General features: G+C 42.0%; 3 protein-coding genes across 3 annotated transcripts in view; 1 reads left to right on the forward strand and 2 right to left on the reverse strand.

Moving 5' to 3' along the window:
* Window positions 1–12,162: 12,162 nt before the first annotated feature.
* Window positions 12,163–49,365, reverse strand: slc41a2b (solute carrier family 41 member 2b). The gene is made up of 11 exons (XM_031869827.1): window positions 49,263–49,365; window positions 47,494–48,177; window positions 45,936–46,043; window positions 43,264–43,335; window positions 42,489–42,633; window positions 42,113–42,259; window positions 37,953–38,100; window positions 37,369–37,448; window positions 28,383–28,514; window positions 26,514–26,662; window positions 12,163–12,381 (listed from the first exon to the last, which is right to left on the reverse strand). The coding sequence occupies exons 2-11, from the start codon at window positions 48,037–48,039 to the stop codon at window positions 12,196–12,198; spliced, it is 1,713 nt and encodes a 570-aa protein (XP_031725687.1). The 5' UTR covers window positions 48,040–48,177; window positions 49,263–49,365; the 3' UTR covers window positions 12,163–12,195.
* Window positions 49,366–53,216: 3,851 nt separating this feature from the next.
* Window positions 53,217–56,097, forward strand: nopchap1 (NOP protein chaperone 1). The gene is given in 5 exon segments (XM_031869879.1): window positions 53,217–53,327; window positions 54,043–54,117; window positions 55,074–55,180; window positions 55,182–55,208; window positions 55,331–56,097. Coding segments are annotated over 5 exon segments (453 nt in total). The 5' UTR covers window positions 53,217–53,266; the 3' UTR covers window positions 55,514–56,097.
* Window positions 56,098–61,957: 5,860 nt separating this feature from the next.
* Window positions 61,958–65,725, reverse strand: part of aldh1l2 (aldehyde dehydrogenase 1 family, member L2) — a 28,435-nt gene continuing 24,667 nt past the window's right edge. Inside the window, exon 23 of the mRNA XM_031869856.1 lies at window positions 61,958–64,550. Within this exon, the coding sequence (XP_031725716.1) occupies window positions 64,495–64,550 (56 nt within the window). The 3' untranslated portion in view covers window positions 61,958–64,494. The remainder of the gene's footprint in view (window positions 64,551–65,725) is intronic.

Here is a 65,725-nt window from a genome sequence, read left to right on the forward strand (position 1 = left end):
GTGTGTGTGTGTGTGTGTGTGTGTGTGTGTGTGTGTGTGTGTGTGTGTGTGTGTGTGTGTGTGTGTGTGTGTGTGTGTGTGTGTGTGTGTGTGTGTGTGTGTGTGTGTGTGTGTGTGTGTGTGTGTGTGTGTGTGTGTGGACACTCTGTGCTGTACCCACTCTGCCTTACAGGGGACGTCCCAGAGGAAGGCCGAGACTCTCGTTCAAACAGGCGCAACTTATTTATTTATTTATTCTCAGACGACTACCCATTTCTCTTTGCTCACTATTGCCATGGCAACACACCTAAACTCTCTGCATCTCTCGTTCCCTCCCGGGATCGCGTCTCACTCCTCTGTTTTTACCCCATTCATTTTCACTCACCAAAATCATGAATAATTGAGCGTGTACAGTACACCGAGTGTGGGAGAGTGGTGTCTATCCTACGACCTGCGGTTCATCCTGTCTGATGTTTTCACAATAAAATGACACTGAAACTCCCACTGCTTCTTTTTCTGCTTTGTTTTTTGCACTTGTTATGTCAAATATGTAAGAACATACCAGCTGTAGAAGACCTCTGACACAGAAAAGTCCCCACAGCACTTCAACAAACTATTCAGAACAGAAGAATAAAGCTGTGGATTCATCTCACTTTCTGTCAGAATGGAAGATGAAGATGATTGAACTCAAGGGAGTAGAACACATCTCATACTGGTGCACATAGTGTAAGAAATGAAACTTTCTGTGCACTTCATGCAGAGGGATGATTACCATTTTATAGTTCCACCTCTTATTTATAATAATAACAATATAAACAATAAATAAAAATTGATAATATACTTTTTTGTATAAAACCCTAGTAGATATAGAATGAACATAAAAACAGATAGGATGTTATAAATAATGGAAAATAAGATGAAAAAACATCAAAATGAAGATGAAATAGAATGCAAAGAATACATATAATAATAATATGAATAATAATAATGTAATGCATAATATTATGGTAAAATAAAACCCACTAAATAATATTTAAATCAGAATCCATATTTGCAGAATTCTCATATAAACACTGCAGCAGCTTTAACATTCTCCATTATCTTCTACTCTGCTCTAAACTTTTCTTCTCTACATCAGTGGTGGAGATTTGAATTTTGAAGACAAAAACTCAAAAAGTGCGTGTGATTGAGCTGTGATGCGTTCACAGCCAGCGATCATCCTCGCTGTCTCCGCTTTGTCACTTCATCATTGTCTATGGCTCCCTAGGGCTCTCTAAATGGCTTCTATTTATAGGATTTTAACCCTATAAATTGATCTAATTGGTCTCTTCATCTATTAAACTGAAGCATCTGCACACCTGGGTGTTTTTTCTGACTGACTTAAAGTGCCGGAGGAATGTGTTGTGTGCAAACATAGGCTGTGTTCAAAAACCTCTATATAATAGTATAAATAATAGATACCCAGTAGCTGATTATATTATGAACTCGGTCACTGACGGATCATTGTCATTTTGCGTTATTACCATAGACTATAAAATATGGACGTGTTCTCTGTGACTTCACTTAAAATGCACAAGTGCATACTTTTAATACTCAGAATTGGTCAAATATGATTTTAAGTGAATTACTATTTGCTGCATTTCAACCGATTTACTTTTTTTGGCCACATCAAAACACAACACTGACATATTATCATAAACTGGTAAGAAAATGTCATACTTTTTGGCGGATTTGGCCGTATCTAGAGGTGAGATTGCAGATTGTAACGAACTGAAACTTCTCCCGTGTGCCAAGTGAGTAAGAGAACTACGGCAGACACGAAACACGCGAATGACTCTCTCTAGAGCCAACGTTTAGTTTGTTTGCTCTGGGCTACTGTAGAAACATGGCGGCGCAACATGGCAGACTTTGTGAAGAGGATGTAAATGCCTCATTCTAGGCAAGAAAAACACAATAATTCTTATTTTCAGGTGATTCTACACTAATGAAAACATACTTAATAAGATCACAACAGATCACTGGCCCCTTTGAGGAGAAAAGGTAATACCACATCTGAACAATCACAATCTAAGCTGACACAAATCCTTATGTCATATTCTTCTATCATCCATGCAGTATCTATCTGACAAGCCACCGGTGGGTACATTTTAGCATGGGTTGTACCCTCCAGTAGCCCATCATGTCCCTGCCCCTGATGCGCCTGCCACGGCTCATTAGCGCTGCAGCAGATGTGTTTGTGTCTCAGCCTCCGTCTCTGTCCATCTCTGAGGCTGCTCAGCCTCCCTGCAAAGACCCCCAACCCTCCCATTACGCCGACACTGTGTTCTGCTGCGCTCAGTGGCCACCAAAAAAGGATAAAAGAGAAATGCAAAGTAAGATTGCTCTCATCTGTGAACACCACAGATTTGGAGTGTATGGGGCATTTTTTTCCTGTCTTTATTCAGGAGCATTCAGATTTTGAAATGCTTTCACCCGAAGCCCTGTCCTCGCACTCGAATAGCCTCTGCTTGCGCTTGAATTTGCTCTGCTTCTGCTCAAACTGTATGCTTGCTGCTAGCACAGATTTCCTGCGCTCCATCTCCAGAACTTTACCTCGCACTCAGCTCAGGCTGCTCCTGTGCACTCGTGAAAACGTCTGCTCTCAGATTTCTCCTCTGCTTTCGCAATTTTTTGTCCAATAACCCTCTCCAAATAACCCGACCAATAGATTGCTGAAAAATGCAAAATGATCCCAGCCTCATTGTGTGTTAGCTTTCCTTCTTAGAGCGTCCCCTTTAAGCAGGTTTTATCCACTCCTACCCTCCAAAGCTTTATTATTGCATATACTTCCCTTGCTCTCTTTTTCGACTTTTGGAATAAAAGGACAGTTATAATATATATCTATCAGTGGCGGGCCGTGCATTTTATACCTGGGCCTTCTGTGCTGTCCTACTACAGTTGAATAACCTCATTATGAGCCACAGCTACGGTTATTATTTGTTTCTAGGGGTGTAACAATACACATATACGTATTAAACCGTTCGGTACGAGGCTTACAAACCGAACAATACGTTTGAATAATACTAGTGCATTTGGAAAATGCAGAAGCTTAAATTGTTAAATCCAGGAGACTCCCTAAAAAAAAAAAGGCCAGTGAGAGATGCTGCCCCCTTCCCTTGAGCAAAGCACCCTCTCCACCGCTGCAGCACACTGGTCAGCGATGATGACAAGTGTCAGGGAGGGTATTGCTGTCAAACATTATGCATGGTTAGTCCATTTTTTGGCCATAAAGATGAAAAAGTGTTGGCAGGATATCCGGACTGATTGGATTATAAATTACCTGCTGATTTATGCAAATGCTGACATTTAGGGTTGAGGGCTAAATGAAGAGAATAGAGGCCCATCTCTTCACTTACAACTCAGGCAGTGTGTGTCCTGAGGGTTAATGTTGCCATAAATATGTCATGATATCAGGAGGGAGAATTTATAGTATAAAGTGGTAAGAGAGACTTCTAACCGGAGCAAACCGGTGAGCCATTGGCCCTGCCAAAGTGCCAAAGGGCAACCCACCTTCACTCCACCCGGCACAAAATGACAAATTTCAGGCTTCAGTAACTGACAGATGACAGTGAGATAAATGCCAGGCTTAAAAAATGTTCCTTCATAGAACCACGATTGACCGCACAGATGGTGCTCCATGTTTTTACACAGTCTGTGATCTTTTACAGCCCTGTGCACTGCTCTGAAGGTGACCTTCGGCTTCACTGAAGAAGGGGAAGCAATAAAACAATTCCTCCACAAGCTTGGGCCAATCACACTTACTTTCAGGTGGCCAACCCACATACTCAAATAACATGGTTATTGATGGTTATGGAATGGTTTTGTTGGACTAGACTTGCATATGAGGGTGTACAGTAAAATATTCGGCATGAGTAATTACTCTACAAGCTATATAATATGTAACTTTTCACCTGGTGAGCTGTCTGCACTGAGGCAGCTTCCAGCTTGAGATGAAGACTTCACAGGCCCTGGACAAACAGATGGGGAGAGCAACCAAGCTGTCGGCTGATGTCTGGACGGAGGCACGGGCGTGTCTCATAGAAGTTTGGTTTCACTGTTGTGTTCTTTGAAATTCCTCTGTTGCCGAAGTTGATGTGCGGAGGTTCCTACTGCTCACTGAAAGGCAACTTTCCAGCCAAACATAGGCTGTTCACAAAGAAACATGCTAGGCCTACTCCAAACTAATCTTACAAAATGTACTCTATTTAAATATTTTATTTATGTGCGTGAAATTACATCAGCCTGGCTTTATTATTCCCTTGTATCTCCAATTAAAACCGGAAGTTGAGATGCAAGAAAAAAAGTGGCCTAGTTTAGACTCCTGGGGAACTCCACCGATGTTACACATCCAAGGTTTTCCAGGTGTGACAGAACAAAAGTAGCCTTTAATGTTTCCAGAGGGAGCTGTGAGAAGTCTCCTCAAGTGATGTCGCTTGAGTCAGCGTTGATTGGGGATGAAGAATACGTGATTGAAATTGGAGAAAAAAATGTGGGAGTTCGAAAAAGGGGAGTTTACCAATCTAGATGCTACATTAGCTGCTAGCATAACTCTACGGCCGAACTGTCGGTGGTCGAGTTGCATTGTGGGTAATGGAGGTACCAGATTTTGACAATGAAGAAGAATGAGATGTATGAAGGAAACCAAATTTCTCCGTAATGGCCACAACATTCTTACAAATCAGAGCAAATAACTTCTTTGAAGCTGCATTAGTAGATTATTTTTCTTTTGCCACTTGGTGGCAGCAAAAAAGCTGTAGGCACAACATTAACACATTATCACCTTATAAAGTTGATGTGGCTACTTTGTCTACTGTTTGGTGGAGTGGGTTTATCAGATCCTTCTTGCTAGAGCCATGAGACTGAAACAAAACAGTGAGCAGAGAGAGAGAAGATGCTGATGTGTTGAAATATCTTACTTTTTAACCTGGTGGTAGCATCAACAATGACACTGTAGCAGACAGACAGTACACTTTACTGTACTGTATGTGCTGTTAACCCAAACAAATTAAACATATCAATTATATATATATATATATATATATATATATATATATATATATACATACCTGTGACAGGTTGCAAAAGTGATGATCCATCAGTGTTTAAGTGTTTCGTTTAGGCCCAATCATGGCTGGCTGGCTGGAGGGTGAAGGACACTTTCTTTCCTCTGGAGTCAAGTGATGACGTGTGAGGATCAGAGGAAACCTGTCTCCGCCTGGGGTGATGAGCAATTAGTGTGTCTGGGGTGTTCACAGGGTGGCACACATCCAGCTGTGAATCTCCCCACAGAGTTACGGCTGTCAGCCTCCTATCCCGGTTTTGGGTCGTGTGCCAAACGAGATTGATAACCGCCTAAATAAAGACGGATCGACCGCCATTTCTCTCCAGGAGCACTGAGAACCCACTACAGGCTGAGTCATCCGTCCTTGGCGTTGGCGCTATCGATCTTCCCTTGCCGAAAGTACAGTTACTGTCAGTGTAAAATATAGAGGACATTGTGGTGGTGGTGGTGGGGGGTGCAGAGGTCACAGTATCACATCCAGGCCGGCTACCAGCTGTCTCTGTTTTTTTTTCTGAGAAATGACTCGACGTTTCAGACAGCGGGACGCTGCCTGTGTGAGTAACAACGGTTTGAAGAGGACAGAGAACTGCAGGTCAAAGCAGATCAACGTCAGAGCTCAATAAATTCAACAGGGAAACATTCATGTGTCCTGTCTGACTCCACAGGAATGTCACTCCAAGGTGTCAGGAATTTCTCCGTTTACCCAATAAGATACATAGATGCACCGGCCGTCAGTCTTGCTTCTGCAGCAGCAACCTAGTTTCCGAAAAGTCTGTGTGATTCCCTATGTCGGTGTCAGCTTGTCTGCCTTTGCTTGCTGATTTCTACGTTTCTGCATTTGTCCCTCATGGTCATTGTTGGATTCCCTGCTTGTCTCACTGGTTTGTCCTCAGGTTGGTTCTTTTTCTGCCTTTCTCTTTGATCTGTGACAATATATAGTATGCAATATAAAACGCCATTAAAAAGTAATATTGTAGTATGTTGTGAAAAATGTCATAGTATAGTTTGTCATAACAAATGTTGTTATTTGTCATAGTATAGAATGCCATGGAACATGTTGATATAGTATATGACAAAAAATCATCAAAAATGTCAACAGAAAAGTGTTTTTAAAAAGTCATAGTATGGTATAACATGAAAATGTCTTAGTATAGTATGTTGAATGAAACGTCTATGATGTCATAGCACAGTACGTCCAAAAAAACAAAAAAAAAAAATATAGTAAGTATAAAAAAGTTATGAAATGTAACAGCGTATGTCAAAAAGGCTTAAAAAGGTAGCGGTAAAGTATGTCACATAAAGTAAATTAAAATATATATTTACAATGTCAAAAAAAGTCATAAAAATGTCATAGTATAGTTATAGTATGTCCAAAAAAAGTCTTACAAATATATTAAGGTACAGTATATCAAAAAATTCCTAAAAATGTCATAGTGTAGAATGTCTAAAAAAGCAGGTATAGTACGTTTCATAAAGTCATAAAAATGCCAGATGATAGTGTGTCTTTAAAAAATCATTAAAATGTCGTAGTACGGACTGTATGCACCTTGTGATGAAATAATACAAATTAATTTGGTTAACTGGTAGAATTGTTCCTTTACAACTAAATTGAGGCATGGATTTCAGAATCACCCATTTAGGCCGTGCCTCTTTTGCGTGTCTTGTTGTATGCTGTACATATACTGTATAACTGTACAAATGGAGAGTTGAGGACCTTCAACACCAGCATGTGAGGGTGATTATGTCATGTGAAATCCCAATACAATGTAATGGTTTGATTGTTCTCAGCATCATCCTCACAAACCTTTGGCTCTTTTGCTTTATTGGTGCGATTGAAGGCCCCTCGTTTCATAACTGTGACCCACTGTTCGAACATGCACGTTGGCTTGACTGACAAGACCCACGAGCCTCTGGAGAAATCTGTTTCAAATTACGTTGTGTATGAAACATCAATTGTTTTCCTGAGCACCCAGGGAGCTGCTGGGGGATTCACGAGCTGGCTGTGAGCTACTGCCAGACCTCTGAGAACACCCCCGTCGCTCTCGAGGCTCCATATTAACATACTGCTAATAGCCCCAAGGGTGGCTGGATGAGTGATGGGAGGGGGATGGGTTTCACACGCCCTCTGGTCCTGTCTGGATCACTGCTGCTGAGCCGGCAGACTGTAACCTCAAAACCTCACCACTCGGTTTATCAATCTCACCTCACGTCCCATCGACCTTGTTAAAAATGAGCCGTCTAGACGCTAACAGAGGTGCGTTGTTAAACACAACACAAGCTCATACATCAACAGAAATATATGAATTATAGCTTCAGCCTTTAATAATGAAGCAGGACAGCCTGATACTCACCTGGAATGTGGTGTTCAGTGCTCTGATAGTCAGGTATTTTTAGATGTCCTGCCATTATTAGTCGATACAAACCTCCCGACCCATAGAAAGTCCTCTCAAGAACTCTCAGCCAGTAAGACAATCCATAAGCATGAATATGATATATATACTGCCTTTGATCACATGAGAGGTAAGAAAATTCATTTGACGATGTTGAAAAGTTGTGAAGAGTGTTTGGATTGCTTCTCACTGTGTTTAAGGAGAAATGGGAAATCCATTAGTTAAACAACCCAGGACTTTGGATTGAGACCACGCACTCGGTCTTACCTCCTTTTCCTTTTGATCCTCTTCTTGTTTCCAAGAAAGACACACCTTGGGACACCCAACTTTAAAAGTTTCTTATTTCCACGCTGACATTCTAGCTTGCTTGTTTTCATGAGAAGCCACACAGTTGCGGACGCCTGTGCTTTTATCAGTTCCTTATCAGCTCACCGAGGTACGGTAGCTCGTCCTGCCGCGGCAAATCCATTCTGAGACCACTTCTGGGGGGAACTTTGATGCTTAGTGTTGCAGTTACGGAGGGACGCTTCACAGCCAAATGGCTGAGGTCATGAGTCCATGTCCCTCAGATTTGATTCATTCAGGTAACAGTTCAGTTCTATTGTAAATGTTCTGTCACTTTGAAGAGTACATGCGGCGTATTGCTGCCCAATTTTGTGCAAGTGGCACCCTTTTAAAAGGTGAATGATTCAATAATATGTACAAATTAAATATTGTATAGTTAAGAGTTCACCTACTTCCACAGCCTCCAATGCCTGTGACGAAATCAGCTCCGGTCCCAGCGGCGCCTCCGGCAGCAACCAGTCCACCGTGGACAGACCCAGATCCGGCTTCTCTGCAGTCCGAGCTCAGGCTGAAGATGGAGAGCTCTGCCCCTGGCAGCAGTGGCCCCACTGGGCTGCCTTGCTGGTCCCTGCTAGGGGCCAACACCACGCTGCTGGAGGCCCGGACCATATTGCTGGGCCAGATGGAGGGAAGGGAGGCAAGGGAGAACCAGAACCAGGGCTAAAGCGGGGAAGACTAAAAGGAGAGGTTTTCTAAAGGGACTCGTGAGGGAAACATTACCACTTTTGGCCACAGGGACACAAAACAACACAAAATGAAAGTTCCTCCTGGTAGCTTTAATATACGATTCACGATTATTTAAATAAGCTACCATACAAGCTACTGCTTTGAAGTCACAAAAGACAATATTTATTTAAGACAACATCTTTTATTATATTGTGTGCATTTGATTTTTTTTAAAAAGACAGCTTTTCGAACTTGCGATACTTCCTCCTGCAAACAAAACACAGGGTCAAAAGATGTTTAATCTGGCTAAACTTTGTCCTCAATGCATACCAACCTCATCAATCACAATATTATTTCCAAACAATATCAATCATTTTGTGAGAGCAGAGAGAAGTTCTGTTCTGTCATTTCCACCAAACACAGGAAACATGAGCTGCTTTATGTGTTGGAGGTGGGCGTATGTGTGACATCTGTGCAGAAATGCATGTTTTCCCCAAACACTGAGGCCAAGAGAAGCGGTTTGAGCACTGCCTGGTCGTGTTGTCATGGAGACTGTCGGAGCACGTAGATAATATCTAGAGCTTACTTCAGGCAAACGAAGGGGGAATTTTTTACCGTTCATTTCCATCCTAACTCCCGCTTCAATGTGTGAGCTTTCATCTGCTGCATTCGGAGCTTGTGTGACGGCTGTCTTTCCCTTTCAGTGCAGTAATGAGTACCGCTGTGTGGATGAGAGGACGGCCACTCGTCAGCTAAACCCTTTCACAGAAATAACCACAAACCAGATGCTTTTCAATGGAAAGACATTTATTGGGAAGGTTTGGGCCCACATGAGCCTCAAACGCAAATAAAGGGTTTCATGTACATCACCCTCTAGATTCGGACAACTTTGATCTCTCGAAGTAGTTTCATGCCAGCAATTCTAATGATATCACTTTGTAATGAAACTCCTCAAACATACAATAGTCGTCGCCGTAGAACTAAAAGTGAGTACAAAAGGAATTCATTGCACAGTATTAAAATGCTGTAGGAAGAAAATTGCATCAATGGCGTGACAGAGAGAAATACCTTGTTAACCAGTGGATCTCAAGAGGCACATACTGGAGCTGATCAGAACTTCTACGTGCACACAATATGCTGCTGAGATTAAAGAGGGAGGTTCGATTTAGGGAGCTCATTTTTGAAGTAAGATAGATGTAATTCCTCCTGGAGTCAGAAAGAGAAATGTAATGATCAGGCTTCATCTGGACCAACACTTACATTTTAAACACAGAATTCTGAAAAAGTGAACAAAATCTGGTGTTTAATCAGGTTATGTTAACACCGATTATATTAGTCTGAAAGAAGAAGAAAGTCAGCCTACGCTGACATGGAGCGGCTGATTGGCTGTGTGCATGCATGGATACTCCGCATACTGTAAACAGCATGTGGTTAGCGTCACATCCACCGTGGAATGTTTTGTTTTTTCCTGCCGTACCGGCTAACAGACAGGGCAAACAAACAAAGGACATAAATGAGAGGGAGCACAGGAGGTTGACATAATATACAGAAGAGTTCATGAGTTTGTTTTGCATGAGATTCAGAGAAGCGTTAACATTTACACAATATCAGGAGGCTGAGGCGGAAAAGATGCAAAGATACACATAAAGTAAGTTGGTCTGTGGATTGGTGGACCATCACTATGCCTCGCTCCTCTTAGTTCCTGTTGCTGATTTTGCTGACTGACAACTGCTGCTGGGCTCTAGTTAGTTAGTTAGCTAGCTAGCTAATCAACTTAACGTCAAATTGATGAGTTGGTTGAAAGCGTGGCCTTTAGCTGATCAAACGATGATCATGATATGCTAAAAGACTGATGCTGTGTTCACGCTAAGTGCTTCATGGCGGTCACAACCTGGTGACATGTAGGTAGCTACGATTAACACAAGACAAGACATGCAACACTAAATAAAGAAATAATATACCCTTGTATTGCAGTGTAGAGCTAGTTGGTTTGTATGATAAAAGAAGATTAGAGTACCATTTCATTCTAACATAACTCCGTTTGGCTGCTCAGCTTACATACTTTGAATTTTCAACCTGTATGTTATTTACTTTTAAGGTTGCACTTGAGCACAAGCTTTTAGGATGAGGACTAAGCCATGTGTCTGGCAAACGTAATGGTGTCTGTGGTAACGCTGCCGGGGTTTCACATCTAAACTTGATCCAATACAGTAAATATCAACTACAGAGTGGATGTATAGTCGTGAACGGGGCTTCTTTTTATGCTACCTTTAACCCCACAGAGTAATGTACGACTGTAGGCTATAAAAACCTGACTCTGAGCCCTGGAAGTAACTCGGTTATTACTGTAGGTATGCCAATGATTGCAGCTTGTGTTAGCAGATAAAAACAATGTTGAATCCATTCTTTACGCTCTTGTGAGTTTTGTTTCAGAATGGAAGACCTTCATCCAAACTTTCTGTATACCAAGTGAGCTACAGCCGCGCGTGCACACCACTTCCAACATGTGGAGAAATATACAGCTTGATGTACAGACCTGACGTGCCCAGTCACAGTTGCTAAGCAATGATTGGACAATCACTGTTCAGGGGGAGGGGTTTAGTGAAGGGTCAATTCTCAACAACTGGGTACCATATAGTGTTAGATGTTGGGCCATGAAATGACTTGTGACCTTGAACTAAATTACCTTAAACATTATCAATTTATTACAATTTGACACTTTTTGTAATTTGCCAAGATTCTGTGCTCACTGCACCAAATCCTGGCAAGAAATCATTGAAATTCAGAACGGAGAGCGATAGGAAAGATCTGTGAGACTGGAGTTGATCTACTTGCTGGTCTCCCAAAAGGGTCGGGACAGGTTTGAAAACACAAATGAGAAAAAATAAAAGTTTCCATCTGAACGAATAAAAAGAAAAAAACAGCCGCAGAAATGTTCGCTTACTTGCAGCCGGGAGCAATGTTCCAGCTTAGCCTTGCAGAGAACAGTGGAGGGGTACTCAAAATACTAAAAAAAAAGGTAAAATTAGAACTGTTCTGTTTGGAAAGAGCACATTTGGACACTGGAAAAAAACAGACGCATAAAAAGGTGAAGAAACATCAACTTCTCCTACCACCAATACAAATCCACCTTACTCCCTCCCAGCCCTGGTGCTGGCAGACCTGCTGACGTGGCAGTTCAAAGCGTTTGTTCAGTTGATCTCGGATAAACCTTCACTGTGGTCGTCTCCGTGTCCCTCCACTGACTTGATGTTGCAAAGCCGTAACACACAGGGCAGGCAATGAAGTTTGTGACACGGTGGGTGGTAAATCCCCAAAATATACACCAACAAAAGAGATATTTTTAAGTAGAAGACCTCTGACTGATGGTTGGCTGGCAGAGTAAACCACCTTGCCAGCAGCGACATTTCCTCTGCGCTGTGGGGGATGTTTTCCTGCTCCTCTTAGCAAGACCAGCAAGAAAATATGCAAGTGCTTCGGTGCAAACTATGCAGATTCAAATCTGTGCTGAGAACAGTCTAAATGTATGCAATATGTCTTTTGTGTGTAATAAAAAAGGAAAGAAAAGCCAAGAGCAGAAAATAGTTCTAAAAACCATCCACCATGTGGTTTAATGTGCCGGCCAGCGAAGGAGAGCGCCCACGTTCCCAAAGGGCTGAAGGGAGTGAGAAGTCGGGGGGGGGGGCCGCCGATGCCTTGTTGTCAAAGGCCGCCTCAGTCACCCACATCGCTGTCCTGGTCTCCTATGACCCACAGGAAGTGGAAGCTGAGTGCCAGCAGGGCGGTGCCCAGCAGGTCGCCCAGAGCCGTCAGGTAAGGAATGGAAAAACTGTCGGGATCTTTGCCGCTCCGCCACATGGAGTGCACCATCCAGTCTGCTATGCACAACAGCAGCAACACCTGGAAGAGAAACACAGGAGGATTTGTCTGCGGCTCATTAAGGTGAGGATATTGTGGGAGGCCTACGTTGTCACTTCTCTCGGAAAGAACCGGCAGAAAAGACGGAACGACGTGGAGCAGGACTCAATCCATTTAAAACTATCGATTCATTAAGTCAGTAGTAATCAATTCAAATGAATGGTTCGACATTTTTGGAAACACTTCTTAGCTTTCCTGCTGAGAGTTTAATGAGTGAGTTGATACCACTGTAATGGCTGCATGGTAAATATGTAGCGAGAGCCAGCAGCTTAGCTTAGCACAAACAGTGCTAAGCTAAGCTGGTGTTTCCACTAGCTGTCTGGCAAACGGTCACGGCCAAGAAGAGTAATTTTGACGCTTGGGTTTGGTAGGAACAAATGACATACAACAGATATTTAATAATTTCATTAGTGAGCTTCAGAGGTACTGTTTGGCTGATTTGTTTCTAGCTTTCATGCTAAGCTAAGATGACAAATAAGCGTATTTCCCAAAATGTCAAACTTTTCCTTTAGGAATCATATTAAACCATTGCACAAATAATACTACAGTATAAATAACAAATTTAAAACTTTTGATAAGATGAACTGGTAAAACCTAAAAACTAAAACTATTGTCCCCAAAAAGCTGAAGAGAGATGCACATAGATATAAATATCTATGTCACAATACGCATAAGTGGCCACATTGTATAAGCAGTGAGCTCTACTTCACACAAGGGGATCAGTAAATCTGATCAACCGCTAGTAACTGCCTTCGTACAGTCTTGCCAACCATGACATTCATGTTTCTGTTTTGTTGTCTTTGCAAATGCTCCGATAATTGATTGATTGCTCACTGTGATAAGAGTTTGGTCCGGCTGCTCTTTGTGGATGGAGTTTCTGACTTGTTTATCAAAAAGATTATGAGAAAATGACTCTACTTCTCACTTGATTTATTCCCTCAGTAAACATTGTAAATATGAGTCATAACTCTTCAATACAGCATGATGTTCATTTAGTAAATGATGGTCCACTTAAGAGTCAAATAGACCATAAAGCAGAGTATGCTTTAGGGCGGGGCTACCTTGTGATTGACAGGTCACTAGCACACTGACCTGTCAATCAGGATAGAGGCCTAGCAATGTGTATCCCTCCCTAGCTTCACCCTCTCGTCCACATATGGTCACAGCTGGCTCCAAAAAGACAAGATGGAAACCAATGGGTGACGGCAAGGTGGTTACCTCCATTTCTTTTTGTTCTAGCCGTGCAGTTCATGGGCTGAACTATGAGGGCGAACATGGTAAACGTTATACCTTCTAAATATCCGAATGCTAACATTGTAACTGCAAGCATGCTAGCATGCTGTTGTTAGCATTTAGCTCAAAGCACCATGCTGCATACAGCCTTACAGAGCCACTAGCTTGGCTATACACTCTTCTTAATGACGATACAAATTTAAAAAAAATAATGGTTGTCAGCTTACCCATTTTACTAATATGTTGTAGCGATGGGCCTGAATCTAGCAACTCCTGATTCATTTATTTTCACTTCTGACTTGTTTAGCAGGGCTTTATCATGGCAATCCCAAAGAATAACAAGGCAAAAGAAAAGAGGATAAGGAGAGGCAGTCGGAGTGTAATCCTTAACCAAAAAATAAAAAGAAGAGCAATATGGGGAAAAGAAAACGCTTGTATTGTCAAGGCTGGGATGAATAAGTGCTTTGAAATGCTGTGCAGAATGGCATAAACACTTAAACTGTACTGGGGACAGAGATGAGAAGGAGTAATGGACAGAGCAGCAGACCGAGAGACCAGTTAAGAGTTATTCATAATTCAAGTTTCCATGCATGGAGGCAACCGTGTTGAGAGTAAAAGAGAAGTCTATTACAAGATAAGGACGAGTCTATAATTTAGGGGAAATGAGCTGTCCAGAGTTGTGTGCAAACATTCTAAAAACAAAAAGGGATAGCAGTCATCGGAGGATATTAACATGCTGGGGAATACAAGCAGCAACGATGGTATCAAGAGGTAGCGGGGATAATTGATTATGACAATATATCATTTCATTAGAAAAATACACTAATGTATGAGCTCCGATAGCCTGCTGACAGCCCCACTAGTCGTTGGATGCGGGGGAGTCTTTGTGATGGAATGTGTAATCCTGTTGAACAACATGGTTTCCTGGTTTACGGAACATTGCTTTTTTTCTTAATATATATATATTTTTTTGGTTCCTCCCCCAACATGGTTTCCTGGTTTCCTGCTTTCCTGTCCAATAATGTGCAGTCATGACACGATGAAAGCGCCTCACGGGCGCACAATAAGCTTTTAAACCCGACTATCCACAGTCAGTCTATTATTCATGATGACATCCTCTCAGTTGTACCAATTGTTGCTTTTGTAGCATAATCTCTATAAACTATAAATGTATAAATCTGTCCTGTTGCTTACCGATTCTGCATAGCAACAAGACAAGATTTTGTAATCGGAAGCGTTCTGGTTTCCATTTGTAGTACAAGTAGTATCGACCAATCACATCAAAGAGGCGGAATGCATTGGCCGAAACTAAACCGTAATAAAGTAAATAAAGTATCTGAAGAAAAGAAAAGAAAAAAAACCCGTTATTGCCATTGTACAGCTCAGACTGGGCCAGTCAATAAAGTCTAAAACTACTGTTCCAACACTTAGTCTATTCTGTTTTTTTGCTCCTATTGGAGTCCCAAAAAATGTTCGAAAAAAATCACCGTAAGCAGTCAGAGTTCGATGCAATAGAGTTTATTCTTTGAGCAAGAAGTAAACCCGAGCATTTGCCCCGCTGAACACAGCCTTATATACTTCCTCGTCTGGGGCCAATGCTCCAGCTTTATTTTAAATTCCTCCTTTGTTGCCCTGGAAATAATGGAGTAATATTTTTATGGTCACGCTCTAGTTTCATAATTCTAATGGGGTCCAAAAACGTTTCTGCTCAGGCATGTTCAGGCATGTTTTCCTGACACCAGGGTTGATTTCATAGATGTGTGCTTAAAACATTGAATGCATTTGATAGTTCTGATTCAAACTCCAACATTGCACCCTGCGCTGGCCACACTACGGTGGGTATGAACCGAGCTTCATCCGTCGTCAGACCGAGAGCCGATTGTTTGCCTCAAACTGTCAACTACAATCCCTTATTTGCAGTGCAGAGCTTCCCGTTGACAATATTAGTTCAGCTTTGTCCTCAGACAAACAAAGAAAGGGAGGCAAAGACAGAGAGGAACTTGGGAGAAGTTTCAGGCACTCAGCTTTTCAAGGATTAAGATGCATCTAATTCCCACATTTTGGCAAAACAAATGAAAAATGAAAGAGACAAATATAACACAGTGGCAATCCATCAGGCAGTGTCTCTTTCCATCTCTGTGTTCAGCGCCTTAATCAAGAGTGTCTGCGAGATAAAGTTGTTTGATCTCCTGAGATGGCCACACTCGCTGCTACTGCCTTCCTGTCAATTTCTCAAATTACAAACCACTTACACAGGTGGCAGAGATGCACAGCTGAAAATGAGAGTCTGACTGTTGCCGAGTTTGGCGTGGATGCTGGGAGCACAATGGGTTGGATGCAATTTCTCCGGCTCTCTAACGAACAGAGTTGGACAGAAGCCGTGGCAAAATTAGTACTGACAAAGTTTCGTGCTCCGACGTCATGCAGTGTTTTGGAAATATTCTTTCTTGTAGCAACTTCAAAAAGACTCATTTGTGTGTCTGTACAAACCTGTTGGTCAGGCAATGGGCAAAAACATGGTTTTTATTATTATCCTAAATATATCTCGCTTTTTTTTCCCGTGAAGTTGCTCGTACCAGCGTTCCAAGTCAGATTCACAAACTTGTGAACTTGATGAGAGCTGCCTGTTTGTGAGATTTGATCGTTGGTATAATTTACGCTCTAAAATGTCTATATAAGTCGACTTGTTCCATTGTATTGGTGTGCGAGTGGCTGGATTATATTTAAAGATATTTGGAGGCCGATACTCTGAGAATGGGTTCATGTTTAGACACTGCTAGGGTCTCTGATTGTAATTCCTGGAGACCTGGGGTGCCAAATACGTCGATCGGAGGTAGTGCGGGTAGATCGCATGCCATTCAAAAAAAATGAGATGTCCGCATGGCATTTGCCACTTGATTTTCTAACACACGGGTCACCACGTATGCGCGGTCAACCGCGCGAGCTACTGCAAAACTACGGCGAGCTAATTAGTTAGCCTTCCAATTTATTTCTACTAAAGAAGCTAAAGCTGCAGCGCCATGATTTGGGAAAAGTCCAAAACCTCGCGTCAGAACTGGAGACTCAACGGAAGGCGTGTGCGTAACTTGACAGTGCGCGCTACACAGAGCAGATTGACAAGTGTCTGTCAGAGTTTGACAAACGCTTTCGAGACTTTGCTTTACTCGAGCCAGTTGCTACACTTATGTGCAGCACATTTCGGGAAGATATTGAGTTCGATTTACTCGCATCAAAAATTGCAATGCTGTTTCACCTGAACTCGTCTGGAGTGGAGGATGAGATTTTGACACTGCAAGCTGACATTCTGCTGAAGTCCAGGGCTCATGGACAGTTTTCTCACAGAGGAAAAGTACCCAAACATGAGGAAATGTGATACCTTTTTGACTGCATTATTCGGCTCTACTCATTTATGTGAGTCAGCCTTTTCCCACATGAAGAACATTAAGTCCATTCACCTTTCCACCATGACTGATGATCATTTGAAGTCTGCTTGAGGCTGGCTACCAGCAGCTACTGTCCGGACTATGCAACTCTGGCCAATCCCATTCAGTGCAAGTCATCAGAGTAAGGTAATGACCAAAAATGTACAGAATTGTATTGTGCCATAAGGGTTCATGCAGTTATGCAAGGTACGCCAACATATATTGTAAATATAAAGTATACTCGGCCGCAGGGACCTCTGAGCGACGGGGCAACCAGTCGCCCCGAGGTAGCAGAGCGAAGTGGTCGGGCCGGGGTGTAGGGCTTGACCATGGCCTGGAGATAGGAATGAGCTGTTCCTTTCACTGCCCTGTAGGCTAGCACCAGAGTCTTAAACTGGAGGCGGGCTCTTACAGGTAGCCAGTGTAGAGAACGTAGAAGGCAAGTTGTGTGGGAGAACTTGGGGTGATTGAACACCAGGCGAGCTGCAGCTTTCTGGACCAAGCTCCAGAGGTCTGATGGCCGACGCCAGGGATCCGGCAAGTAGTGAGTTGCAGTAGTCCAGGCGGGACATGACAAGAGCCTGGATTAGCACCTGCGCCGTCTCATCAGTGAGGAAGGGGCGAATCCTCCTGATGTTGTAGGAGTACTTTAGTACTGCCAAGCAAATAGCGTCTCAGTGCTCCAATCCTATTTGCACGGATTCAAATTAAAATGGGTAATTTGCAGACATTTAGCACAAAATTGGCCCCTTTCTATGCAAATGAGCATAATTCACAAGGATCAGCACTACTAGCCACACGCAGTAACAGTGAAATGTGAAGCATCTTTAGAGAGTTGCTGGTATTTGAATCACATTTAAAAGGGATGTCCGCTTAAACTCATTTATTTTGGGACGCAGTGACAGTCATGAAAAGTAAATGAATTAAGCTCCCCTACATGTCATTCTGGAAAATACATGAGAAACAAAACGAGATTTAAATAACCAATGAAGTTACTCTGCTGACTCTCCCCCTCACACAACCGACACATCAGCCTCAACTGCACTTTTACTTTGCCACATGGATAACGGCAATCAGCTGCAAAAAAGGGAAAATTGCAGGTTTTGCTTCATTCTCTGCATGTGATTTGTGAGAATGACCTTCAGAAGGGAGCGGATGACCTTCAGAAGGGAGCGGATAGCCGTCATACATGCTGCCATCAGCAGCCACAATTCACTCTTTGGGAATTCGTCCCTCAGTGAACTAAATCAATCAAGAACTTACAAACTGTCTTGCCAACGAGTAACCTGATGACCAAAGTTAAACTTGCTGTTGACGGGTGTAGTACTAGACACCTGTGGTGCATATCATGCATATCATTTTTACACTTTGTACATGGTTTTTTGAACATTTCTGCACTAAATAACTACTTCTAAAAACTGCACAGCTCTTCCTTTATTAATTCAGATATATTTTACATATTTATAAAATAGTTTTTCATATTTTTTTCATATTTTCCTTCTATTCATATTTATATTATTATTTTTCGCTTTCCTGATTTTTGCAATACTTGCTTTCATTTTTCATTTTCATTTCTCTTACTATGTTTATGTTATTCACCGATACAGAAAAGCACATTGCTTGTATGTGAAAACCCAAATTCAATTCTTATTCAATTATTAGTACAGTAAATTAAATTGGACTGATTACAGTAACTTCATGAGCACCACGTTGGACTCGGTATCTGCGGATATTCAATATTATATTATCGGCATTGGGACAAAAAAATTGTCGTTCCTGTAAATCCTGGAACTAATTGGACATCATTTATTGGCACACGTTAAGAAATAAAAATGGAATCTGGTTTTAAAACACACACAAGAGGCTGCACTGGAGTGTTGCTTCCGGTTCTGGTGAGATGATGAAAGGCTGCTTCAATGCATCCAGGAGTTTGAAGGCTTAGCACACACCAAGACACTGCACAGCGGTTTATAATACTGTGAGCCTCTTTGAAGTCATCGCAGCCACGTTCATTCCCGTCTCAATGATTGATGGTAAACAGTAGTCTGTTGACTTTAAAAAGCACCTAGCAGAAATGTCCGTGTGAGTGTTTAAGCAAGGCCTCAGTTGATGAATATGGAATTATACGTAATCTTTTGATGTGCGTTGACTCAAATAAATCCCTATTTCAAGCTGCTCTCGCCGACATTAACTTCCCTCTTGTTTGCTCAGATTGACTTCTCTGTGCACCACGTCAGTAACTATACATAAACCTAAATCCTGCCTGAATGAACACAATCGCTTAATGTCCCTGGCTGCTGTAGAACAGGGCAGGTTTTTATCATCCGGACAAACGCAATTGGATTTCGCGGCACTCTTCAAAAATAACTGCTTACTGAAATGCTGGATTATCAGACCCGTACAAGCGTTTCACATTCTGATCCAATATTGTTTAATAACGTATTCTAGTTCATGACTTTTCCTGACATTTCCTGAGTTGCATCTTACAGCATGGTCTGCAGAGAGCTTCTAAAGCATCAGAGGGATCTCATTGTTGAAAAGTATCAGTCAGGAGAAGGGTACAAAAGACTTTCCAAGGCATTAGATATACCATGGAACACAGTGAAGACGTAGTGTGGTCACATCTTTAGAATAGATTCTATTGGAGCCCTGTTATATCTTGTTTTTATGTGCCTTACTGAGCGGTTCGAGGACCAAGAAGCTCAGCTGACAGTCGAGAGATCAAGCGACAGATTCGATGTGCAGAACTCCTGATGGGTGGAGATGACGCTGATAGCAGCTGATACCCAGCCTCCACTCAAGTAATGAGGTTTGGGCTTCAGGGCAAGAGATGGTCACCCGTTGCTAAAGTGCCTTTAACATCGATAGATCGATAGATAGATTGATAGATAGATCGATATACACAGTATATATAAATATATATATAACTGGTTTGTATCTTAACGTGTACCGACCTAAAGACTTCTGACCTCAGTATTATTAAATGTTCCAGGAACGCAACATTACCATAGTAATGCATATTTATCAGGGGTAAACTTTGCGTACCCTTTTCAGAGTTTCTTGACTTCCAAACTGTAGAACTGCTATTCTCTCTTTTGCTTTGACACCCCTGAGGCGTATTGCACTACGTTGCCTTGGTTTGTTTTGCATTGCCTCATTCTTTCTCTAAATACACTGTGGGCTAATATAGCATTGGTAAACCACGTTGTCTTGTGTACTGTTTAGGCCGTGCTTTCTACTCTTGTTTGGTAAGTCCTCAGTTTTTTTTATTAACTATTGATTTGAGCAAAATGCAGATCTCGAGTCTTCTTCTCCACTCTGTGCAGTGAGGCTCGCACAGATATCACGGCCACTCGAGCTGCCGAAACGTTTCAATTTCTCTCCTAATTTTCTGAGGCTCTCTCTTTAAATGGTACAATCAACCGGCAGCATGTGCAATTTCCGCTTATTACTTGCTATTAAAGAAAGACAGTTACAGTACTTTCTGTGACATTATCAAATTCCGCCGCTGCTACAGACATCTTTGCCAAATTGTGTCTGACCCCATGTAGGACAGAGAGGAAAATCTGAAACTACAATGTAAGGTCTGCATATATTGAATCCCAAATGGATGGCAGTTTCAGGCAATTGAATATTTGAAAGGCAGGTCATGTGTGAATTAAACATTTATTTCTTTGCTTGAGGTTATAGCGGGACATTAGATGAAATACATCGGCATGGGTACGGTGATTTCACTTATGCAGTAATACGCCACACCAGGGCACTGGCTGGGACTACTGAGAGCCATAACCAATGCTGTTGTCCGCCTCATTCAAGTGTCTAAACCGGGCCCTTTCAATTTCTCCAAACAATCCAAACGTGGAAATTATTCAAATGAATGTTTCCCATGCAGGTCAGGGATTATAAATTACCGTCGAGCTTGTTTGAGTTTACGGGCAATATGATGAGAGTGGCAGAATGTTTATTGACATCATTAGTGCCTGGGTTGGAGTATAGGTGGAGAGGCTCAGCCACTGTGCAAGTACAGTCTGCTCATAACCCTCAAACGGCCACACATTTGTTTTCAGAAAGATAACGACATCAGGCCCACTGAGTGCAATAGTTCTCTACATTCTCCTTCCTGGTGAGAGACTGGCTCGCTCACCTCTGAATCCTCCTCACTCAACTCTATCACCTTGATGTGTTTCAGAGGTTTCACCATTTGTAGCTCAGGGTTCATACACATTTTGACCAATGGATTTCCATGACTTTAAACCAAATTTCCATGACCAAACATTTTGTGAAATCTCAGTGTATACATGAAAAAGTGAGAAAATGTAGTATTTATACTAACAATGAGAATTCCAAAGCATACAGTATACCTTAAATGACACAAACGAATGAGAGACAATAGTTTGATTAAAATAATAAACATTTACACACATACTCTGGTTGACACTGACACATCAATAAGAGCTTTAGTAGGTAGTAGCATCCAGCTAGTGCACACATTGCTTTCCCTTTTGTAGTGCAAATGTTTCATTGAACCCTGTTACTGTACAGCTTCATATTAACTTCCACTGTTACTGTACAGCTGTTGGAATTGTGGCCTATCTTCTATTTGCAATTAATATGCATTCAATGCAGTTAAATTATTTAAATGAAAATGATAATCTACTCTGACTAAAGTAGTTTATCAAGAGTAAAATAATAGCTGTAATCTATACACACCTCTGCATTAGCAACCTGCTGAAATGAAGGTACAGGCACCTTAACCCTCTCATTACTTCAGGGTTCTTGAGAGCAACGTGGGACTGTTGGTACACTGGCTGTGGTCATTACAGTAAACAGTGTGAACAGTGTGATGAGAGGGCATGTGAGTCTTGTTGCTGTAGTTCATCTCCTTGGAGCAGAGGCTGCATTTAGCATACCCTGCCTTATCAATGTATTTAAAACACTGTGACAGCAGGAAGCTGTACTCACGTCTGTTTAGACCTCCACCTTTATCCAGGCCCAGCTCCACTCACAGCTCGGCCCTGCGTCAAGCTGCGCTACACAACCAGCCTCCTCTCCCTGAAGCTCTTTGACCTCATCATCTCATCAGTATCTGGGCCTCATCATCGTGGTCATGAAAGTTATTTTGACCACGAAATCATCCTCATTCTACTTTGAGTTAAACAAAACAACCTGCAACCAGATGCGCCGGTGTTCCGGTTTAACGTTAATGAGTGACCGCGTGAACTGAACCGGAACACGGGAGGGCTGCATGTTTCATCACGTTACGTTTTTTCCTCCTAAATCGCGATAATGATGAACGTTAACAGTCGACAAAGTTACGCATGCAGTGGACATTAACTTAACCCAGCAAGTCTGAACGGTAACAGTACATAACGTAACTCGAACTTTAACGGAGGGAAATGAAGACGCTGTAGACATCTGAACGCTGATTGGCCAAGACTCGACACATCAAAGATGTTCTATTGCGAAGATCACGACATCACCTTTTCTCCTCGTCTCACTCCAATCTGAGAAACGCTGGCTGGCAACTCACCGTAAAAGAACGACATGAAAATATGAATATAACACATTTCCATGACTTTTCCAAAACTTTTGGGATTTTATTTTTTTCCATGACTTTTCCACGTTTTCCATGACCGTACAAACCCTGGTAGCTCTCACCATATCACAAGTTTAAGACTGAACCACAGACAGAAAAGTACAATGCTAGGCTAATGCAGGTACTTGCTATTGAGCTCCATAGGCTTATGTTTGACAACTGAGACGGAAGCAATAGCTTTAAGTTGTATTTTTTTCTTCTATATCATAGTGTTTGGAACACACTTGGAATACAGATGGACAGTGAAGAACTTGATATGTGGTATAGCGGAGCGGTTTGAAAGGTTTCTCACAACATTTTTTTGGAAGAGGGCCTGCTTTGGCAGAGGTTTCGTCCCTTCTGCTAAATCTGCAATAACAGGTCGTATTGGCCACTAGGGGGCAGCGGAAACAAGGTATGAACAGAACTATGTTTAATGCTTTACACCAAACACCAAGTCAAATTCCTTGTATGCGTTAACATACTCAATAAACTGTTTCTGATTCTGACAACACAGGCTAACCTTACTAAGTCAGTGTAAATGATGCTAAGCTACCGAGTGGAAGGTAGCGCAGTCCTGCACAGAGCTAACAGCTAACGTTAACCGGAGGTGACACTGATGCACATTAGGATGCGTTCAGGCTTTTTTGCAGTAAAAATGAGTATTGGGAAAAGGTCATTTCTAACAGTATCGTGATGTATTAAAATGTAATCTTGTAAAATGTAGTTTCTGGCAAGAAACCTCATTAAATAAACTTGTTTGCAGGAGATGTTTTCACAGTGACATAAAATAGATAATAGAGAGCGAATTTTGAACTGTTTAACTTTCTAACAAAAAACAGCAACATTATGGAAACAGTAATAAAGGATTGTATGTTGAAGAACATGTGATTCATTGTTTTACTTTTGGTTTTTGCCATGGTATCAAATTAGTATCGAGAATCGTGACATTCCTTCTTTCCACCTTCCTACTCGATGTACAAGTGTACTCCTCGTCTCTTAATCTGTCCATATCTTGAAATGATTACTGCTCCAGACTCTCTTCTCTGCCATCAGGGGATTTCTGTACTGGCTTTGAAAACAAATTTCCCTTCTGGGACAATAAAGAGTACATGTCAACCTACATCCATGTCTGTCCAAAATATCATCACCTCATCATCTTATCCCATTAGATATTTGTGTGAAATTGTCTCAATTAACATATGAATTCTTAAGTTCTGCCCAAAAAAATGTGTTTTATGAGTTCACACTGAGTTCCAGATGGACGTTTATGCCAAATTTGAAGAAATTCTCTAAAGGTGTTCCTGAGATATTGCTTTCACGAGGATGGGACTGACGTGAGGTCACAGTGACCTTTGACCATCAAACTCTAATCAGTTCATTCTTGAGTCCAAGTGAGAAATTCCCTCCAGGCACCCCTGAGAATGACGGACAAGCAAACATAAAACCTCTGGCTATGGTTATTGCTAAACACTGAAACACATGGATTCTGTATTGAGCTGGATTTTCATCTTAAGAAAAAATGTTTTTATCTTAGATTAATACAGAGTCTAGCATTTGTATTAAAAATGAGCCGCAAGCGGCATCCTACGGTTCTGGAAAGTGAATCTAATGCGGAAGCTTTAAACTTGCATTCTCTCTAGTGTCCAGCAGGGGGCGACTCCTCTGGGTGTATAGAAGTCTATGAGAAAATGACTCTACTTCTCTCTTGATTTATTACCTCAGTAAACATTGTAAACATGAGTTTATGGTCTCAATCTCTAGTTTCAAGTCTTCTTCAATACAGCATGATGTTCATTTAGTAAATGATGGTCCATTCAGAGTCAGACAGACCATAAAGCAGGGAATGCTTTAGGGCGGGGCTACCTTGTGATCGACAGGTCTCTACGTCACCCCTCCGTGTTCAAATATGGTCACTTCTGTTCACTGGGTGCAAAAAACAAGATGGCGATAGCAAAAAAAATCTAGATGGCGACGGCCAAAACGCCAAACTCAAGGCTTCAAAATGGAAGTCCACAAGACGACTACGTCCACATGACGACTACGTCCACATATTATATACAGTCTATAGGAAAACATTCAGTTAGTATTACACTTCCATATTTTGTGCAACACTCAGCCTAATAATTAACGTCTGCTATTCTGCCCGAGTCTGTACTGATGACAAATCAGATACAACTCTGAGTTATAATCAATAGATAATCATACCCGTAATAAACTTGCTGCTGTGACATAGTGCAGAAACCCTCATTCAAAGCAGAATTCAGGGACCTTCCCAGAAGCAGAACGACAAAGACGAGAAAGAAGTTCATGAACTATTCTGACATGCAGCGTCTTGGTCTTTCTCACCATGTCGAACATTTAAAAAAACAAAAAGCAAAATGGTGTTTAAGGTTCTTAAATCCAATCAATACAGTATGCTCTCTTTAGTGGTTGTGAATATCAAGATGTGAAAGAACTCCATGGGCCTGTCTCTGCCATTGGATAATCCATCTGGGACTGAAGCACCCTTATAGCAGCTCTTCCTGCTATGGACTTAATTCAGTTGGAAAGTTTCCAGCGCCTCAGCGGCCAGGATTACATCCTGATGTTCAATGTCTGCATTAAAGATTTAAGGGAGCCTTCAAAAGCCTTTCAGCATACACAAAAACATGCTAACTGAATTCTTAAAATTCCAGACCACGATACAGATCCTGGAGCAGCTGAAAAAGTGAATTCATAATAACCTTCAGGCGTCGCTCAAAACCACGACGCTCAAGGAATTCACGACACACACACACACACACACACACACACACACACACACACACACACACACACTTGATTCTCCTACTTCAGTATGTAAGTGTTGGGAAGGAAACACACGTCCTCACATTCATCTTTCATAGAAAATTATGTTTCCTCTTGCATATGAATGGAAATGAACAGTGCAGGTAAAATGAGCTTGTTGAAGGTCATAATGCAAACTGGTGTTGCATAGTCACAGATTATTGTGTGTGTGGGGTAATCATATGCACAAACACCATTCAGAACTATATCATAAATCACTCTCTTCTCTCATTTAAAATGCTGGAGATGGATCGGCTGAGTACATCGCTGAGTTGGATGTTTTGGCAATTTTTGTCATTTCACCTTGCATATTTAATAGTCTGCCTCTGAAGAACTTTGGATATTATCAGTGTATTTCGACCTAACCACAGTTGGTGATGGTTGAAACAGTGAGTTGTATTTCGTTTCTGTCGAGTGAACTAAGCCGGTCTTCTCTCAGAGAGAAACTTGAATTCAGAAGGTGTGCGGTTGAATTCATTTAAGATGTAGAAAAGGTGTAAGAACATTTACTTTCTTGACCTTCTGATGGTTTATTTTGTTTATTTATTAGACTAACAAATGATTAAAGAGCTTGTGGAACATGGCAAAACATCGTGGTTGCAGTGAGTCGTACGTTCACAAACCATTGTTATGATTTATTTGATAATGCCATTGATTGACTGGTGACTCCTCACTCACCTCTCTTAACCGGCTCAAGGACGGTGGGACAAATGATCACACAGCTGAGTGCATCGCCGCCGCTGCTCTGCTGCTCTGCTGCTCTGCTGCCAAAGACACTGTTATTCTGTGCTTTTTTATTGGCCATCAACCTCACATCTAGACGCGTACTGTAAAAATAATAGACTTGAAGCCTAAATGAACACTTCGGGTTCCGGTTAATTAATCCCATGAGACGGAGCTTTTTGTTTTTGAAAACCTTCCTGAAAACGAAACTCTCTTTAAAACAGCATTAATGTCTGCTATATTAAGACTCTGTTTTTACACTCAAGGGACCCAGTCTATTTTAGAGTGCAAAAGCCTCTCGCATATTCCAGTACACATCATCACGCACTCACCTGCAGCATGGCAGCAGCCAAGTAGACAGACATAAAGATGGGGGTCAGGGTGGTGTGTCCGCTCTTCATCAAGTGGATGGTGTAGAGGAAGATCAGGTGACCAGGGATCACCAAAAGGAGGAGCACCTGAGCAGAGCGATGATTGGCTCCTGAGAAAACACAACACGGAGGTTAAAGGTGGATGTGAGACGAACACTCGAGAAACTCGAGTAGCTCGACAACTAAAAATCAGCAGTGCAGATTCTTTACCGCCCCTTTACTGAACCAAAACTAGTTTTCATGTTAGCTCCATGGGAGGAAATCAGCAGTTTGCATTAATTCATTGATATTTCCAATCGTAGCTAGAGAGGGCAATCTGTCTGTAGTGAAACAATCGAGCTCACAGACCAACTTCATCAATCAATATAGGTACAGTTTGAAGTTTTAAATTCAAACACACATCTACAGTTGGATATTTGTGATTTAAACAGCTGTCTAAGCATGGTCTTGTGTATGCAAGCGTGAAAAAAAGGCGAGAATTCTCTGTCAGAAGCGCGTCTCACAGAGTCAGTGTGGATTGGTACACTCAGCAGAACGCTTCAGCTCCTTCCAGCCAGCTGCCACCTTGTTTAGGTGTTTGTAGTGAGATGAGGAGGTATCGTATGGTTACTTGAGTCTATTGCAGTGCTTTCAAAGACAGCGACAGGAATAAATAAAAAAGGGCGTCCGAAGGAATGTTCAGCTCAATACGGTACGTCGCCCTGCGTGGCCAATTATGGCACGGTGGACATAATGCGTAATAAATAGAAAATAAATAGTTTGAACCTATTTTTTTTAAGAAAGAATATTCGATCGTCATTTTTGGCAGCCCTAGTTTAAGCTCTATTCAGTAAAGAATTAGTATTGGGCAAAGATAAATTATAACGCTATCATGAAATGTTCAAATATAATCTTGTAAAATGTTGTTCCTGACAAGAAACTTCTATAAATACAGTTGTAGTTTGAAGATGTTTTTATGGCATAATATAAATAGATATAAGAGAAAGAATTAACACCTTAGAGTACATGACTAAAACTACTAATGCCAAGACTTTTAAAAAATACAACTATTTACCTCCAAACAACGTTTTGTTGTTGTTGCAAGTAACCACTGTAGATGACAACTAAAGATGATTCTTCTTAAAAGGAAAGCAACTGGTTGTTCGTCTTATTTTTCTCTATTGTATATTTACTGCTGCTCCTTAATAAAGCAAAAGTAACTTTTATCCGACAACTCGATAAATCGATGGAATAATCAGAGGGATACTCGATTACTAAAATAATCTGTTTATGGAACCCTAATGTCAGGGAATCGTTTCTTTGCAGGAGAAAATAAACTGTCTAAAAGAGTGCATGTACTCTCTAAAAAAAATACATCCCTGAATAGTTTGGTGAATCAGCCCACCTACTGTCCACAGGATTCACCATCCTGCTGGTTTTCACTCTGGACTTCTAACAAGGAATTCATTAACATCTGGGACAGCAGGACGTGGTGGGATGGAGACCCAGCAGGAGTGTGGCTCACCGGGCATACAGCAGGAGACCCACAGTGTACCTCTGTACTTGTGAACCTCTGCGACAGCCAATTACAATGTGTGTAATTCTAATAATAACATATCATTAATATTACTGTGACTTTATTATTGAAATTACCCAGAGTTCAAAGGGAAATCTGTTAAATATGGTACAAGTGTTTATGTGTATGATTGAATCTGGGGGTAAAATAATAATTTAAAAAAAACATAGTATTAAGAAAGGCCTACGGGGTTGGCCGGCTATGCCTAGCCACCTTAGCCAACGTGTGACTTTAATTTAATAACTGGTCAGTAGTGTTGCCTGCGTTGTACTAACCTCTACCCCAGAATGTGCGGCAGGGGTAGTAGCAGCCCTTGGCCTCCTCGGGAACCTCCCCAGGAGCACAGTGGAAATGCAGGTGAGTGGAGAACCGGCTGGCTTGAATAGCCACCAGGTTACCCCCGATCCCTGCACGAGATAGGACAGCATTCAGTGTCAGGTGAGGCCAGTGAAGAGACAAAGTCAAAGCAGGTAAACATGGCTATTAATTATCATCACTCATTGAGTAAACAGAGAACGGCTACCAACCGATACTGCATTCAGTATTCATCCGGGTTCCCACTCTTTTCTAAAGATCAGACTTTACGGAGACATTGTCAGTGATGATGTAACTATGATCGTGCTGTGCACTAATGAATCCCTTTTTTTCCTATGAATTATATTAACCATTGCCGTCTCAAAACAAATAACTGAATGACATAAATAGCCTACAACTGTGCCTACAGACAAATCGTGACTGAACTATACGTACCTAAAAAGGTACAGTACAGGCCGCTGCAAATCAATATTTAAGTTTCAGTAAAGAATAATACATATATGCGCCAATTTTTTTTTAAAACAAATCAAATGAATGAATGGTTAAAAAACTCCATTGGAGAGACTGAAGTGGAATTTACTTTGGATATTAATATGCCTTCTAGACATGTTGACATGTCATTGTAGAGGTGGAAGGAATACCATTTAGAGCAACTGCATTCTGTTTAGGTTTTCTTATTCCAAGTCTGTGAGTGGGAAACACATATAGACCCTTCTGTCTGTCTCTCTATGAAAAATAAATGACATAATATATTGACAGCTTGACGGAGTAGCAGCAGGGGGCGGGGCTTAGAGGAGGCCAAATTACCTCAACACAACTATAAATCTAGTTTGAAAGATAAATACCATGGTGGAAAACAAGAAAATCTGCCACACCAAATAATGTTCTCTCTCTCACTCTCCTCGCTGTGTCAGGCCTCTAAAAATGATTGATTTGACTTTACTTTAAACAGACAAGACATTTGAGAGCCAGTGCTGTATTGAAGTTTTATAATACTAGCACATTACAAGAGAGTGAAAGGGATCACAGTCATGTTCCCTGTCGAGCAGATGAACAGTGAAGAGAACGTGGATCGCCATCTGTGCTGACGAAACACAGGGCCACTTTACATTCACATACTGCAGCTATCACACCTTTCCTTTAGCAAGTCGCACGCACGCACATCCCTGTACCCACAGTCTGGTGACTAAGCCCTGCAGGAGAGCTCACATACATACAGATATCAGCAACAAAGTAGCTGACAAGGTGAGTGCCGTTTAAGCAGAAGAAAACCTTTATTTTCCCTTTATGTCTGTAAAAACTGCCAGAAAAGAGAGACGTCTCTTTATTGAGAATCATAAGAAATGTATCATTGGAATGCTCGCAGTGCAGCGGGGAAACAGATCCTCAATACAAGGCTGCTTTCAGTCACTCAATTGGTTGTGTACTATAAACTTTAAACACAAGAAGAAGGACGTCTCAGCCCCCCCCCAAAAAACAACCCAGACCTGTTATTGTGGTAACGAGTATATCGAATCAGACCCTGTCACCACCTCGGGGTGATGTCCACTTAATTCAATCTATTGTGTCTCTTTGTCGGCCTGGTGACATCTTATTGGAGCATTACCAGCACTGCCGCGGGGCCTGTAAACAGACATAACTGCACGATGAGCAGCTCTCCGCCGCCGCCCCCTGCCCCCGCCTGCTCTCTTCCCCGGCTGTCTGAAGCTCTGTGCAGAGTCGGCGGTACGCAGGTCCCCGGTAGACAATAAACTTATATTTTTAGGTTGATTAAATGTACCAGAGTTCACGAATGTGCAGGATATTACTACAGACATTAATGTAATCTTATACCACAACACCTGCTGTGATAACAATGTGTTTATTTTGTGTTTATTTGCATTAAGAGTGGGGCAAAGTGAGACGTGAAGCGGTTCACTCGAGACGTACGTGGAGACGCATTCTTATGCTGGGTGTGAACAGACGAACCGAAAGCTTTCCCCTTGTGGGAAAGCTTTCGGTTCGTCTGTTCACACCCAGCATAAGAATCATCCAAGACACAATGCCAGATGTGAACACGGCCTTACATGCATACAGAACACAAATATTCTTGACGAACATCCGTTTGTATCTCTCTGTCTGGGGCTTCTGATCAGCGTTAGCAGATACAGTTAGTGAGCACGTTGTACACAGTGTACAAAACCTGGCAGCCGGCTGTTGTTCGCCAAGAAATAGGTCCAGCACACACCTTTACACATCTCTTCATAGAGATGATAAACAAGATCCTCCCACATGCATATACAGTGGGTACGAAAGTATTCAGACCCCTTTAAATTTTTCACTCTGTTTCATTGCAGCCATTTGCTAAAATCAAAAAAGTTCCTTAAAAGTGGCCTCCATAATCCTTAAATGGAAGAAGTTTGGGACGACCAGAACTCTTCCTAGACCTGGCCGTCCAGCCAAACTGAGCAATCGTGGAAGAAGAGCCTTGGTGAGAGAGGTAAAGAAGAACCCAATGATCACTGTGGCTGAGCTCCAGAGATGCAGTAGGGAGATGGGAGAAAGTTCCACAAAGTCAACTATCACTGCAGCCCTCCACCAGTCGGGGCTTTATGGCAGAGTGGCCCGACGGAAGCCTCTCCTCAGTGCAAGACATATGAAAGCCCGCATAGAGTTTGCCAAAAAACACATGAAGGACTCCCAGACTATGAGAAATAAGATTCTCTGGTCTGATGAGACCAAGATTGAACTTTTTGGCGTTAATGCTAAGCGGTATGTGTGGAGAAAACCAGGCACCTGCCCAATACAATCCCAACAGTGAAACATGGTGGTGGCAGCATCATGCTATGGGGGTGTTTTTCAGCTGCAGGGACAGGACGACTGGTTGCAATTGAAGGAAAGATGAATGCGGCCAAGTACAGAGATATCCTGGAAGAAAACCTCTTCCAGAGTGCTCTGGACCTCAGACTGGGCCGCAGGTTCACCTTCCAACAAGACAATGACCCTAAGCACACAGCTAAAATAACAAAGGAGTGGCTTCGGAACAACTCTGTGACCATTCTTGACTGGCCCAGCCAGAGCCCTGACCTAAACCCAATTGAGCATCTCTGGAGAGACCTGAAAATGGCTGTCCACCAACGTTCACCATCCAACCTGACGCAACTGGAGAGGATCTGCAAGGAAGAATGGCAGAGGATCCCCAAATCCAGGTGTGAAAAACTTGTTGCATCATTCCCAAGAAGACTCATGGCTGTACTAGCTCAAAAGGGTGCTTCTACTCAATACTGAGCAAAGGGTCTGAATACTTATGACCATGTGATATTTCAGTTTTTCTTTTTTAATAAATTTGCAAAAATTTCTACATTTGTTTTTTTCTGTCAAGATGGGGTGCTGAGTGTACATTAATGAGAAATAAAATGAACTTTTTTGATTTTAGCAAATGGCTGCAATGAAACAAAGAGTGAAACATTTAAAGGGGTCTGAATACTTTCCGTACCCACTGTATACTAATATTGACCTGTTCATAGTAGGAGTGCATGATATATGGTTTCATACATAATTTACAGCATCATTTACTACCTGTTAATGATTCTCAGATAGAAAGAGTTTGTTGCTACTGAGTTTTTTTCCAATATTGTGCAGCTCTTTGTCATATTGTTTTCAATATGACATTTGTCATATTTATTTGTCATCATTAGCAGTTGCCATTATTCTTGGACATATTTGAGACTTTCCAATGTATCTTTTTCGTATTACTAACATTTCTGATGATTCTCTATGTTCGGGGGTTCTTCTGGGACTTTCTTAGCCTTTATAGGATGGTTTACACATCAATTTCCTAACTGTGTCCATTTCTATGCTAAGAATCCTGTTTAGCTTTGGGACTACAGATGAAAAATAGCCTTTTGGCTAACTGGCACATTTGCAGAAATGTTTTTATTAATGTGCACTATCCCGTTCAAATAAACCAATAAATAAATAAGCTTCTTTTCATATTTCATTCCTTATTTTTGTATATACATTATATTTGTGTTAATCTATACTCCATTGTCAGTTCAATACAGCGTTTCCTCTATAATTGTACCGGCCGAAAATAACGCCAAATATCCGCTCCAGTGTTATGTTCTGCAGTGGCGCACTGCCGTGAACTGAAGCATGCGTCTGTGGTTAGTTCACATGTCTGTAATAACAGCAGGACAGTGGAGTGTCTGTTATCTAAACTGCTCTAGTCAGTTGAACAAGTGAAGATGATGTCGGTGGCCTACTGGTTACAAACAGGCTCTCGTGCTAACGAATTCAGTGTTTTTGAGTTCTTAGCTGAAGTAATGTAGCTCCGGTATGTTTAATGTGGAGTGAGCACTGCACCAGTCTTCATTTCAAATGTTTGTATTTTTTAGCGATATGGTAGTTTAGGAGGCACTTTGTTCTTGTGTACACTGACTAATTTGGCACACAGTTAACACACAAGCAAACTCAACTCCTGGTATTTACTCTGGTGTTCTTCACCACTGATTCGGAAGAAGGAAATAAAGAGTAACGGGAGAACCAGCTTTAAAAAGGACATATTTTCTCTTGAAATAAGTGCTGCGCGGTGGATTTAATGTATGCCATTGCTGATAAATATAACACAGAGAAACTTTAAAGTGATGAAATGGAGAAATGTATTTGGTGTGGTGTCTTTGTGTTAGCGCATATTAGTCAAACGGCTAATTAAACAGTCAGACTGTTGTCTCTGGGCCAGATGGTAAATTTGCCACCAAAACAACAACAATAAACAGAACCGTCTCAACAGAGCCATTAAACGGAACATTAGAACCTTCATCAAGGTGGCATTTAGTGCAGAACTGTTGCATTTAGGCTGCATTAGTTACACATAGGTGTTTGTTTTTCTTTTTACAATTGGAAATGTATTTGTACCATTGTAACTTTTTTTGATGATTTCATATGTACGGAATACTATCTTTTGACGTGCTAAAGGCTGTTTCCACAGCAGACATTTGGACTTGTCCCAATCGGAAAATGGCCGATGTGACTTTTACACATGGATTCTCTCTCTGAGACATTCAGGAACATTTCCTGCATTGTGTGAAGTGGGAATGGGAGCAGGATCAATACTGTACCACCAATTTCACACCTCAAGGCCTCGTAACATTTCAGGGAGAATGCCAGTACAGCTGTGCTGTGAATGAAAGCAGTTACGTCGCAGGGACGAGCACGTGAAGTAGCATTTATGCTAACGCTTTCACAGGTGGTATAAGGATAAGGATGTTTATTGTCATCGTACAAACATACAACAAAATTAAGTTGGCGACTCAGTCAGTACAGCAGCAACAAGGTAAAACATGTATAAAAACATTAAGACAAGACATTACTGATTCAAAACAAGACATTAAATAAATATATACAAGATAAAACACAGGCATCAATGGCTTTAAAGTGAAAAAAAGTGCTTTCTTTCAACTGTCGTTTTATTGCCCATTATCTTTCTTATTCTTCTGATGAGTTTTATGGCGGTTTGTATCCATGACAGTTGCATTACGGCCATCAGCCGGTACCTTGTCCCATCTATTCCAATATTGCTATAGCACGTGTGAAAAGGATCAACACCGAAATGTTCCTTAATGTAATGCGAATGCGTGAATAGTGAAAATCATTAGCAGTGCCTGAAAGGTTATCACAGTAATATACTGGAACTATGTGTGGGAAAAAAAGGTGCAGACTCTTGTTCTTTTCAAGTATCCCAGTAGGACATGACAGTGTCAGCCAGCATGAACAATACCAGGACCCAGAAACTGAAACATCTAAATAGAATTCAGCCATCATAACTATTTTTTGTAAATATTTTTTTACTGTGCTTTTCCTACTGTGACATTTCCAAATGTCTTCTGTGAAAAGGGCATATTGGTTGTTCTTATTGTATCATCTAGTTGGCTAATTTCTTCAATGACACACACACACACACATATCTGTATGTATGTGAGCTCTCCTGCAGGGCTTAGTCACCAGGGATGAAAGACACAGGGAGAGTGTGTGTGTGTGTGTGTGTGTGTGTGTGTGTGTGTGTGTGTGTGTGAATTTTCTAAAATCAGAAGCCAAAAACATTGGAAACTGTGGCATTTAAAATATAATTGGAGGATATATTTTGCAGCCAAAACATGTTTTTAGAATTGATAGTACTTGGATGGTGCACAGATTTTCACTTTCTGGCTTTTTGTCCTTCAGGGCATTTGGGATGGACAGGGGCTGAACTGGATGAGGGCGGGTCTAGCAACCTCAGCGAGGGGGGAGGGGAGGTCAGAGGTAGAGTGAAGGAGGATTCGGGGGCAATTTGATTTATTCAGGTCACATGCTCTGACAGGAGGAATGAGGATGAGGAGGTTTTGGGCTTCAGCGAGGCTACACGAGGGAACTGTGGGGGTTCCGTGCTCCTCTCAGCCCCAAGGGAGCCGACACAGAAAGCTGTTGCCCCGCTCACCTCTCCTCCGGGTTTGATTTCAATTTGTGTATTTGAGCGGCTCCATTACCAGCATGCGACGTGATGAAACGAACACAGATAAAAATATGATGGAAGGAAAATATGAACAGAGGAGAGGGGAGGAAACAAATGTCTTATAGGTGGAAGATGAAAAGATGAAAAGATGACAAGCAGAGATTAAAGACTGCTGTATCAGAGTGATGTCTGGTGGGAAACTGCAGAACAAGATGCATAACATAATATGATATCTGCAGATCAGAAAGACGGATCAAAGCCTTTTTGCTGACACCGGAAACTGAATTTAGGCAAGAACAGGCGTTTCTGGTGCGATACACTGTAGCCACAGAGCCTGGTTCAATATGAAGTACAACAGGAAATGAACTGGCAGACACTTCCTCAATACCTGGATTAAACATACCAGAATGAACTTCAAACAGCCACTTTCTATCTCGGGGGAAATTGCATAAAATAATGTATTAAAAAGAATTAATGGAGGCCAGTGTTGGTTAAAAAAAAAAAAAAGGAGGCTCTTTCCCTCTACCTTTCGTTTAACCTGTCTTTTCTTATCGCGCTCTACACATCTCCTCTCTAATCAAACATCCACACATCGTCCTTTCACGCTTTCTGTTCCATCTCCCTTTTCTTTCATTTCATTCTTTTATTAGAACAGGACCCTCGGTGCATTTTAATCATCAACGTCATGAGCTGCCCCCTCCTCACTCGCTGAATAAAATGCTGTAAATCCGAGATGGATAAAACATCTGCACACACACACACACGAAACAAAAACGTCTCCGCCCTCACAAACGGGCGCAGATTCCTCAGCTGTTTCGTGTCTGGGAATCGTACTCCATCTCGTTAAATGTCATTAATGGCGCTTAATTAAAAACGTATCTCTTGCTGTGGAGGTGCCAGGGCCCTGGCAGCCGTGGCTGAGCCACTTAGCGGTGGGAGGTAGAGAAGCAGGAGGAAATGGAACAGGACCAGGTTTATGGAGTCCAGACAGACAGACTGCTGCTGCTGTCTCATTAGGTCACTCATTTATGCTGATGAGCATTTGGAGTCTTTATTTAGTAACTTTCATTAATCAGGGGATTGTTGACTGAGCAAAGGCACTGCTTCGGTTTTCACATTAATTCACACCTTTGAGCTGCACAGCACAAGACAAATAGACTCTGCGGCGCGTCATCCATCTTGTGTGTAAACACTTTGTCTGAATCTCGGCTCCAAAGGGTCAAACACTGCATTAATTAACAACTGAGAGGGACAAATGAGACAAACAGCAGCAGTTTCTCCGTACCCAAAACTTCCACGGTAAACAGCTTGTTGGTGTTTGGCTGCTGCCTCGTGGACAGAATGTCCTTAAGAAACCTTCCAACTGACCACTGTACTTAACATGTTTTACTTCCCACCAGTATTTTTAGGAACAGATGTTTCACAACACAGATGAAGAGTCATTTAACTACATAGATATGCTGAATATTTTCTTTTTCTTTCTGGGATATCACGTTTTAAATTACCCATAAAGAGAGATGTTTCCATACCATTTTTTCCTTCTTGATACAGATACCTAAACTTGCATATTGGCTGATACTGAGTACCGATACCAGTGTGTTCAAAAAAACTAATCTGCATTGATCCGTCCTGTGTAAATATAACATAACGTTCTCGTTGTAATCAAAAGGGATCGCAAAGCCCTTCGCAAGGGAAAGAGGGCCTCCGGCAGCAACCAGATCAGGCTTCGCTGCCGCCTTCAACTGCAGTCGGAGCTCCGGCGGGAGGAGGAGAGCTCCGCTCCCGGCAACAGCGTCTCATCTGGCCAGGAGCAGAGCTTCGCCTCAACACCACGCTTCAGGTGACCCAGGCCGTATTGCTGGGCCTGCAGGAGGTAAGGGAGGCACAGGGGGGAACCAGAACCAGGACTGAGCGAGGCAGACTGTCAGAGCCTGCTGCAGTAAAATGAGGTTTACTGAAGAGACTCGAAAACACTACCGACTTTGTCCACAGGGACCGCCAGAATCAACACAAGATAAAAGTTCCTCATAGTAGCTTTAAGATAATTTAAATAATTCATTCATTACATCGCTAGAACCTTAATCAAAAGAAAATTACACAAAACATTCAAATTAGCATGCAAACATGTCACACAGAACTACAAATGCAGCCTTTCTACAAGTGTAGAGATACAGGATTCCTCACAGACTGCCCGACCTCCACAATGTAAACACATGAACACAAACTGTCAGGAGAGGATCCTTTCTAGTTTTGCCCATATGGGATTAGAGCAATCCGACGACACAAACTCTTCATTACATATGTATTACTCTTCTCTAAATCCCCCAGGATTTAGGAAGCTATTATATTAAAACCTTTGGTCCAGATTCTCCTCGCCTGTTGGAGCCCCGGGCGGTCGAGCAATTGCAATTCAAACAGTGACACCTTTAAGCCATTCACAGCACAAAGAAAGGAGCGGTGTCAACACGGTGACTCACCGTTGATAACCGGCGTGTACACCACGATGCCAGCCAGATTTGGGTCAGACACTGTTTTGTCCAGGATGAGCCCTCCGATGCTGCAGAGCACAACATAATTAGATGATTAACTGGTGTTTCTGTGTGTGTGTGTGTGTGTGAGCGTGTGTGTGTGTGTGTGAGAGAGAGAGATAGAGAAAAGAGGGCATGGAAGGAGGAAGAGCATTCTTCATCTAAATGATGTCCACAGTGAATTTGTGTGCTTATCTATAAATGGCACTAAAATGCTTCATCAGCTGCAGAGTGGTGAAGACTAAGAGAGAGTGGAAGAGTTTCAATAGTTTATTTTTTAGCTCATGGTTAGCAAATGCGTTCTTCTATTGCCTTACTCCTCTTCAAAAAGCCTGAGAAATGTGGGATCTGCTGCACTGAGTATTCCCTTCCTACTGGCCATATTAGTGTCTGCTCGGGTGCTGCAAATTTGTTTAGGGGGATGAGTCATCCAGACACCGGGAGTTTCAGACGCAGAATAGCAGTTCTTTCCTCCTTTGAAGACTAGACAGGCACACACAGTTACACACACACACACACACACACACACACACCTGCTGATGACCATGGCAGTGATGACTGGCTCCCATCCGGAGTAGAGCAGGGTGCGGCTGGCCGGGTGCTTGGAGGAGACGATGATCCACAGAGGAGTCAGACACATGAAGAAGGCGCAGACCAGTGACGACACGTACGGGTAGGTATCTGGGGAGGAGGAAGAGACGGCAGTTATTTTTCCTCTCTGGGTGGCGGTTTGGAGCTTTTCCCAGCATGCACTGGGGAAACGGTATGGAAAACCAGCTGGGTATGGTCCACAATGATACTTTTTTTCAGAAACTTAAGTTTGAGGAAAACAAACGCATGCAATTTTATGTGTTTATTGTTGAAAAAACTGAATTAATTTGCTAATTAATAGTTCAATTGATTGAATATTTAAATAAATAAAAAATGAACTAACAGCAGGGCAAGAATACACAAAGTTTAACCAAACTGCTGGAACTCTGACAGACGGTCGATGTTATTTTTAAATCTTCCCGCATGGCTTCGGCCTATAGTTCACTATGAGCTGCATATGTTATGAATGCGGAGCATCGAGAGGAAGTGCACACCAACACAGGGAAGGTTCCTCTCACTTTCTCTCTACAACTGCCCTCTCTTTGTTCAAACTACAAAATAGCACAACTAGTTAAAAAAAAATCAATTAGGGTAAAGCACCTGCTTAGAGCCACCACCAGATGTTTGCAGCAGGATCCTGTTCCAACCACTAAATAACCGTCATTAGGAAACCGTCCCAGATTTATCATCCCTGTGGTCTCGTAACTTGTAAACAGAAATGTCCAGTGTTCAGGTTGTAATGGGCTCTCGCAGCCCTTCGGTCCTTAAATGCAGAGCTGAGAAAGATATACTAAGAGCGGAGACTTGTACCCAAATCGAGCCGCACTGAATCTGACACGGAGTTAACATTGACAGAGTCAGCTGGCTATCAGCCGCACTCCAATTAAGGTCTTCTACAGGTTAAACTGTTTACATGAACCTCTGACACCCTGCCATTGAGTATCCTTGCTGCCGCGAATAAAACCAATGAACAAACCATTGATACTCCTGTCCGTCTGCGGTGGAAAATATTTTGCTAACTTTGCTACGCCGGGACAAAGAGCGGTCTGAATCTCTCCTTTAGCTGAGAAATGGCAAGATGCATTATGGGGCTTAGCCATAAATCTGAAGCGGGATTATTTGAACTTTCTAACTGTATGGGTTGACAATGTTACTTGATCAGGTAGGGGCAGAACATTTAAAATACATTGGTCCGGGATGCGGAAGTAACACATTTTCTACATAGATTACAATGTAAGATGAGTCTGGAGAACTTTAAAAGGACATAAAACCCTAGCTACAAATTCAGTATCCTCTTTTAAATCTCTTCTAAAAACTCACCACATGGCTTAGTGCAGGGGTCACTAATAGGCGGACCGCGGTCCGGATCCAGACGGCGTTGTATCCGGACCCAGGAGCTAAAACCGAAAGTTTGACGGAGCGATTCTATTTTAGCTGGCGCAGCTTTTCCAGCATTTACGGCACTTGATCAGCAGTGCAGGAAACACACCGGCCAATGCGTTGTAAATCACATCACGTGATGCTGCTCAGCCAATCAAGTGTGAGTATTCTGACAAGTTTCCTGACTAGAGTGAGATTTACACACACCGTGACACACGGGGGAGAGACGAGGAAACAGATAACAGAGTAGGAGAATAATGACTTTGGTCAATGAAGTTAATTCACATGACATTCTCCAAAGAGAGAAAAGTGGTCAGAGAGACCAGAGTCTTTAAACCAAGAATGAACAGACTCTTATACATTCATTCTTCCCACGGACAGTTTAAAACCAGTGTATCTCATATGTTAAGAGGCCGTGACTATAATTAAAAGTGGTAATATCAAGCGTCACTACGAGAGAAAGCACAACTCTTTTGAGCAAACGTACCCACCCTCATCTGAAATGAAGACAGAAAATAAAGCTAAGAGCCCAATATGATCAGAATCCTAACACATGAATTCACTGTCCAACAATGATGTTAACAGAGAATAGAGCTGAAACAAGTGGTTTAATAACCACAGATAAAGTCCATGCACACTCATTTCTCTTGTTAGAAGATGAGAAAAATGTAATATTGTGGCTTTTTATTGACATCACTTCACACCTGAATGAACTGAATTTAAAGCTGCAGTACAACTCAGTTAAATGAATTTTTCTAAAATGAATTACTTTATTTTAAGATGCACATTCTTCAAAAGCTTTCTGTATTCTTTAATCCAGCCCTATTGTACTTGAAATGAGAAGAACATTTATTTATGTATTTCTATGTATTATTTATAATCCATCCAGTTAAATTTGAAAACTGAGAATAATAATTGTTAAAATATAATTGTTGAATACCCCTGGCTTAGTGCCACATGTACCAACAATCTGAATTGTTGGTACATGTACAATTTGGCTCCGGCTTGTTTTACCCCTTAGGCTCTGGATTTCATTTGCTTAAATTATTTTCTTGTGAAGCACTTTGTAACTGTTTTGAAATATGCTGTATAAATACAGTTTATTATTATTATCACAAACTCTGCAGTTCCCCTCAGCGCTGCAGGGATTTTTAGCATCTTTCAGCTCTTTGTTTTGGGTTTTCAGCCCACAACTTCACTGTTTTGGTTCAGTCTCATGGCTCTCATCGCTATGTTTTCACCTGCAGCTGTTTTTCAGTGAAAAAGCTCTAACGAGCTCCGATTCGGGCCTCTGGATATTTTCACAGCTACAGCGCTCTGTGACTAGCCTGTTGGCTGAAAGCGCGTTATAAATAAACCTGACTGGGCTCCGCTTGGCTCCAGCATGGACTATGTTTCATCATTTCTGCTCAGCTGGTTTGCCTCAAAATTAGAAGCATTAAGTTCATATCTGTGTAGATAATCATGTGATTTGAATTATGTTTAGTCGAGAGTGAACTGACCATTTGTACCAATTCAGCAGGAAAGTGTTGGCGTGGCTGAACAACAGAGCCACTGTCCTGACAGTGACACAGCCAGACGCCCCGCCATGGAAATATGAAATCTGAAGTGTGTTGAACACATTTAGCTCAAGGCGCTAAACTGCTCCTTCATTGTGGTGAACATCTGTGTCATACAATTAGACCAGACAGTGAGTCTTTCCACGGGTCCCAGAGTTCGCGGTATTGAGTGACACAAGGTGGTGCGACGCAGGTCTCGGTGTGAGTTAAACATGTGGAATGTGTGGTGGGAGGAAAAAGGGACGGTGTGTTCTGTGAGTGGAGGGCAGCACTGCAGCAGAGCGTGGCAGGAGGGACCCCTGCTGGCCAACCGAGGGAAGTGTTTCACTACGATCATCTGGGCTAACAACCGTTTCTTACCGGAGAGGAGATGGACCACATTCAGTGATTGTCAATGTGTTTTGTGTTCCTTCAATCCAAAGCTTATCATAACTGGAGACTCGGACGATAGGATTTACCATTTCAGCATCAACACATCATCTCATGTATACATGTGCAATGTATGGAAAATTACAACTAGAAAAGTCTGTCATGTGCGTTCACACTGTAGACTTATTCACACATTGCTGCTTTTCGGCTCTGGTCCGATCCACGTTCACATCGGCTGTGTTGACCTGCACAATATACTTAGTTTTTTTTGCTGTGTGTCGCAAGCTGACGTAAAAACTCTTAAAACCAGAGTAATACCGGCATATTTCCTTAAATCGGAAACTGCTCAGGCCTGATTCTGAATATCCAAATGAAATATAATGTTCACATGGCCCACGTCATATTCAGAATAATAATGGCATATTAGTGAGCATGTTAATGAAGTCAGTGACTCTCTACAAAAGAACCAAGAGCTGTGAGCGTGAAGTCATGTAGACTGAGAAGGTAGCTCATTGATTGGACAGTTTTGGCGACAGTCCTCCTGCATCCTCAGCTCCTCATGGACCCACCTGGTGGCTCACATGCTGCACTAGATAATAAAAGAAAGTGGTGCGGCGTTCCTTCTTTCTATGCATTTGTTCATGTATTATAAAAAGTGTTTGACCTGAGCCAGGCCATTCAACAATGATAGAAATCATATCATCGATACATTGCATAGTATGCAGCTAAAAATATATATAAAGACAATGGGATCGGAATGCATCTACTTCTAAAGGCAGTAGCTGGTCACCTACCCAGGCACTTGTAGAGGCCCTGGCTTATCCAGGCCAGGATCGCCAGGGTTATGAGGTCACCAAAACTGGCGGCGATGGGTGTGGCTACGTTGTCTGGGTTGATGCCCGTCTTCTTCGAACCCACAATTACACCCACCATGATGAAACCTGACCAAAAAAAAAAAAAAAAAGAGTGGAGCACTTGACTGATGATCCTCATATTACTGGTGACTTTCAGCCATTATTAAACAACCAGTGTGTCAGAGAGAAATACGTGTTTTTGTAGTCCTACAGATTTGACCCTGCTTCTCCCCAGTGACAGTATTAATAGTTTATTTTAAACAGTGGTCCTCAGCTGTCACTGTGTAAGTGTGTGTGTGTGTGTGTGTGTGTTTACCCTGCAGCAGGGAGGCTATAAAGGCCGTGGCCACGCTGCTGGAGCAGAGCAGCACAGCGTGGCTCATCTGGAACTTCCCTTCCGGGATCCAGCCGAGAACCACGGCTGCTACGGCGGCCAGGAAACCCACCACCGTGGCCTGGACCTGGAGGAGAGAGGGGGAGTTACTATTGTGCTCTTTTATTGTGTGTGTGAAAAACACGCAAACAGTACTTACAGGATCAGCAGAAGGGTTACTTATAGGTCATGTGGCACATAAACATGAATGTGAAATACTGTAATTAACATCATGTCCAGGTAGGTTTTTTTCAATCCATTATATAACACTTCCTGCTGACGTGGGTGTTATTGCGTACAACCAGCTGTGTGTGTTTATCAGTGTGTGTAGATGATTAACAGAGAATGTACTCTTACTACACAGACTGAGACATCAATAAAACAGTCTGAGTCGACACTAACCTGGATCCAACCAATTACAACCACTGCTAGTGGGGTGATGTTTATCAAGAGAATCACACATAACATCCATAGCGTTATATAAATATGATAGTATGTGGGTGAAATTTTGTGCCTATATTAAATATAATCACATCGGATGATTTTTGACAGCCAAATATGGAAGACAAATCAGTAGAGGCATCTATAAGAACTGTATTCGGTTTGATAAGGAACATGCTTAGAAGCTGATCAGTGTCAAACAATCACTGGAGCATTGTTTCATTCTAACGGCTGTACGTGCATGTGGATGGTTGAAGGCTTATCTGGGAGTGATTACCTGCTTCAGTGCCAGGTTGCCTATGATTAGATTCCACTTCTCTATGGGAGAATCCATCTTGCCCACATTCACCTGTGTTGGGAAATAGGACAGAATACAGAAACGCATATAAAATATAGACTAAGGACCAAACCCATTTTATAGGTGAAGCTCAGTATGGTAGTAGTCGTGGTTAGTAGGTAGTGTATTCAGATATATGTCTTCTGTGGCTCTGGTGAAGCTGTGTTAAGTCTGAAATTGACTGACATTTCAGCTTGGGCTTAAAGACGACAATATTATAAGAGAACCACTGCGGTCATCGAGTTTGAAAGGCGAGGGTGTAACAGTCAGGGAAGGTCTAACAAAAGACACTGTTGAGTTGCATTGTGGGAAATGTAGGATGCAATGTTTCTGTAGAGTGACCATACTTGGGACATAAGGCCTTTACACAGCAGAGGCGTGACGAATAAGCAACACGAAAACGCAGAACGCTGGACTGTGAATATTAAATGTCGAGGGCTTTTATTGTGAAAGGTAAGAACAGAAGGCGTGGATCTGGCCTGCGCTGCCTTTGTCGAGGTGAAGTGTAGTAAAGTGTGCGGTCTTGGTTCGGACTACGGAGCCTCTGTGTTGTTATTTTATAAATATAGGCGCCACGTGAAACATTCCACACAACGTCATTGGTTGATTCCTTTATTCAAAAGCTCAGAAAAATCAAAAAATTACGTCTCCTTTTCCACTATGTAATATTTGCGTTTTGTGTGAAAGTATTGATGAAAAAACATATTTTGACCTGCATAACAATCCCACGATAAAAAGTGTTAAGGCCTTTGGGGTCATAAAGTCTCGAGTCTCCTTATGGAAGTGCAATACTAAATTCTTTCTCTTTGTCAACTTTACCACAGAAATGATAATGAGCAATGTTTACCTGTATGTGAATCATGGCCTGTTTCATGGCCTTAAGGAGAACATGAACACAAAGACAAACTGTTTCTTTGGGACACCACTGAGGAATTATCAGCTCACGCTGAGCTCCGCTGTCCGTGTTGACACAGCACTGTGTCAATGTGGAGCCTGTGTGCTGAGAGCCGGAGGCCAACGGGAAGAAGCAAGACAAAACTAAACAAAGAGAGAATTTTGGCTCCGTCACTTCTTCAAGACATCATGGATACACAGGAAAATACTGCCTGAATAAGCACTTTGTGCACTTGTGGACAGGATTGTAACGACACAGTTTTTTACGGGAAATCCCGCACTACAAACGTATGATTCTCTACCAGGCGAACCTGTTCACTCTCCTTACTGCTCATCCTCCGTTTGCTCTGGGAGGGCTTCGAGTGGAGCAACAGTTTGGCCATCTTGACTGTTCGGTTATCCTGGTTGCAGCAGCCCGTCCCACCCCTCCCTCTACAGGAAACCACCCCTTCACTGTTGCTACATCAGCAGATTCCTCCACCAACTCCTAATCCGCAAAGCTCTCACACCAAAAGACATTCAAGATGCTGCAAAAAAAAAAAAAAAAAAAAAAAAAAAAAAAAAAAAAAAAAAAAAAAAGTAATTATAAGTTGAGCTGAAAAGGGGACAGTATCCCACTGCAGGCCTTAAACCTGTTTCCTTCTCCATTTCACCTGACCGAGTAGACAACATTACAGAGGCGACCGATAACAACTACAGGCAGAGAGACAGAGGCTTAGTCTGTGGAGGTGAGACACCACCAGAAGAAATGATGCAACGCCACACAAACAAACACACGATGACATCACACATCATCCACTAAGAGGACATGTTGTGAGGCTGGCTGGAACCACAGACTGTATATGAGAAGTGGACGTAGTCATCGTGATGTCACCCATTGGTTTCGAGTTCAGTGATTTGGCCGTCGCCATCTTGGATCTCTGGTAGCGACCTGTCAATCACAAGGTAGCCCCGGCCTAAAGCATACCCTGCTTTATGGTCTGTTTGACTCTAAATGGACCATAAGTTACTAAATGAACATCATGCTGTATTGAAGAAGACTTGAAACTAGAGATTGAGACCATAAACTCATGTTTACAATGTTTACTGAGGTAATAAATCAAGAGAGAAGTAGAGTCATTTTCTCATAGACTTCTATACAACCAGACTTCTTTTCGCAACCGGAGGAGTCGCCCCCTGCTGGCCAGTAGAGAGAATGCAAGTTTAAGACACTTTAGCATTGGCTTTACTTGTCAGAAGCAGAGGTGGCCGCTTAGCTAGAACACAATAACGTATAAAAGCACTATAAACTTTCTGTCGACTAGGCTGTGGGGTAAAAAAAAGCAGGCGAACAGAGCCAATGCAGCCTGACGCTGGACTCCAGCCATCTAATTACAACAAATTGAACATGTCAGCTACAGAGAGAAAACTGGACGCGTCAGAGGTTGTTGTGTTTGTAGCTCATTCAAATCAGCTGGAGCCAGTAAACACCGCCTCAGCAGAATATATGGGATGTCTGTTCTTCACTCATGCTGGCTTACTGTTTGCCACATCACAATAAATGCATTTGCTACTGGCCATGGCACATTTACAGCCTAAACCTTTTAGTGACAAAATCCATTTCAACCGAGCATCAAAACCAACCTTGAATTAGTCTGTTGTCATTCTGACTGTGACCGCGCGCGCACGCGCGCGCGTGCGTGCGTGCGTGCGTGCGTGCGTGTGTGCGTGTGTCTCACCGCTGTGGACAGCCTGGAGGCCAGAGTCATCTCCAGGTTTCCCTTGAGGCCGAGCAGAGCGGGTACCAGGATGAAGATCTCCGTGATGTACTGGAACGCCTCCCAGTGCTGCAGGTGACACAGAGAGGTAAAAGTGGAGGACATGTCCGACCTTCTAATTACCCTCACTCAGCCACGTTTCACATTCAAATTCAAACACTACGCTATCCTTTAGATAAGGGGCAAGTTCATCATTTGCATGTGTGCCTATGAACCTGTCGACTAAATGCAACAGAGTCAAAAGAGTGGCAGAGAATCGTGGCAGAAAATCAATAAAAAGGTGTCAAATGTTAAAAACATGGATTAACGCTCGCTTGCCATGATGTTGGCTGAAATGTGGATTTTCTGGGTGGGATTAGAATGCAGCACCCAATGGACACATCTGTCAATCGAGACAAAAACACCCATTAAACTAATTGTTTCAAACGTTAACGTCCTCCAAAACAAGAAAACATTGATGAAGTCAAAATAGCTTCTGTAAGATGAAAATCTGCTAGACAAAATAAAAATAATCATAATTGTAAATCCATATACCAGCTTATTCAGGAGCTTTCAAAAGCGACTAAGTGGAACAGGAATAGTTTGTAGTTTGTATGAGCTACTTCTCCATAGCCAGTGTATTACCTACAGTAGATGGAGTTTGGAGAAACAGACAGGAGTACCAGCACGGGAGCAAAGCAATGTACTCGTGTGGACGTATTTTAGACAGTTAAAAGAATCACAAGTGTACGCTATAAAGAAAATATTTCCCCCTCTTTACCTTGCTGCCCTTTCCCTTTTAGGTAGACCTTCTTATAGGTGTCTAAAAACATTTGATGCATTCAACATGTTTGTTAGGCCTCAGGAAAACACGCAGAGCCTGTCTGTAAGACACACTGAATGTAAACAGAACTTTTGCAAACAGAACACCACAGGGCAGCTTTAAAAACAGGCAATTGATTATCATTTGTTTCTTTTTTAGCCAGTAGCTTGTGGCCAGCTGTACTTTAATGCGGCAATTCTTAAGATTTCAGTCCAGGTTGATTTAAAATTTCTATTTGAGCAGAAACAATAGGAATTGTTCTCAGAGTTAAGCAGTCTGAAGTATTCTTGTTGCTACATGTGTGCATAGTTATTAAACTGTGATACAGAAATGGGAATGTTGCCACATTGTAATGCTGCAAATACATATATATTGCAATACTTTCATCATTGGGCCAGAGGTTTTTTACCTCCTTCTGCAGTAAAAAGTGAAGAGGATTTATAACCGTTTGCTTGTTTATAACCTCTCCGATTGTCTGAGCGATCATGTTTTTTTGGCCCTTCAGACTTTGTTTGGGTGGTGACACCTTGCTTCCACATCTCACTGATTACGTCGCTGAGTACAGTGTTATCAGAACTGATGGAAACAATGGCGCCAACTATGAAAATAAGACCCAGTATGTGATCAACTGGAATTAGCCTTTAGTGCCACCCATTCTCGAGCTCTCAACCATGCCGGTTGTGCTTTGAATAATAGTTGCATTGTGGTTCAGCTTACCTGCACAATATCCAGCACCATTCCAGCTGATACAGTTCCAAATCCAGCCAGCAAGAAAGGCAGCAAGATCTGCAGCGCCATGGCCAGCAGCGACTCCTTGGGCATGTTCTGCATGACCGTTCTCGGCCCTTCCTCCTCGTCCTCATCCGCCTCGTCCTCATCTGCCTCCTCCGCGGAGAGCCTCCTCTCAGCCAGCATGGGCTCTGTTTCGGAGTAGCCTCCATCTCCACAGTCAGATAAAGTCACGGAGGAGCGAGAGGCCCGGTCTAGGAGCCGCCGGCCTTCTACGTGCGATGTCTCCTGTCTGTAGCCGTTCTGGAGCGAGGGGCACTCGGGTTTGGCTCCGAGGTCCACCATGGCTAGCCTCTCCTCCTGCAGCTTGGTGTAACCGGTGGGAACCATGGTCTGGAATAGAGAGGCGATCCGCCCAGAGGAAACAGGTTTCAGAGAGAGAGCACTCCACCCTGCGCCTGCTCCGCTCATACGCACTGTGAGGCTAGAGCCCAGGGAATCCCCAATGGCTCCTCCCAGACTCTGGACACTCATGGTGTGGTACAGGGCCGCAGTTTCTCATCTCCTGTCATCCAGTGTCAGAGTAGTGTAAAAAAGACGGACAGTTCAAGTGGTTCAGACTGGCTCAGGTGCACTATTCATGCTGGAAATTGGCTTTAGAGACTCATCAGCCTGAGGGAAATACACAGAGACAGATAACAGAGGAGGGAATTTACGGGAGAACAGAAAAAAACACTATATTTAAGATGGCAATACACTGAGATGGAACAGCTGAGTGACTTCTCATCAAGAGGAACAAAACCTCCATTATTCAGTAACCAGAGAACCAAGGCTCTAAATGTGGAGCAGCTGTTTTCATGTGGATAACAGAGGAGCTGTGAGGGAGTCCATGCAGCTTTTACACCAACATGAGAGGCAGGAGTTTGAATTAAAAGCGCACACATAGGTACAGTGGCTACAGGCTTTCTGTATCTTAAAAGGCATTAAATCTTAAAGATCATTTTTAGTCTCCCGTTCACAATTCAGTGCCGGACAATGTGTTGGGATATTTAGCCTACAGACACACAATGCAAATGTCCACACATCACATGCTATTGGCCAAAAGGCATTTCTCTGGATGTTGTGGAGGTGGAGACTCGGGTACCGTTACTCACTGGAAAAGGAATGTATTAGTTTAAATAATAAAAGATAATCGCCATCAGTACCTACACAGTTTAAAGTGGAGGAACACAATGATAAATGTTGAGAAATCCAGAGGAAACTGAACAGCGTGATACATTTTTAGCATCTATTGTTGGCATTAGCGAGAGCAGAAAATATGCCTCTGAAAATAAAAGTAGCACCGTGTTGCTTGGTCTTTTGCTGATGATGCAGTCCAGAGTAGCTTTTAGTTTGTCCATCTTTTCATGTGCATTATTGGCCAGGCCTTTCAAATGAGCCGTCTGAGTCAGTATCAGGATATTCTACTTAATGATAACGCCTTCGTTTAACGCCATATGACGGAAACTGTTTGATAACAACGCTAAACACCGAAACATTGGCTAACGCTAGTTGTAGTTGTATGCTGATGTTAGCTAACACTGTGCTATGCTAGCTAGCTGGGCACAAATAGTAGAAAAAAACAGTAGGCAGCGCGGCTCCCCTGCTGGCTTCTGCGTTAGCGGTCCAAGAATACGGTGAATGTTAGCTAGTACATATAAGAACAGCAAACTACTTATTGTGGTCGTCACCGGATATGATTTCTCTCCATAAATTACCTTTCTGGAGCAGAGACATCTCATCCAGAAGAAGAGATGGGAGTCTTCTTTCTTGATAGTCAGCCAGCCAGAGCCAGGCAGAGAGCCGCGTCAGAGCGGAAAAGTGCCACCAAAGCTTGTCTATGTTGAAAAGATGAACTACTCCGTCTTGAAAATAGTGGGCGTAATCCGCACTGGCACATCAACGTTTTGGGTAGCCTTGATTAACACCAAAGACGTAATGTTAAATGCATTTGAAACATTAGTTTGAAACTACGGTAAACGATGCAGCATTTGCAAAAAATGTTTTCCCTCGTCTTTAATCATTAATGATTTTATTAGCTTTATATTCTTGGTGATGATGCAAATAGTAACGGTGATGATGGTAGATGGAACATTACGCTGTATCTAAACTAAACAAGCAATCGGCTTTCAACAGACAAACATACATTAATGATGTACAAGGTTCTTATTGAACTGGGTCGATTCTGTCCGACGGCTTAGCAAAACACAGTGGGAGTGGGATCTCGCGCTACACCGACAAGCTCAAATCAGAACAAAACGTGCCGTACCACGGATGTATTGAGAAAAGTGCCACACAGATGGTTTGATTGTAGTGCGCAGGCGCATAGTACATTTGGGAATTGTTATAATAATAATAATACATTTTATTTATAGAGCGCTTTACATTAAAATCATCATTTATAAAAGCTATACACTAAAAACATGAAACACACAATAATGGTCACACATTAAAAGCAGTTTTGAAAAGGTGGGTTTTGATTTGGGATTTGAATATGGAAAGGTCAGTGCAGTCTCGGATGTGTTTGGGAAGAGAGTTCCAGAGGGAGGGGGCAGCTATGGAGAAGGCTCTGTCACCCCATGTCCGGTGCTTGGTCCTGAGTGGAAGGGACAGGAGGTTGGCATCAGAGGAGCGGAGCCGACGGGATGGAGTGTGGTGGTGAAGCAGGTCGGTGAGGTAGGAGGGGGCCTGATTGTGGAGGGCTTTGTGAGTGAGGAGAAGGATTTTGTATTGGATCCGTTGTGGGACGGGGAGCCAGTGGAGGTTCTGGAGAACAGGGGTGATGTGGTCACGGGAGCGGGAGTGGGTGAGCAGCAGAGTTTTGGATGTACTGGAGTTTATTTAGGATTTTGGATGATGTGCCATGAAGAATACTGTTGCAGTAGTCGATTCTGGAAGTGATGAAGGCGTGGATCAGAGTTTCAGCAGCAGATGAGGAGAGTGATGGGCGGAGACGGACTATGTTTTTTAAGTGAAAAAAGGCAGTTCTGGTGATTTGTTTGACATGTTGTTCAAAGGAGAGGCTGCTGTCGAACATGACTCCGAGGTTGTGGATGTGTGGGGAGGGAGACAGAGTGGAGTTGTCGATGGTGAGGCAGAAGTTGTGACTGGTTTTAGTGAGGGATTTGGGACCAATGATGATCATCTCAGATTTATCACAGTTCAGTTTGAGGAAGTTGGTTTGCATCCATGATTTAATGTCAGTGAGGCAGCTGGTGAGAGTGGAGTGAGTAGCAGTGGTAATGGCCTTTGTGGAGATGTAGAGCTGGACATCATCGGCGTAGCAGTGAAAGTGAAGACCATGTTGATGTATGATATTACCAAGAGGGAGCAAGTAGAGGATGAACATAAGAGGACCAAGCACCGAACCCTGGGGGACGCCTTGAGACAGAGGAGCAGTGGAGGAGGTGCAGTTGTTGATGCTGATGAACTGTTGTCTGTTTGTAAAATTTAATCCAGGAGAGAGCAGTTCCGGTGATGTTGAGGGAGGATTCGAGGCGGAAGAGAAGGATGCTGTGGTTGATGGTGTCAAAAGCTGCAGTGAGGTCGAGGAGGATGAGAATGTTGAGGTGACCAGCGTCGGAGGAGAGGAGGAGGTCGTTGGTGACTTTGAGGAGGGCTGTTTCAGTGCTGTGCTGTGAGGGGAAACCGGATTGAAATGGCTCGAACAGCTCGTTGGATAGTACATTTGGGAATTGTTGGATTTGTTGTCCAATTTTTTTTATCATAAAGCTCATAGGTTCATTACATTTTACAACACTATTAATTCTTACCACCTTTAAGAGGAGCTGAAAACTCAAAAAGGATAATTTGTGCATGTAGTGTACAAGTTTGGGTAAATTTAAAATTGGCCTTTAGTTTTATTTTTTGTGTGCAAGTATCTCAACTAAACATGATTGATTGATGGGCACATGTACACAAACTATATTAGTGTTTGTTTATTGAAAGGATCCCCATTAGCTGATAACAATCAGCTCCAAAATGACTGATAAGTGTGATTATATGAATTGTGGATAAGACAAAAATTATTTTATCTTTTACTTTCTTAGTAATCATACACAAGACTGTATACTGACATCAATCATTGAATGCATGCTTCTCACATTGTTATTTTCCTTCATTAAATCCTGCCAAACACAACAACCTGTCTGTTCTTTGGAGACTACGGTGCTGGGAAATATAATGTCAAGCTGGCTGTAGACAGTAACGCCTCAGCCTCTCCTCTGGAGCCACCCTCAGGACAAAAAAGTTTTTTTGTCAATGTTTCATCTACCCAACATTTTTTTTCTACCTTCATTATATGTGTGTGAGTTGGAGGAGGAATTTAATTTATTCACAGTTAATAAATATATACTTGTTTAAACATGCTAGTTGAAACATGCTCATGGTGACAAAGTCGTTCTGGAAGCAGGTCAGCTGCTAATGTCACCATTAACAGATGAACTACTTAAGAAGATTCATGTTCACAACATCAGTGAGGGTAAAGTATGTGAGATAACAGGATCATTTTACATGATCTTTTTTTATTATTTAAAAGAACATCAAAGCAGTCAAGTGTAGAAAGTGTGGAGCTGAAGCTGGTTCAGTGTGCTGAGTGGACTGCTGTGGTGCTGGAGCTTCCTCACATCTCATTGGTGACGTCCACTCTCAGAGGCTCCAGGAAGGCCAAAGACCCAGGGAGATTCCTGCCCTGTGATATGAAGAACAAGTCAGGAATGTGGATCTTTCTCTTGGTCCGCTGTTAGTGTCAGTGTCTGCAAAACTTCAGTTCAAGTGTTGGCCTGCAGTCTAATTCATGTCTGAATGAATCTGCATTAATCAGTAGCGTCACAAGTTATTTGAGTCTAGAAAACATTTGTAGGCTTCATCTTTGACACTATTGAATCAGTGGAACATTGTTAAAGAAGGTGGCTGTAAGATTAGCATGTTAACTTTAGCTTGTCACAACTTTATGTCGCTAATGCTACTTCTGTAATCTTAAATCTTATATGAATGGATTATTACTACTGACGTATGTAATAATATGTCTAGACAAAATGTGCAATGTTTCCGGTGACTACAGCTATCAGATAAATGTAGTGGAGCAAGAAGTACAATATGTGTCTGATAAATGTGATGGACAATAAATAAAAAGGCATGAAATGGAAACACTCAAGGAAAGTTAAAGTACCTCTAAACTATACATCACTGTTTAATTGCCATCTGCGTTCACTTCATTCATAAAGTTATTGATTAAATCATGCGCAACTGACGACCCATCATGCTCCAAAATAACCAAACAAACGTCTGTGCTTCCATAGCATTAGACCGCTCGTTTAACACTGGTTAGTCTCACAGTCACTGCATGACTAAACTCTTCATTCTTCTGCCTAAATACTAAATCACACATGAGGATACAGTGTGTAGTGCAATCTCTAAGAGTGATGATTGAACACAGCAGCTGTGGCTGTAGATCCAATAACTTTACTTCATCTCCTTCACTCAGGCTCATCACATCACTGACATGCTGCTGTGATTTGATAGGTTCAACATAGTCATTGTCTATTTACGGTCCGTGCGATTTTTATCAGCCAACTTCACAGTTTAGTTTGGCGAAGTCTTCCGAAACACCAGAGGGCGCTGTGTAAATCCTTGTTTCGATATATTCCCCTTACCCGTTACCCGGATGTTAACCTCACAGGTAACACATGTTGATGGAAACACTCGTCTTGTCGCCTCTGAAATGGAATTAAATATCAAGAAAACGAGTTCGCAGGCTTTGCTGTCATGCGGGAACGGAGAAGGTTTGAATGCTTTTATTAGCAGACGTAGTTTCGGAAGAAAAATGCAGTTTAAATGAGAAAACCCAGTGTTTGTAGCTACGATACCTTAAAAAGTTAGCTAATGTTAGCTTACATTTCAACCCACAGCACCCTAATTTAATTATTGTGACGTAATGAATATGTTTAAAACGATATCTTCTAGGAATTAACGTAAATCTAGCTCCATAGTATTTCATATTTGTTTACCAGCTCTGGAAATAACAAACTAAATATCCCCACAGACCTGAAGTCATGTTTACTAGTTACGCAGGAAAAGTGCTGATGTTGGAAATAAGCACATTTTCATGAACATAGAATATCAGACATGGTTGTGGCTTGCAAAATATTTGAATATGATTCACAGCAATGTCAATATGTAATGTATACAGTATATTATTAATGTCAAAGAAAGAAAGATAGTTATATATACGACACTAGGATGGATATGAGTAAAGCATCATCTAGATAGCACGATCAGCCTGAAATGAGAGTGATATTCCACTATTATTTATCACATGAGACAGAATGGTACACCACTTGTGGACTGTCCGGTGGCCCATAACTGTCAGGGATTGTCCCTCTGTTGTCCTTTCCTCAGCGCTTTGTATCACATTTTGTATCTGGACTTTCTTCCTCGTCACTGTAGAGAAAGGCGTTCTATTGGGACTGATGTGAGCCTTGTTTGTCTTGCTGCTAGGTCTCAGTGAGAAGCTTCTCCTCAAGCCGAAGGCCGGCCGATCCCTGCAGACGGAGAGAGTCCCGAGGAGCAGCGGTGAGACCCGACGTCACTTCCCTGCATGCCGTTTTGCTATGAGTTACAAGGTTTTTCTTTGGGGGTTGCACAACAAAATTTCGATTGTAGTCCCAATTTGCTACATAGGAAATAATAACAAACAACTCTATGATATATGGAGGGTGGAAGATGAATTAGGAAGTCTCACAGCCTGAGGAAAGAAGCTGCTCTGAAGTCTGGTGTTGGGTGGGTTTTGTCTTTTAAAATCCTTTTAGCTCTTCTCAGGCTCCTCTTCTCACCAATATCACTGACGCTCAGTAGATGGGGGGGCCAATGATGTTCTGGGTGGTTTTATCACCCTCTGTCGAGCCCTCCTGTCCTGTGCCAGTTTGTAATATTTGCAGTCAGGATGCGTTTCAGAACTTGGGATGGGAATTTAGCTTTCTTAAGTTTCCTGAAGAAATACAGCCATTTAGGAGCTTTCTTCACCAGGATGGAGATGTGTGAGGACCACGTCAGGTTGTTTGTGATGCTGATTCCCAGGAACCTAAAGCTGTTCACTTGCTCACCTCAGCTCCATTGATGTAGACAGCGGTCTTTAGTTACATTTGACAGGTGTTTGGTCGCATCTCTGGAGCCCTGTAAAACACAGCCTATTCAGCATATTTTTTGTGTAACATATGGCTGTTGAACTGGAGGAAATGTTAATTTCTTGACGACTCCGATGTTTGATTTTACCCGCAGTACCGATATCGTGCATTCCTTCTTGTGACGTCATAGTGTGCGCGCCGTTATCTCCTTTTTGTGAGGCGTCACAAACGGGTGGACGTGGCCAAAACAGTGCTGCTCTAACCCTGCTAACACACTGTTTACGTGTTTGTACATAAATGTAACACCTTATATTAAAAATAAAAAGATCGCTGTATAGGTGTGGACTCGGCCTAATAACAAAGCCCTTTTGAGGCAGAAGTGTGATGATGTGTGGTTGTTTTCAGTGTTGGAGCGGCTGCAGAGCTTCCTGCCTCAGATGGCCAAGGCCAACGAGAAGCTGAAGCAGCAGATGGCCGACGCTCCCGCCGGACACTTTGACATAGAGAGCGTGGGGGGGGGCCGAGAGTGTCATAGAGATGGTGAGCATCTGTCCGCCTCCCTCTGGCGGACCACAAAACTCCAGATATGAACGTTGAATGTCCTCACAGCATTTGTGGTACGATTGGATCGAGCCATGCGGTGTCTCCCTCTTGTCCTTCAGGACGTGGCGTTGGTGGAGCTCAGCGGGTCTGACGGCAACTCCGAAGAGGAGACTTCGGACTCTGAGGAGGAATCGGACTCCCCTGAGGGGAGCGAGGTCACGGAGCAGAACCTCGTATTACCCGGAGACAAAGGCAAGAAGAAGAAAGCCAACATCCAGGTCCTCCATCAGCAGGGAGAGTAGAAAGAGTGGCCGCACAAACTTTTGGTTGCGTGTTGTTTCTTTGCCCTCTTGAGATGATGTGGATTAAACTGATCCGACCATCCGCCTCGGGCGTGGAGGGATATTACCTCACAGACACAGAACAGGAAGCTCCTGTTTGGAGCCAGAGGAACATATGTAGATGTCATTTTGTACATTTAAAGGGTTTGCAAAAGTGCCTTTGGAGCCAGAGCAGATACTGTAATTACCTCATCCAGTCTGGCCATCAGCTGACCTCTCCAGGAACTTGATGTGTTCAGGCACAAACGCTGTGGATCACCTCATTGTGGCGACCATACAAGCTGTGCACATACCCTGCTACGTGCACATGTATTGATTCCTCCAACGTGTTAGCTCTCTGAAATAATAATGAAACACCGTGTTGTCTGGTTTGATGGGTCACAACATTTTAGTTATAGTCCTCTCTTTTGTTGATTATGTTGTAAACATTAGGTATATACACGTGATGGCTCCTCTTTAAACAATGCATTCAAATCATAATTCTATCAATATTTTGCTACTGGTTCCTCTTTGAAATCTATTAAAATTATTTTATATCAAAAAAAGATGTCGTTTCGGATTCAACTTGAAAAGTCTTATTAGGGGTCCAGATAACTGAATAAGCTGCACTTAACAAAACCTCAGAGGAATTTACAATCTGTACACATGCAACATCCTCTGTCCCGGGACCCTCACATCGGAACAGGAAACACTCCCCCAAAAACCCTTTTAAGGGGGAGAAAAGAGGGCGAGACCTTAGAGACAGCAACAGAGGAGGATCCTCTATCAGGATGGACAGAAGTGTGATAGAGGTCATGTGTACAGAATGAACATGAGTTATAACACATTCTATGCACATGACAGAAATGATCCATATAATTAGTAGTAAGCAGAATAATAAACTACAAATGTTTGCATTTTTATTGCTTCAATTTGATTTTGTGACAGTCAGAAAGAGGTCAGTGTTCTTCTCAGCAGCATACATTCAATACCTCAAGGCTGCAAATGAACATGTGAACTCATCAATTAAAGGAGTCAAATATCGATTGCCTTTAAAAAGTTTGGAGTCACCTGTTTTTTTTTTCTTCTTTCCTTCAATAATGCCTTCAGAATTCCGACACCAAATGTATTATTGACATTTGAAATAGTTTTGGCCCCAAGAAAAGCAGCATTCAATGATTAAATGTGGTCGATGATCCACAGTGTTACATCCGGGGAGAATACTGTTGGAACCATCTTCCTCAAAATACAATTCCATTTTGAAATTGTTTTCCAGTTGAGATTTAAACTGGTTTTATTTAGTCCATTGTATGTTCAGCTGATCCAATGCCAATAATGCTGACCCTACATTAACCTTCTATTGGGAAGTTTTAAGAAGACGCAACACACTTGAAACCAACACTTGACACTGAAAAAGGAACCTGTTTCTATTTCAATCTGACATGATGCTAAGCTTTCAGTTTCTTTTACCAATGACTGGTGATTTATTTGATTTGATTTGTTCAGTTGTCATCCTGTGACCTAACACAGTTGCAGGTGAAGGTCTTCCTCAGAATCCGGGCCACGGCAGACAACATCCTGATAATGGCTGGGCACTTCTGTTTCTTTTGGCACAGGGGTGTCGCTGCATTATCCAAGCGGGCAACTTCACGAGTGTCGACTTCACAGGCTGGAGTTTGTTTGCTGCTTCTTCTTTTGAAATACCTCCATACTTTATCAACAAAGCTGAGGGGCTTCCGCGCAGCCTCCTGCTGCTGCCCTGTTAATTCCCTAGCTGGAGCCACTTCAGGGGACTCAGTTTGGTCCAGCAGGTTATCAGTAACCACAGAGAGACGGGTCTTCTCCCCCTGCGGGAGCTGCTTTTCACTCTCGAATGGAGTCACCGAGGTCAAACAAATGCTTTGTTTTGAGCTCTGGCGCTCCGTCAGAGAGCCTTTGGCTGCCTCACGTTTGAGGTTCTGGGCCAGACATGTCTCCAGTATCTTGACAACATGGTAAACCATATCGTCAGTCGGAGATTCCAACGATTCCTCTGCTTGTCGGGAAGAGGTCGGCTGCGTGATATCAGCCAGTTTGCTGTTGACCTCCTTGGCCACTTCTCCTGCAACCAGCTGCAGCAGTTGGTTGGTGTTGTCAGACCTCTCCGCTGCGACATCTAACATTTCTCCAAGACAGAGGTGGAGTGAATCTCCAAGGCTGGCTTGTACATCATCCTCTGTCACAGTGTGGAAGTTCCTCTCTTGATGTGGAGATTCAATCCTGTTCCTAACAAGAGAAACAGTCGTACTTTAGTCAACTGACCTGCTCTGGGCAATGACATTTAGACAGTGATGTCTCCCTCTGAACATTTCTCAGAACATAAGGCTACCAAACTCAACTCTGATAACTAATGTTGTATTCAGCAACACTCGAATCTGGTAAAAAGAAGCAATACTGATCAATACCTGTATTTTGTGTTAAATCTCGTGGTGACAACATGTGAGTCCACATACAGTAAAGGTGTTTTAGAAGAACTTGCAAGTGAATACCACAGTTGCTGTTGAAGCGTTTGACTTACATGGTGACAGACGCTTTGTTGTGGTCGCTGGCACTCTCCTTGAAACTTTGGCTCCAAGTCCAGCCATAAACCTGAGGGGCCACAACATCCAGGACCAAGTGGTACACCCTCTGTATGATGTTGTGACACATGTCGGACAGCAGTATGACCGTGTCAGAATCAACGTTGCCCATCGCCAGCAGCGCCCACTGACTGGAAGAAGAAAAAGTAGGAATGGTTCAGCGAAACAAACATTTGATGACCAGTTGATTTGACGACCTTTAACTTTGTCTCACTTTTCTTTCATATCCATGAGAAGTAACATGGCCACTTCATTCAAACTCTCTGATGTGAGCAGTGGCAGCTCCAAATCACTGCACCTCAGCTCTCCTGGTTCATCGAATGAGATCTGACAGGAGGAGACAGAATGGGGCTTTAGGACTAGGTATCTTTTATATATCAACAAAACACCTCTCAGTGGGATTAAACCGTCTACAGTCTGAAAAGCTGTATGCAATGACACAGACCATAGGTACATCTGTGCACATCAGGAGCCTGTGGCGCAAATACAGCTGTTGGACAATGGAACATGTAACTGTTGGGAATTTGAATGTCTTACCTCGATATCCATGTTGAGCAATGCGTGAACTTTTAAAAATGCAATCAAGTACTTTAACTTCTCCGTAGTTTACTCACTGCTACTCTTGCTGTTAATAAGGTGACTGTAGAATGTAGAACACGGAACTGTGCATTGTGTATTAATTCCATTCCATTCTTCACTTAGCATCAGAAAAAAAGTTCCATTTCAACCAGCATGTCAGTACTTTTAAATATCAGCATTTGAAGCAAGATTTACGATATTTTTTACACTTACACGTAAAGTCTATTGTTACAGTGAAAATAAATAATAATAATAATGATGATAATGATGATAATGGTAAAGTGTAAATATTTGCTGTAATCACTGTCAAATGATCCACACATCCAAACAGACTGACACATTCAGAGTATTGTATTATTGAAATATTAAACTTGGCTCCATGATTTTATGTTTCATCACCTGCTATAGCCAGGGGTCAAAAGCAGTGGCAGCTGGTGGAAAATGTTCTAGGTAGGGCTGTGCCACATCCTATCAATTTCAGCAAACATCCCAGTATGATTTAATGCAAACAAATTAAGGTATCAAACACGCATTACTACTTTGTAGTTAAATATTTAACCTTTATTCCAACATGAAAAAAAGCAGTAAATAACACTTTGATAAACACGTCAGGACATCTTATTTGTGTCACCCTCACATGGAATTCAGTATAATATAATAATATATATCATATAATAATATATATATCATATAATAATATTCTGTATAATATAAAACACACACACACACACATAGATATATATATAATTATTTACTTATAACTAAATATCCATTTCTCAGACAGGTGCTTCATGTCCCTCCCGTAACTGTCCGTGCTGGATCTGTCCCCGTTGTTTTAAAAAGCTGAATAAGTTATTAGCATGACGTCATCCAGCTAGCCAAACCTGTCTGGTGTACAGCTGCTAGAGAAGCTTCACATGTACTGCTTCCCTTTCCCGCCAGTCTGCTGTCTGATTGTGAGGTCAGGCTGATCTGATATCAGCTCTTTCACTGCAGTTTCTCCGCCAAAGTTCTCCTCTCAAACGGGTCTTGGAGGAGCAGTGCTAGCTCGCCGGCGCGAGCCAGTGGAGACTAGTACTGACGAGATCGCGCAATTTGGCGCAGATATCATATTTTACACATATTACTGAGTGATTCAATATTTCAAAAACACAAATATTGACAATTTGTTTAGTTTATTATTATTTTTTAATTTATTTTTTAATTTGTTGTGGCTCAAGGGGGGGCGGCGCCCTCTACTGACCAGCCGCCACTGGTCAAAAGTGAGGTTTCCTCACCTGACCAAAATTCATATTCTCACTGGTGTTACATAATACCAGTCCGGGGATTTATTTCAAAAGCATCTTCCGTGATCAAATTTACTTTAAGTATGTGCGAAGAACCTACAATTAAGAGGTCGTTGTCTTTTAAACTTGACATTGACCTTCATGTATATCCTGGAATATTCTACTGATTGGGCTGGATGTGTGCTCCTCATTTGAACATTACCATGAGGAGTTTACATGTTTACATGTTTTTTAACTGTGTGCAAACATTACATGTTTTTTTAACTTGGCTGCTCTTAGTCATTAGACAACAACATTTTAGAAACAGGGAAATGTGGAGAAATCAATACAAATGATCTGCATGGTCAGATACCACTGGAGGTTAACAAGAACATGTTTCCTTGACATTGAACCAACCCTTTAAAGCATGACTGTGTAACTTTTGAATGGAGAAGACATTCACTTAGATGATGTTATGTTGTAAGCTTCCTCTTTCCAGGGTAACTTAAGATGTTCTATCACCTTTTTAATACCGATTACAATGAAAATGAATGCTGATTTCAGTATGGATTTTAAGCCCTCGAAAAGACTGATTTATCATGTTTGAATTACATAAAATATTTTATGATAACAGTCACATTCATATTTAATACACAATAGTTTGAGTGTTGTCAGGATTTCTGTTGTGCTTTTTTCTGTGTTTTTGAGCAACAAAACTGAGCTTTTTTATGGCACTTTGTTTGAGAGACTTTAAAATGCCACTTTTTATGGTGTTTTTCCTCATGGTAATAAGCTCCTCCTTCTGGTTTGCATAGCCAGTAAGCCCAATGTTTCTGTAACCAATCGGTCCAGAGTAAAGCCAGACCGAAGCAAAATGCAGCAGTGTTATCTATGCCAATATATTGTTGGTGTTCTATACGTGGAGTAGCCCAACCCTTTCCACAAAAAGGCATGTTGATTGGATTTGTCAGAATGTCAGATGAGAAGTTGTGCGTTGCCTCAATGGATCACTGGTAGGGGACTGTAGGCCCAGGTGACTTTAGAAACTACAGCAAGTAAGAGATTGGAAGTGACGTCAAAGATTTCAAAATGGCTTTGTAGCACAGCTTGGCTTGGACATAGTTTGGGCTATGCAGAACAGCTTATTACCATCAGGAATATGCCAAAAAAAACAGGAGGCGGGCGCTTAATGGCCTTTTCATAGTTTCCTGACGTTAACAGTAGGCTACCGTCGTATAACATCGAAGTCATACCAAACTGAGTCAATTGTAACATTACACACACACACACACACACAGATAGTTGCTTATGACTTACAGTATTTATTTAATCCTCTGAAAGGACAAAAATGTACCTTTGTAAACTAAATTTCAATTGTAAACATTTTTTACAGATTTGGCCTTCTTTGAGAATATTAAATTCACTGCTTTTTTAATTCCTGACCCCGCGGGTACAAAGCTATCGAATGAAAAGTTCAATACATAAATAATAAAACACACCTTTACTCTGGTCAATACACTCAGTGGTTTCTCTACTGCAGCCTCACTTGCTCTGGTATGACCAGTAGCATAGGCTGGCTAATGTCAGCTAATGTTAGCAACCTAGCTTTACATCGATTTAGCAGTATAGCTAGCATTACTTTTACTCTTCTCTACTTCTGCTACTATTAAACTCCATTTTGGTACCATTATCGTGTAGCCAGTCCAGTCTGCTATAAAGCCAACTATGAAGCTCACTGACGTGTGATCAAATGCTAACTCATTTATGTCCTTGTTGTCTTGTGCAGGAAGTATTTATCTTGTATCAAATGTGAGGACACTGTACAAAATGTGTTCGATATTACATCTACTTTCAACATATTTCCAGGAACACACTCTAAATAATGATGGTAGCACCACTTCTGGAAAGAGCAGGATCACTCTTTACTCCCTCCATGTTTTCTGAGTCACAGCAGCATTACACACTCAAATTCAAATCAAACTTTATTCACCGTCGTATGACATTACTGGCTGAAGACATGCTGTGTATTGAAGCAACAGGTCAAAACAAACACTTGCTTCTTAGCCCTTGCTGCCTCTACTGATACTGTGAGAGATAGAAAACTCATTTCACAACTTCCTCACAGTAGTGATGCTTATTACGCGGCTTTGTTGAATACTCCATTCTGATTGGTCGAAATGTGGGGCCTTCTACGATCTGTTATTTCTGTATAGCAGACCAATGCCGTGAATAACAGACCGTTGTTCTGGACGCAGTTCTGATCCAAGTACACAGCGATAGGACTGTTTCTGTTTCGCGGAAGCAATACAATTATTTTTAAAAGCAATAAAATATTTTTAAAATCCATATTTGAATGAAATGATTGATTTCTTTAATAAGCAGCCGTGTAATAAGCTCGATGTACACAATCCCTTCCATAAAAGAACATCTAGCTGGTGTGTCTTTAACAGATATAATATAGTGTTTAAACATACAGTCTTCCTCTGTCTGACAAAAATATATCAAATCATTTTCCCTCCATTGTTAAAAAATATTTACAAAAAAAGGTCCAATTTACCAAAGGGAAGAGACTGAATGTCTAAAGTGATGTGGGAGCAGACAGCAGCGAGGACATGATGTAAACATCTTGAGTGTGTGTGATGGGAGGAGAATGTAGTGGCACCGTAGCTCGATGTAGGGGCAATAAAATACTGATGAACAATATTCCATTCTGACCCAAAGTTCAGACTTCAAAGGAGAGCCATTACTAACACAATCTGAAACATGCCTGAGACAGTGAATCACATCTTTTTTTCATCATGTGGTGACGCTAAGCCTTTAAAAGCTCCTCTGAGGTTTGAGGACCGTCTGTCATACAAACATTTTAATCAAACTATTTGCATTTACCATTGCTAAGTGTTAAACTAGATCTCCTCACGACATAACGTGTGAATGTGATGCTATGAAGCAATGGAAATCTCAAGTACTGGATGTCACAGCTGCCAAACACTTCAATGAAAATGATAAATAGTCATACAAAATGAAATATAACAGTGGCTAAATGTTAACGAATGGATTACTTATCGTAACCAAGTTTCAAGTCTCTGAATGATGATTTGTATACAGAAGTAAAATCTACCTAACGAGGAAGAAATCATTCTAAAAGTACGGTTCTTCAACTTGCATTTGGCTGTCATGAAGTCAGTCCTTATTAAGACTTTAACCAATCAATAAAGTGTCAACAATCCCTTTTTTCTACGGCTACCAGTTTGTTTTTATGCGAGTGTGAAAGTTCATTCTTTACCTTAAAAACAGTCTAACAAAATAATATTAGACAGTAACACCCCCTGAGAATCTTGTTGCTGACCTCCAGAGGTTTAACTTCTCACCTTGTTGCAGTGATGCTGGACTGTACCGTTGATGAAAACTATCAACACAGTCTCACTGCAGTTTATGAAATAGTCACAAAATGCAATCTATTGGTGTCGGGTAGAGGGGCTCGAATTGTGTCATTCAGAACAACTTTTTCTTTTCGGGACGACATTTCGTTAAAAACTAAAGTTAGGTTTAAGCAACAAAACCACAACGCCGTGTTCAACACCTGTCACGCGGTTTAAAACCTTTCAGTGAAAAAACCTGGTAAGTGGACCTTGAGCTAAGATTATTTTCACAAACTGCTTTGATATGGACTAACGATTCAAATGTAACTCTAGCTTTTTGGCCCGAATCCTGTTTTCCCATCAGGTCAATGACCAATCTCGACCACCAACAGCTTTACGTAGTTATATTTGGTTTGCTAACCGAATGAAGCTCTCCAGTTTAGTCCTGTTAGGCAGGGCACTGTCTACTCCAAAACTCAACCCATGGGCAGCTAAACACAAGCTTCAACATTCACATCCATGTGCTGATGAGTTATATCCATAAACTAAGAACTTTGTCTATTTTCTGGTACGAAACACAACAGACGAAAAGCTGTTCAAGAGGAAACAGAAATATGAAAGGAATGATGAAGGCAGCATTACAAGTGGATGAGAAAGGACTGATTTCAGATGATTTTCTAATCTTTAACAGAACTGCTTAACATGATTGATGATGACGGGAAAACAGGTTTGAGATTGAAAACTGTGTTTTAATGTAAAACACACTCTTATGGAACTGAAACCTTGAAAATAGTCAGAACCAGCTCGGCTCCCATCAGGTGTCCAACTCAGGGTTCTATGTAAGATACCCAGACGGGTGTAAACCACACGTGTCCCTTTGTCCATGATGTGACTTTTTACACGGAAAGCCAAGAAAAGACAGGCACGTAGTCCAAACTGTGGCTCTCATTCATACAGTGCACACACACACACACACACACACACACACACACACACACACACACACACACACACACACACACACACACACACACACACACACAGTCCAGAAGCAATGCTGAATGAAGCTGGATGTCTGACAAACAGACAGACGAGTCCCTTCTTGTTCAGATGTGGGTCAGAGGTTGTTGGGAGTTTGTGCCTCAGTACTCCACAGTCACTGCTTTGGTCTTGAGATATTCCAGGAGAGCATCCTCTCCTGTGGACCACACCAACAACAAAACAAGCATCACTAGATTGAGTTGTGAACACTTTAACCAAACAGGGATTTTTCTTTGTCAGATTTTCTTTGACTGAGTTTTAAGATGCCCCAAAGAGGTTGAAGTATCCTGTATTCCACAAAGCCAGAAATAGTGAGCAGAATGTATAGTACCCGAAACATGTTTTCTTCATAAGCCTTTTTATCTTGCGTCTCCTTAGGGGGAGCCACTGGTCTAATCTGTGATTAAACCCATTCCTCTCTTTGATCAAGTTAACACCAAATTACTGATGTGCATGTTGAAAAATATGGAAGGCCATTTCCGGCAATATGCAGAAGAAAAAAAAATCAAGTATGGGGCCGATCACACCTAGATGCGTTGCTAGAAACGGGTTGCCCCCAAAACCATTGTTTTCCTACAAACAAACAAAAAACAACGCCTGGCATGTGCTACTTTCTTGCGCTGGTTTTTAGACGCGCATTAAAAGTAAAATAATTCTCAACTTTTCAGCACCAGGTGCAGAGTCGCACCGCTCGTCAATGTCACAATTGACTAAGACAGCCAATCAAATCAAGCAAGAGGGGGGCTTTACTACTTTACCACTGACTTCCTGTTTAAATGCAGGTAGATGTGTGTGGAACGGACATTGATATTAGTGCTAGTTAATCACGATAAACTATATAATTGTCCCCTCCTCATTCAACAACAGAGCAACAGCAAGAGCTCAATGTTTCTACTGAATCATTTTCCCCCCTATTATTTACATTTGATCGCCTGGTTGCGCACGCACTCCTGCTCCATCGGCTCATCAGCTGTTTTGTCTGACTCGCTTTGCTAAGGGGTATTTTTGAAACAGCTGCACCTGTTGCGACACGTGTTGGTGTGATCGGCCCCTAAGTCATTATAATGAAAACATTTCTCCAAATATTGACTTAGTATCTCAAAAACATTCCATAGTATCTCAAACCAATGACTTTGTATCTCAAAATAATTACTAATAATTAATTTAAAATCCTGTCATTATGTAGCAATACAAAGTCATTATGTTGAGATATTAAGTCATTATGTTGAGATATTAAGTCATATTGAGATATTAAGTCATTATGTTGAGATATTAAGTCATTATATTGAGATACTAAGTCATTATGTTGAGATACTAAGTCATTATGTTGAG

Source organism: Anarrhichthys ocellatus, unplaced genomic scaffold (genome assembly GCF_004355925.1).
Source record: "Anarrhichthys ocellatus isolate YVR2014 unplaced genomic scaffold, GSC_Weel_1.0 scaffold49, whole genome shotgun sequence".
Classification (NCBI taxonomy): domain Eukaryota; kingdom Metazoa; phylum Chordata; class Actinopteri; order Perciformes; family Anarhichadidae; genus Anarrhichthys; species Anarrhichthys ocellatus.

Coding starts and splice junctions, on each gene's coding strand:
- slc41a2b (XM_031869827.1), bottom strand. CDS start 48,039: ATGAGTGTCCAGAGTCTGGGAGGAGCCATTGGGGATTCCCTGGGCTCT. Junction 37,449..37,952: donor ACTGCCATGGTCATCAGCAG/GTGTGTGTGTGT, acceptor TGTGCTCTGCAG/CATCGGAGGGCTCATCCTGG. Junction 28,515..37,368: donor GTACACGCCGGTTATCAACG/GTGAGTCACCGT, acceptor TATCTCGTGCAG/GGATCGGGGGTAACCTGGTG.